This window comes from the organism of the source record quoted next, unplaced genomic scaffold (assembly GCF_019419815.1).
Source record: "Pyrus x bretschneideri cultivar Hongxiangsu unplaced genomic scaffold, Pyrus_bretschneideri_v1 Contig75, whole genome shotgun sequence".
Taxonomy (NCBI): domain Eukaryota; kingdom Viridiplantae; phylum Streptophyta; class Magnoliopsida; order Rosales; family Rosaceae; genus Pyrus; species Pyrus x bretschneideri.
Window position 1 is genome coordinate 1091691 of NW_025999815.1, and position 59798 is coordinate 1151488.

Here is a 59798-nt window from a genome sequence, read left to right on the forward strand (position 1 = left end):
AATGATGGAAACTGCTTGACAAAGCTAGAGATAGTAGGAGTAAGTGTCATTCCCACAGGCAGCGCCAAATGTTGATGCACAAAATCAGTAAGACTTTAGAACAACGTAAAGTGTCAAGTTTGTGACCTTCGCTCGATTACTTCGGTCACCTAGTGATGGTAATATGTAAAGAGATAGAGATAGGGAAGCAAACACAAGATGTACATGGTTCACCCTAAGTCTGGCTACGCCCGCGGAGTTGAAGAGTTCTCATTAATGGTAAAAGGTTTACACAAATATATAAGTTTAAGCATAATCATCATCAGTGGGTTCTAATGGTTAGTTTAAGTACAATAATGACATTATAGATTAATTGTAGGAGAATGATCTTCTTTTATAGTACAGGAGAGTCTCCAGCTTTCGTATGCGATCGATGTGGAACTCTATAAGCTTTATTCTGACATTGACATGTGTCGTGCTGTGATTAGCCTCCTGAGTGGAGCAAAACTCCAATGCTTCAACAGGAGTACCTTAACATGAACCCTTCAATGCGCCTTTGAAAGTTTGAAGTTGACCAGTACTTGGTAGTTTCGGGATTGGTCATGTATAATACAAACAAAAACTAAAGACAAAATATTAAACAGTCAGCCTAGTTGTGACGTTAACCGATACTGAGGTGATTCTGAAAAAAACGAGTATGAAAAAAAGCTGGGAGCTTTTTTGTGTTTGGTAAATATTCAACTTTAGCTTTTTTTCATAGTTTTTGGTGAAAAAAAAAAAGCCAAAAACAAGAAGCTACAAAACCCAGCTTTGAAAAACCGGCTTTTAATCAAATTCCTCAATAACTCTGAATCCACCTCATGAAAGAACCAAGCATACAGGTACGAAATCCCAATGTTGTTAATCAAAAGTCCCACATCCAACCCTTCGATCCTCTCCCGAATGTGCCTGACGTCGTCGTCGAAGTCGTCGGTGAAGTTGACCAAGACAGTCTTGATCTGGGTTTTGCCGTACTTGGCTAGTTCAGCGTCCGAGACGTTGATGCGAGAATTATACGCACACAAATTAAACCCTCTTTTTGACAATTGTAGTATATTATAAGTAGGGATCGTTCTAGACCGGGGATTAGGAGGGATTGTTAATCACTTGGATTTGACTCAAAAACGTAAAAACACAATATAAAACACTATACTAGACTCAAAGAATGCAAAACTAAACTTTAAAACACTAAGACAAACCAAAAGACTCAAAACAACACAAACACACTCAAATCTGCCTAAAAACCACTTTCTGGGCAGATTTGAGCACAAACACAAATTTGGACGAAACTAAGTTGTAACTTGACTCAAGACTCTTAAAAACACAAACTAAATGTATTTCTAACTAATCTAACACTTTAAAACACTAAGACAAACCAAAAGACTCAAACATCACCCAAAACACTCAAAACTGCCTTAAAATCACTTTCTGGGCAGTTTTGAGCACTTTGGTGAATCTGGACGAATTTATGTAACAAATTGAATCAAAACACTTAGAAACACAAACTAAGATACTTTCTAACTAAATTGGACAATAAAGTAAAGGGGGATTTGGTTTTGGACGAAATTAAATAAAATGCACAGATTTAAATTAAAACAGATAGTAAAGATGAAATGGATGGAATTGAATGGATGGGAACGTAGCTAAGGGGTTCATCTCCACACATGTTACACTTGCATAATAAAATGATTTCCAATTGCATTTCAATAAACTATGATGCTCAACACCCCAAGTTAACCGTGATGCACTAATTAACCTTCAAATCTTCCTAACGTTATTGAATTGGATGATGCATGCGACAATTCAAAACATTCCCCACAAGTCCTCAACATGAATGCATAGAAGAGGTACAAGCAAGAATCATTACGCTCTATGAAAATTATAAGTGTTGACGAGGCATTCGTTACTATGATTGCATGAAACTTATGCCAAGAATTCGTTTAACGCGATTGTTTATAAGCAACCTCCACTACTTGTGAATATAAGTTCGTAACTATTAGGTGAAACTCACTTATATTCTAGCGTCATATTCATGCATGAAAATTAAGCGTGCACTCTCAATAAACATACATAAATAAGTTATCAATCAAACGGTTAAACAAATTGAATCCACAACTTATGAAACGCAATTAGAAGTAATCAAATCAAAATGCAAGCATAAACATATATTTCGAATCACCCCCTAACCAAGGGGGGTTTAGTTCCTCATAACTTTGAAATCAAAGAAACACCTAAACATTCCAACAACTCAAACTTGAATTGTATGAACGTTTAGGCACTCTTCTCTTCCATTCCTCATACGTACAAAACAAAGAGAATTGAATTTAAACATTGAAATCAAAGAAACACCTAAACATTCCAACAACTCAAACTTGAATTGTATGAACGTTTAGGCACTCTTCTCTTCCTCGTTGTTGTAGCACAAGGTCTAAGGTGAGGTTTGGTGGTGTGAATGGTTTGGGGAGTGGTTGGAGTGGTGTTTGGATTAGTAGGGATACTCACGGCACAAGGGGATGATTTCTGGTGGTGTTTTGGATGATTTTCTGAATATGGACGAATTCAATGAATTGAGGTGTAATGCATGCTTATTTATAGGTGAAATGGGGGGAACATGACAGCTAGGAGGGAATGTGGCTGCATGTTTGAATGATTAAAGGATGCATGTGGGTTGGAAATGCATGTGTAAGCATGTGTTGGCTGAATTAAAGAATGTGAGGGAATGATGAAAGGGGAAACATGACAGCTAGGTTGGTTGAATGATTATGAGTGCATGTGGCTGATTTATGAAGGGAATGCATGTGATTTAAAGGGTGGGAGTGCATGTGATTTGGTTGGAATGATTGGAATGCAATCTGAAATGGGAGATGGAATGGCTGAATGTGGTGCAATGATAATGTCTTGTGGCTGAATGGATTAAAGAATGGGAGTGCATGTGGGTGGAAATGCATGTGGGTTAAAGAGTGAATGCATGTGCAATGACAGCTAGGTTGAATTAATTAAAGGGATTGCATGTGCAAGGTTTTGGTGTGAATGATTATGGGTGCAAGTGGCTGCAATGGATTAGGAATCCTTCAATTTCGTCCATTCATTTTGCTCCAAACATAAGCTATCCATTCCAAGTCCAATTTTGCTCCAAAATGCTCCAAAATGCATCTTTTTGCTTCCTTAGCCATATGAACCTAAAAACACACGAAAATGGCTTAAACTACTAAAACAACTATGAATTAACAATATAAATGCACGAAAACAAGCTAAGTAAGTCGCCTAAATATGCTCCTATCAGACGTCTTTGAGTTTTTTTGGATTTCGACCTACCAAGATCAGATTAAGCCTCTTCCGAGCCAGTTGGAAGGCGAAGGCCTTGCCAATGCCATCAATGGGTTCGGTGACAAGTGCCTAAGTTTCGTACTTTTTGAGATTCTTGGCAGGTCTGAGGAAATTAACGTAGAACCATTAGAGCAAAGAGAGAGAGAGTTTGAGGAGAGAGAAAGAGCCGAGAGTGAAGAGCACAAGAACCCAGAAAGGTTGAGCCTTGAGGTGCTCGAGTAAGCAAGAACCCATGTCTGTTTCTTGCTTTGGATCTGAATTCTTGAATTCTGAGATTTGGGTTTTGGAATTAGAGTAGAGAAGAGATGAGGGAGTGGCGTGAGGAAGAAGGGCATAGCATGGAGTGAACGGTGGGATTAAATTTATAGAAGCGTCTAAAACTGGTAGAGAGGAAATGTTGGATGAAGTAGATGAGCGGAAAACCACCCGAATTTATAGTTTACCAAACACTATAATACTGTTTTTTTTTTTTTTTTTTTTTTTTTTTTTTCCAAAAGCATTTTTACTAAAAAGTTTATCAAACACTCTAGTGCTTATTCTCACAGCACAACAGAAGCAATTTTTTTTCAAGGCACAACAATATCAAACCAACCCTAGGAATGGGTAGGAGTATGCTATGTCTAGATTTCGAAATCTTCCAACATAACTATAAAAAAAGGGTACTATTATTGAGCTCATTCTACACTCCTCACAAGGGTATTTTTTTTTCTATTTATAGAAAGTTTGGAGTGCAAAACGAGATTTTTAAAGTGCTAATAATAATTTCCCAAAAAAATGAAACAGTTAGAAATGTGATCTAAATAACCCATGCCAATACCAATACCAATACCAATTTTGACTTAATCAGAAGTTAAAAGCCTGAAATCAGTTGTCCAAACGTTTGCAAGTACAATTGCGATGCAACTAGTTCCATCAACGACATCGACATCAACATCGAACTGGTTATGACCTATCAATTCATACGAATCCACACTAACCTTACATTAAACATTGGCATTGACTAAGTTGAACATCAAAATAGTCGAAACCAAATGAAGGGAATTATCATTTTCAAGTGTGCAACAACAAAATTTGAGTAATTTCGGTAACCTCGCTCATGTACAATTTGCACTACAAATCTACAAAGAGCAAACAAAACAAGACTACACTGATCTGCTACATGAACAACTGCATTAGAAACAATTGAGCAGCATCTCAACTTACTCGTCATATATGCATACCCCCGCATCACTTTGCAGTCGACCAGAGACTTACCTACTCCTTTTGCCTGCCATGAGTTCCAACGAGAACTGCAACACCAAGTATCTGGCAAGTAATGCAGATAGCTTTGAATTAGCAAGAAACTGGCGAAAGCACATATAATTATATTACGAAAATCAAACGAACAACATTGCATGCACTTATAATACATTAAAAAGCAAATTTCGAATGCATTATGAGAAAGACTGATTGAAAATAATCAATTATCTTTTCCTACCATTGCTGAGTACCAAAAACAAAGTATTCTTGCTTTTAAACATATTGATTCTTTTCAACGAATTAAGCTATCTACATTCAAGGTATAAAGAAGAGCATAAGAAAATATGTCCACATAACACCATACATGCAATGAGAAAAAATCCATCTAGCTTGAACCAGTAGAGGAGCCGTTTTCCTAGGTCTCTTGTTTTTGGGCTTCACAGCATCCTTCAAGGTTTTCTCTCCATTTGTTCGCTCTGCAGTTTCAGCTCCCTCAATGGATGAAGGCATTGGATTAATATCTTCAGGAGGTTCCTCTGGCATGGCTTCACTGGTTGTTTCCTCACCTTTTGAGTCCTCTGGTTTCTGATTAGGCGTCGACATTCCTGCACATGTCATGCCTAACATGGATGAGAATTCTCTCCATCTCTTAAATATCTGTGCACATGCATGCATAAGTATGCATTGGTGACTGAATGCATGTAAATAAAAGTCCTCCCCTAAGTATGCATCCATACAAGAGCGTTATGTAGTATATGTATGCGTAACTTAGTGACAATACCTAAATAAACATCTTATCAATTAGTAAACATTCTCATTACATCAGACCAAAAAAGGCGTAGCTCACAAAAAAGTAACTTTTGTACGGTAATACAATGCTAAATTTTGTCTTGGGATATTTTTTTATCTTTAATAGGGAAGTTTGATGCAATTGCCTACAGTTGGGGTAGACAAAAAGGGCAAAAAACCAGACAATATTTGCTAGTCCTAACCAATATTAATTTCCCCATATGTATGAATTAATTCCACATTCCACAAGGCTGAGCAGTTAAAGTAAACATTATAATTAGTCTTAAAATCTCTTAGATGAGCTATAAAAGTGACAAAGAGCAGCAATATGTACAATGGTAATTTCTTTCTCTTATAGGTGAAGACACGATATGGTACCATGGGAAGCATTTTAAAAAATTTGAATCAACACCATTTGAGTAAGGATCCCTGAGGAAAAAGAAAAACAAATTAATATTGAAAAAAATAAACTAGTATAGGATAAATCAGTAGGGATGTTGAAGCCTCTATCTCTCTCTCTCATTGGGAAAATCAAAACTGAAACAACCCAATGCATATGATCACTAAGAACTCTAACCCAGAAATTGACCCCCAGGTTCTACATTGCAAAAGGAAAAGAAAAACCTTCTCAATTTATTACATTTCCATGTGCAAATTCTCCCTAATAAAAAGGAGAGGACAGCTGGAGTGCCAATAATAACAGTTCCTTTTATTAATGATTTTCTTTTTGCTTGGTTAGGTCACCAACTGCTTCTACCACACAGTCCATTAAAAATTAAAATGGTTCTCCAACTCCATTTGCTAAATTTGTTCTTTTAAGGCATTTTTCTTTAAGTAAGGAAGTTCATTCAGAATCTTAAGAAAAGAATGCCCACATACAATGGGGGTATACAAAAGAGGAGTGCTATCAATAGAGGACAGGAACCACAATGCAAATTGGCAAGCGTCCACTAACATCCAATCTTTCAAAGCCATTTTCACACATTGATTGATAATAAAGGAAGATAAGGCCCTAATTTTTATAAGATTGGAACCATACCAACTTGAGGGGCCTCCAGTAAAATTCTTCGCATCTTCATTACCCTTATTAGTTTGTCTTTTTTCTGATAATTCAGTATCACCTGCAGCACCCTCACTTTGATTTGCAACTCCTTCCTCAGACATCGGCCTTAATCTCTCCATATGATTAACAGAAGAAGAGTTTTTCTGCACACCTATATTAGAAGCACCTCTATCAACATCCATGGGGACAGAAGAAGTATGGCACTTGATCTTCCGAAATGCTCTTTCTGTGTTGTATAAATCAACCTGCATTTGAATTGGAGTAGAAACACTAACAAAGGAGCCAAAACATGAGAATACTGACACACATTTGATCAGATACCATTTTTCCAGATGGAATATGCTATATCCAAATATATATTTCAAGTCAACACTTCTTTAGTCACTTCTGGTCATGAATACTTTTAAAAGAGACCCTTCAAGAAATATTAAAGACAAATGTCACTGATGTGTTCTTCATAGACAAAATGAGATACTGTTATTTGCCTTCTACAACAGTCATATAGATCACAGATACCAGTTCATTTTATTATTCCAGAATTATGTAAAGGGTTAATATTTCTTTCAAGTGATAGAGAAGCAACTCAAGTATTCAAGACTGTTTCATAAAGAGAAAACCTCACCGCCTTCTTGATCTTCTCTGTCATAGAACCAGCCTTGACAGAAGCAATTCGCTAACATTGCATTATAACACTCTGCAAGACACCCTCCCCCCCAGCTTTTTGAATAGCACAAACATCTCCATTTGCATTAATTGTCGCAGTCATTCGCCCCCCCCATAAAAGCCTTTTCCTCATGGGTTGGATCTATCGCCTATGTGGCATTGAATAAAGTCAGACAAAAGTTGCTTCCAAGTTGTGAACAAATATAGATCTTTCAGAGGGATAAATTTTGCTTACCACACTACTCTCATAATTGAAGAATGAAAAGGTTACTGCTATAGGGAGATGATGTATGATCAGATGAAGTGGCTCCGTCTCCTGTCACAAGGCCATACATGATAAATAAAGAGGTTTATTCAAGTTGAATGGTACACATGTAATAATCTCATCACTTTTCTTCTTCTATAATTTTATTTATCTATCGTGCACACAACTGAACGTTGGTGAGAACAGCATTTACACCATTACACACGTATATCACCCTTTGTCTTGATTTGCAAAGTTCATCATCTAGTGTCAAAGTGTTACTTGATGTTTATTACCACAAGATATAGGTCTTCTGGTAAATAGATTCAGATTATTGTACTTCTTGGTAATGAATCTTTTTCCACTTGTTTTGTTTGGGTCTAGTTTCAGTTTGCTAATAGATAGAAATCCTCTGTTTTCAACTAGGAACTTCTTTTCAAGAAACTTTCTACTTCTACATGCAAACCGTTCACAAAGAAATTCACTAGGGCTTAACTGGTGAGAATTTATTGCCTTGATTGGTATCTAGGTTTGGACTGAAATGGAGAACTCCTCATTTCAAGGTATGTTGAAGGGAGGGATAAAAAAATCATGTCCAACTAGAGGATAGAAGAGGGTTACTCATGAAGGGAACTTATCCATTTCAATCCTCCCTAAATGGTAGGATTAGAAGGGCTGAGCAGAGTTTCCTTCAAGTCTAATCCCTCCTAATCCCCTCCAAATGAAAAACCATTCACTTCCACCTTCAATGTATCTTGAAATTAGGAGATTATCCACCCATGATATCAAATGAGGCCTGCACAGATTTTGTATAGTAAACCTCCAACAGAGCCGAGGAGACCACACTCTTAAAGTGTTCTGGTGGAGCTTTATATCTTCCTATCTTATTTTCTCATTTCTCTTGTTTCTTTTCCATTTATTTAAGTGTTTTTAGACAGAACCAGGAACCAGCCCAGCTTCAAAATCAAATTTATCACTAAAATCCCCATGTCATTTTTACAAACCTTAATAATAAACATTTAAAATTGTTCAGCGCTAAATATTCTCGAATCTCTCAACAAAGGCACCCTTAATTATTTTCTTAGAGTGAGTATCTACCTCAGGTGGATGTACAATCACTTCCTGACCATCTTCTTCCCCCAAGGAGATTTCAGGCCTCCGGAATGTCAACAAAGCAGCCAATGCTGCAATGTTAGCAGCATCAATAAGGTTTCTGTCCACATTTCATTTCTAAAAGTTAAATTTCAATATGTAGATGGGAATATGAAACAAAAGTTTAATGCAGAGTCCAAATACTCAGCTTACCCTCCATTATCTAAAATATGGAGATCAAAACGAATAGCCCAAACTAACTTCCCTGAAAGAACACAAAGTGATTCTGTATCAACCGCTCGGCTTTCCCTACACATTCATTCATTTCTAAACCTTCAAAATGCATTCATTTTCATGCACAACCACACAGTCACAGATATCTTCTTTCCTGTTTTCCATTACTCAAATGACAGAATTCTTAAGCTTCACTTTGCTAACTATAATAAGCATGACTAAATGTAATAAAGATAAACTAAAAGCCATTATCGATGGATTCTAAAATAGTACATTAGAAGAAACACCCTGACAACTAAAAGTTCTATTTAAAATAAAATAAAAACACCTCAAGAGCTCAATTGGCGAAAAAAAAACCTCGCATTATCCATTTTTCATGCTTTAATTGTTTTTAGTTGTGAAATACCTTTTATTGTTCCAAAGTAGCATTTTTCTCTAAAGTATTGAGTTTGAAGTATTTTCTCTAAATTGTGATGCTATCCTGGTAGGGCTATTACGTGGCCAAGCTCATTCTAAAACGCATTCGGCCCCATTCTAAAATGTATGCTTTAACTTTTTTTTTTTCTGTAAAACAATCACCCATATATTACAAAGAACAAAAAAAATCCAAACTTTAGAAGCACACAAAGTATAGCTCAAATTAAAAGCAAACGCAATTCGATAATCAAAGGAGGGGAAGAAATCAACCTAAGACCGCGGTTGATTACGCGGCCCAGCTCGACGGCAGACTCGCCGGGGCGGCCTGGCTCAAAGGAAGGGTCGGCCATTGGGGGAACTCAGTGAAGATGGAGAGAGTGCCGTCATTGGGCCTGTCGCGGTAGGGCTGGACAAGCTGGGCAGTGATGATGGCCATTACGTGAGTTTGGCCCAGCTGGACCTCCGCCGAACCCTCTTCTTTGCCGAACTTGATGGTGAGGTTACGGTAGTCGAAGGGCCGGCGGCCGTCGGCTCGGAGGTCGGCGAGTAGAGTGGTCTCGATGAACTTCTTCTGGTTCAGCGTGAGATGCGATGTGTTCGCTAATCTCTGCTCCATTGGAGATCTTCAGAGTCAGAGAAAGAGAGAGAAACAGTGAGAGAGAGACAGAGAGAGAGGAGTGGAGGGGGGTTTATGCATTCATGTTTTTGCATTTGTTATTTGCGCTAGGGTTTTAGATGATTGAGCGGACAAGACGATTGAAACGACGTCGTTACATTGTTGCCCGCCCGTTTTTTGTCTCCTAAAACGCTAGGAACTTTTATTTAAAACTTTTAGGATTAGTTTGGAAATGCTTTTAAAATGACTGAAAACGCTTTTAAAAAAAAAAAATTTTGGGTTCCAAAAACATTTGAAGTGCTTTTTGCAAACACCAGTTATGTGCTTCTTCCAAAAAACGCTTTAAGTATTTTTTGAGGATTTACTTGCATTTTTACTAAGGATTTGTTCTAAAAACATTTTCACCAAAAGTTTTTTCAGTCATTTTAAAGCACATCTAAACATGCTCTTAGTCTTCGAATCACAAAATTTTATACTTATGATTCATATTACAAATCACTTTGTAAATATCATGGTTACAAAAAAAAAAAAAAAAAAAAAAAAAAAAAAGGCTTAATTGTGTTAATAGCCCTGTGGTGATAATTGGAAGATAGCTCATGTGATAAAAAAAAAAATAGGATTTAAGTCCATGCAGTGAAGTCTGTTAGTATTTTAGGCCAAAATTGGAAATTTCTTCAACTCTCCGTTAATTGTTAACACATGAGTCTCACATGTGAGACTAAAAGTATAAAGTTAGTCTCACATGCAAGCCCCACATGCTAACAATAAACAAAGAGTTTCGTTTTATCCTACTATGTGTGGCTCACGTGCTAATAATTAACAGAGAGTTGACGGAATTTTCAAATTTGGGCATAAATCCTAACCGACAACACCACATGGGCTTAAATCTTAGTTTTTTTTACCACATGGGCTATATTCCAACAACCATATCATCACAGGAACTAATAGTTCAATTAGGCCAAAATAAAAAATAAAGAACTAAAGTCATTTAGCCAATCTATTGTAGCAAATACACAAACGGTTCGTAATGTTTTACCAATTTCATTCATCTATTTTTATACATGTTTGTACCATACTTAACCAATTCCGAAACTACCGAGCACCAGTCAACGCCATACCTTCAAGGACCCACTATGGAGTTCATGTTGAGGCACTCCTGCGGAAACACAAGAGTTTCCCTCTAGCCAAGAGGCCAATCACAACACGACATATGCCAACGTCAGAATAAAGCTCAACGAGTCCCACATCAACCGTGGACAAAAACTAAAGACTCTCCTCAACTGTTAAAGGAGATCATTCTCCTACAATTAATCTTGAATATCATTATTGTACTTAAACTAGTCATTAGAACTCACTAATGATGATTATGCTTGAACCTATGTATTTATGTAAACCCTTCATTATTAACGAGAACTCATCTCCTCCGTGGACGTAACCAAACTTAGCGTGAAGCACGTACATCTTATGTTTGCTTCCTTATCTCTATCTCTTTACACATCATCATCACTAGGTGACCAGAGCAACCGAGCAAAAGTCACAAACTTGACACTTTACGTTGTTCCAAATTCTTCACCGATTTTTTGCATTAACAATACAGTTAGATAATTAAATGACCTTAGTTTTTGCAGAGACAATCTTTATAGAGTGAACGGTCCTGATTATAAATACAAAGTTCTATAAAGCGACAACGAACGATTTTGAGTAGAAACTCTTACTCATCCTTTGATTAACCAAATATTATTCATAAAATAAAATAAAAAAATCCAACAATAATTAGCATTCATAAAAATTAGGGCTCATTCGAAAGTCTCCTAAAACCTACTCCAACTCTTGAAGTAAAACTCAAATTTTATATTATAAACCTACCCCAACTTGCTTCAACCCTTGGGCAAATATGAGTTTTAACCCAAAACTCATTTTGGGGGCAAACTTAGGCCAAGAGTGGAGGTGGTCCACCATATATGTGTATTTTTTTAAGTTTTATATTTATAAATTCATTAAATCCAATGATCAAATTCCACGGTATTAAAAAAGATCTAACGGTAAATTTAAATTCATTAGCTAAAGTAATTAAAAAAATATTCTTTTATGTGTTTTGTTTTCTTTTATAGTGTTCCACTAGTTTTATGGAGTTAGTTTAGTAATTTTTGAATATTTATTGGAATCTAAATATTTAAGGTTAAAATGGTCATAAAATTAAATTAGAATAATTTACATAATTTTTTTCTTTAAAAAAAATTATCCTAAGTTCATTCTTTAATAATCTCAGGCTAAAAATTTAACCAGAAAAGTTGTAGGAGAAAAACTGTTTCTAGGTTAACACATATTTTTTGGGTTAAAAAATTTAGGTTTTAACTCAAGGGTTAGAAATAATTTAAGCATAGATTTATGCCTTGCCTTGGGAGAGACATGTTTGTCCCTTTTGAAAATTTTATGATGAATCATCTTTGTAGTTGTTGTCATTTTAGTAAAGCTGTTTGGAGTCACATTGGAGGCTTTGACATATGTGGATTTGTTCCATTGGCTTTCCTCTTTGGATTATTAAAATCCTTGTGATGGTTAGCTCCTTTATGTGTTGCTCTTTTGCTGTGTTGGTAGTTTTGGTTGGCTAGAAATGAATGGGTTTTCTTCATAAAATTGGTATTGCACCATTGTTTTCCACAAAGCTTTTATTATTGGAAATATTTATGTTTCCGCAAATTCTTCCATGAAGATTATTCGCTCAAGACCTTCCTTTATCCAATGGACTCATACAATTGGTGCTAATTTGTAATTAAATTTTGATAGCTCGGTTGTTTCCTCCTCCCAAGCTGCTTATGCCTTTGTGTTGTGAGACAATTGGGCCCGTTTGGTCAGCTGGATGTGATAGGTTGTAATCAATTAAAATGAACTTGAGTCCAGTTATTTGTTTATTGTGTCAAAATATGAGATAGACAAGATTGGACATGATGGTTATGAATCCACAATACAGTAGGTTATCTTACATATCCTTATACATAGAAGTCTTGTCTAAAAAGACCATACCAATCTAATCTTATCCCTAAAGTCAAATCTTATCTAGCCCATCAAACGGACCCTCGAGGTTTTGTGGGTGCTAGAAAGATTGGTCATGCTTATATTTTATTTGCTGAAGGCCAAGCTCTTTTAGACGGTCTTCAATCTGTGCTAGCTAGGGATTTCCATTGCCAAGAGGTCGACGGTGATTCTAAGGTCCTTATTTATGCTATTAGTGAGACCATCTCCACCCCTGGCATCTTTCCAAGCTGGTGTTTAGCATCCAAAAGTTGGCTTTCAATTTTCAAAAGATCTACTTAGGCCTGGTTTGGTACTGAGGTGATTCTGAAAAAAGCTAGTATCAAAAAAAGCTGGGAGTTGTTTTTGTGTTTGGTAAACATTTAGCTTCAGCTTTTTTTCACAGTTTTGGGTGAAAAAAAGCCAAAAACAAGAAGCTGCAAAACCCAGCTTTGAAAAACTGGTTTTTTTTCACATCTGTTTTACATAAAAGTTTACTAAACACTATAATATTGCTTCTTTTTTTTTTTTCAAAAGCACTTTTACAAAAAAGTTTACCAAACACTCTGCTGCTTTATTTCACAGCTGCTTATTTTCACAGCACAGCAGAAGTAGCTTTTTTTCAAAGCACAGCAAAACCAAACCAGCCCTTACACCATCTTTATCATGAAGCCAATTTTGTGGTTGATGATCTTACTAGTGTTGGTCAATTTTCTTATGACAATAGGTCTTGGCGACAGACCCTTCCCGTTGAGGCACAATCTACGTGGCATTGGCTCTTGTTTGTAATTGTTCCTTTCTTACAAAAATAAAATAAAATTTGGGCAACTACATTTTACATTCTTCAGCTTTGGAGTGATCTTAAGTTTTAATTTTCTCATATTGCACCCCAAGATATTGAAATTGTATTTATCTATGTTTTCGGTCTCATTTATTGTATGATAATTCATTAAATTGATGACGTGGTAATCCTGAAACCTTTGTGGGCTCGTTTTAGTACACATGATTGATTTGAATAGAGAACAATCAATTTCAAGGTATCTCGAAGGTGGAGTGAATAGTTTTTCATTTGGAGGGGATTAGAAGAGGATTAGCTATGAAAGAAATTCATCCCTTATAATCTTACCATTTTAAAGAGGATTAGAGTGGATAAGTTTTCTTCATGTGTAATTGTTGGCCCTAAAAACTATCACGCCTACGTGGTGCTTAGGCCTAATAGCAAATGAGCTAACTAAATCATTCGGTTGAATACATCGTGCTAACTCATCGACCAAGCTCGGTTTGTGAGTAGAATGAACATGGTGGTGGTGGATGAATGTGCTACCGACTTTTGTATCTGAGCGATCGCAGCTGATGAAGGAACTCGTATTGGCCTCTGGGTTCTAGAGCCTGAAGACAAGGCTGTTAGTAACTGCGAAGTTTAGGATCTTCTGCACCGGGTTTGACTGCCTCAATTATATTCGTGAAAATATAAGTGCGCTGAATCAGAATTAAATTATAAAGAATATCGAACTTTGAAATGCACTTGTGAATATCCTATCATAAAATGGGTTCTGTGTCACGCCTCAAACCCTGCATACGTCCAGGATCAATACGTGCATGTACCCGTCCATCTATCATGCCCTGCCTCCGAGATATGGACAAAACACCACTCAAGGTCCAATTGCATAGTAATTTTTCATATACTTTATGGCTGCATCTAACCTCCTCGTTAGAATGCCTACGTACCCTCAGACGGGATCAAGCCATTTGTAATTCACCATTCCTTAAACTCCGATGTTTATCATAGTACGTTCTAACAGAAAAGCATAGCATTCCTCAATCAATTATTAGAACTTGACAAGCACGAAATTACTAGGTTCAGGGCTACACAACAAACCCATAAGACATTCAAGATTTATATTTCATCCATCATATAAATCAATATGTTTGAACATAATACTGCAATCCATAGCATGTAACCTATCAAAGAACCAACGAAGTACAATATTATTCTCTAGCCACTTTGGTCAACTAATTTGATTATAATAATAACAATAATATCCAACATTATTCCAAAATCACTCCAATTAATCAATTCCATGAATCAAAGATGCACGATATTAACATTTAACTATTTTAATCAATCAACAAGATCACATATCAATTCACGAAATTTAATCAAGGAATTCTACATAATTCCCCACCTAGATTCCAAGTAATAACATGATAAATCTAATTTATAAACACAATGTCTTCTATGAGTATTCTCATTCACTCAAATCTAGGGTTCAAGACTAACTTTATGGAAATGAACAAGAGTGGGGATTCTAGACCACTCAACGAAATCCAACTAAAATATGGTCGCCTATCGAAATGTACCAAGTACAACTAATCCTCATAAACCTAGGTAGGCAGTGATCACACCCTTGTGGATATACCAAGCATGATCATCCCTAGAATGCGTGTGGTCCCCCATTGTGGATATACCAAGCAGAACCATAGGCATAATCTAAGCGTGCAGACAATGATCACCCATCGCGGATATACCAAGCATGATCACCCCTAAAATGTGCATGGTCCCCCATTGCGGATATACCAAGTAGAACCATAGACATAATCTAAGCGTGCAGGCAGTGATTACCCATCACGAATATACCAAGCATGATCACCCCTAAAATACGTATGGTCCTCCATCGCAGATATACCAAGCAGGACCATCCATGTACGACTGCTACATGGTGCAGTTAGATCCACACATAACCTACCCCTACCTCAACCCCTATGATTTACAATGTAAGCACCTACACTATCAATTTCTCATGGCCACTATCTATCTTTTCATTTAAGCATATAAGTTCTACTTAATACTTCTAAAAGGATTCCAGGCTCGTAATTCTATACTAGAAATTGTACATTTCATTCGAATCACATAGAAGTTCAATAAACATGTATAACATAATAAGATGAAACTTGCATGTATATAGAGGTGCACATCACCTGGGATAACTTGCTAACTAAGATAGGCCCACTAGGCTCCACTAGGTCTCTAGTAATGCTACTTTTAGTACTGAAGAACACTTCAGAACATCTTGACCAAAGTCAATCCTAGTAATCCAACCAAGAAGATCCTTCTACCAGATTTCCAATCCGTAAGTTTCTAAAATTCTTAAATATTACATACAAGAACATACTAAAGTGTGGTAACGATCAAACGGTCAGATCATCATTTGCTACAATGATCAAGTCGTCTTCCTTAATGAAACTAGGTTCAAATGACATAATGTCACTAATTGGGTGTCAAATATGGAACCGGGGTATCCAATGTAGCCTAGAAGGATCAAGTGGTTTCTCAAGCCACGCGCCGCTGCACGCGGGGGTCGGCCGCCATAACTCGCCAAAAAAAATTCACCTAACTCCAAAAATTCTCAAATTATACCAAAATGAAGATCGTGAAGAATAGTTCATCGCCGCCGCCAGACTCAAGAACTCATCAGAGTAGTTCATCGCGAAACAAGGTAAAACCGTGTCAAATTTGGGTGGGAATTTAATAGGGGAGGTTGGGGTGTCTTGTGGTGGTGATGGGTGGTTCTAACTCATCAGAAAACCAACAGACAAAGGCAACAAAAAAGTAACCAGAAACCGAGTCATGCGAGTTAAGGGATCCAGTGTTCCCCTCTCCTCCCTCATTTCCCTCCTTCTAAGTGGTCCCTCTCTTTCCCTCTTTTCTCTCATTTTCTCCCTCTCTCCAAGAGTGGGATTTCACATTTTGCTTTCAATGTTCTCAAAATTGTAACTTGGTGACATTCTAACTCACTAACAGAGACTTGAATAGATAGTTGAACAAACTTCAAGCAATGCTGCTACTCCAAATTGAATGTGCTCCTTGATCCCCTGACTCCACTACTTCAATGTTGCTAATCCAAACTAAAAATGTCGTCAATTGTCAACACAGTGTTGTTAATTCAAACTGAAAATGTGTTGACGAAGTTAGGCAAGTTAGTGTTTTATCAAAGGGTTGATAGGGTTCCGCGTAGATCGAGAATTTACGCATGGTAGTTTTGATTGTTGAGTTGAAGGTCCTCTGAATGTTCCAAAACCTCTTCTATTTATAGGAGTAATTTTTGAGCTAATCACTTCATGCCAAAGTAGAGTCCCACCTGGATTGTACCTCCTCGACACTCCTTGATCCAAACTCTATCAGATAAACCTAACCTCTGCATAAAGCTTGGCCACTCCCACTGGAACTAGGACTCTGAACCCAGTTCCTTTTTGTATTCAATTCACTCTTGATCTTGAACCTTTATTCTTGGAATATTATGAATATTATCAACCTTCATCCTGATGTTTAAAACAATTTCACTCATATTAGGACTCAACCGAATCATTTCAACTTGACTCCCTAAGAGTCCTTCATCTCTTAGGATTTGGCCATCCTACCTTTGGCTGGACTTCGTCCAAATTTTAGAAACATAAGACACGATTGAAGATCTTTGCTATGTGACAAGCCCATAGTTATATTCGGCCCAAGCCCAATATTTTGGGTCCAAACGGTAATCCTTCTTCTATCATCCAAGTTGTCCTACCATTATTTCATCTTTCAACATACCTTTAAGGTATGATCTTAATTTCTTTATTTGTGAAAGCTTTCATGAACAATGGTGTAATTCTCCATTTGATTTGATTTTTTTATTTTTATATGAAAAAGGAGATTAGCTGGTGACTTCGTCACGGCAGTTCACCCTTCTCGAGGGCAGGAAGACTCACAAAGGCATTTCACCCTCTTCTGGCCACCATCTTGTAATTCACCAGTGCCAAGAATAGAACCCAGGACATGCCATATGGAATACAAGCCTATAATTCGTCTTCAACCACTGAACCACCATGTGGTGGTTGTAATTTTCCATTTGATGGACAATGGCGTTTAGGAAGATGGAGGCTCTATGTGCAATGTGACTCTTTTATTAAAATCTTATAATTAATTGAGATTCATGTTAATTTATTTCCACATCATTGACAAATCACCTCTTAATTTAATTACAATTGTCTTAACTTTAAATTAATTAGAGCCATTTTTTTTAGTTGTTTATAAAGCCCTCATGGCTCATGACTCATTGCGCGGTGGAGTGTGGAGAGTTAAGTTCCTCTTGAGAGGACCTATGGCATGGCGCTTGAGCTTCCGTAATGTAATGCTCTTTGTATGCATCAACCTGCATATGAAATTATGAATTGGAGTAAGAACACTAAGAAAGGAGCTGAAGTGGATAATTAGTTATAAAATTGATCTATGGAGCATTACTAAATTGGTCTATCTAGCATTGCTCATAAAAATAAGCTGATGTGAATAATTAGTGAGTGGACCTAACCAAACAAAGTGACCAAATCCAATAATGACTCATAAAATTGAACTTATATCAAGTTTCCTCTTTTTTCTAATATTTACTTTGACATAGCTCTAAACTTTTCATTCGGTAGTTGATACATGTTAAACCGCAAACTGAACTAAACCGAATCTCAACGTTAGAGGACTGATTACATTAGGTTTTTGTCCTTATGCTTCGGTTTTGAAATTTAGGCAAACCAAAGTGTGATGTTTGGTTTGTGATTTGGACCCAAAACCGAACCAACCTGAACCGCACCAAGCCATAAGAGGGAATCCACTTGTACCCGTATCTTCCCTGTACAAACATAATCACTGGAACCTTTCATTCTCTTTAGCATCATCGGAAAATAGAAACTACACATTACATGCAAGCACAAAACTGTTTAAAATAACCTAAAAACTGAAGGAAGGAAATCATTGTAATGTTTGCAAAATGTTAGGTTCAGACTGCAGCATGTGATGTCTAAACAATTTTACTCTAAAAAGTGTAATGATTGATGAATCCCATATATGAGATCAGGGAAACTGGATTTAAATTTGGCAAAAGAAACTACATTAAACCGGCTAACGACCTTGGTATTGTGTTATTCCATGATAAATATATATATATATATATATATATATATTTATATTTATATATTTTTATTAAACAGTTTCTGTATATGAAACGCCAACAGAAACTCCCTACATTTTTATCTGATTTTTTTCAGAGAAAGAATGACTAATTACATAAACAGCATGGGAGAGATTACACTGTAATAGTTGTTCCTTACAAAACTCTCATGAGTACTGCGATGCCAGTTCTAGTGCAGTGGAGAGTTGAGGCCCTCTTGAGAAGACAGTGAGTGGAGAGCCTGGTGTCTCTTGGAAGAAATGGAGGGTAGTTTCCTGAAGGACGGCCTCTTATCGAGACGGTGTAGCGTTCTTTTTGCGTAGAGTGACTGAAACACTGGCAACGCACTCTCCTTGAACTTGAGAATTAGGAAGAAAAGAACCCGGTACATTGTAAGAATGGCTAAAACAGCAGCCAAGTCCCACCACTTGGAGTGGTCTATTGGTATCCCAAATATATGCCGGATGATATACTCGCCCGTAAGTTTTGGTTCACCGGGTATCATGGGCTCGAACTCAAGGCCAATCAAATCGTTCTTATAGGCACCCTGCATATCGAATTACAATACATATCAATACCATCTGATTTTACATTTATCATAATCATTGTGAAACTTGTGTTATAAAGACAGATGATTCACTATGATTTACCTGTAGTGCCCATGAGCCATAAGCGATATATGAAATTGGGTAGCGCCAAAACGGCTTAGGGAGATCAGACAACAAGCGGAAGAAACCCGAGGTCATCATCAGGATTCCCTTCATGCACAACCATTTTATTGAGAAGGTTACACTACGAAGGATAGGCGTGATGGAAAACAGAAAAGGAAAGCTTATCAAACATTTGAGTGTATCTTCTTACCATGATTCCAGCTCCTGTTATAATCCCCATTAGGAAATTGGGAACCAGAGAAGCTACAACCATCATGAGGCTCTCTATCGCCGAAATGCTCAGATATATATCGAGACAGAAGTACACATAATGCGAAAACTCTGGCCCAAATTTCACCAGATAGTAAGTAATAGTCCCAGTACTAAGAGTAACTGCAACCAAGAATGGGAATGAAGAGAGGAAGTTGGAAATGATGAACACCGAAACTCCATAATACCCATTGAGCCTTTCTCGATAAAACACCTGTTTACAAGAAGAAAACAAGGCACGAAAAGGCTTTAACTCAACAGAAATGTCTTGTATTTCACCACTGCCACTATGAATACTTACATCTGTGTTGCATCAGCTTACCTTCATTTCCTCTATGAAGGATGGGAAACCTCCAATAGACATAAACGTCATAAAGCCGTTGATAAATGCACCACATGCTGCCCGGGCAAAGATTGCGTTATAGCCGTGGCCAACTTCAAAATAGATGGTACCAACACATATTGATACAACTATATAGATGATTATCCTTAACCAATAATATCCCACATCTCTAGACATGTTCAGAGACGACCTTCGCAGCAAGGTTGAAAGTTGCTTCCACCAACTTGCTTGGCTTCCACTTTTCATTTCAATGATATGTCCTTCCTGCAACACATAGACTACTTCATATATGTTTCCAGGGATACCAAGTCAATGCATATTTTAATAATTCAGAAAGAAATGGGACTAAAGAGCTCAAGTTGGAAAAGTTACAATTGCTGCTATTTCTTGCATCCTGGCTCTCGCTTTATTTGCATATTTTGAACACTTGTATTTCTCGACTAGCCTAGCTTTGATCTCTGCTGTTGGCAAATTCATGAGAGGGTCCGCTGATGTTGGTACATCCTACCAATTCAGACACAGAGATACAACTATTATGAGAAAAGCATCACCCTAAATAATTAACTAAAGAAGGGTGGGGGGAGAGGAATGAAATCAGCAAAGGAAAGATAGAAATTTAATAGGTGCAGCTGAGTAACTTTAGCTAAATATAATTAGAAGAGATCAATGCATAAATTTTCTCAAAATATCAATGACATGAGTAACGCGTCAAGATCTCAAGAGCATATGTTCATGAATAATCAAAATCCAACAACTCAAAAGGCATTAACTACTAGGAGGCGATATGGTCAGCAAGCGAGTTTCAGGAGTACATAAATTCTGCAGTAACATGATTTGTATATGTATTCTTGTATGTAAAAGTCAATGAAGTGTTTTTGGATGTTTACTTTGAAACATGAAATGGAATAACCACGTTGCACCTATTGTGCATTAAAGAACTGAGTTAAGAATTAATATGCACCCGAATTCTTTGAGATCCTTTCAGTGTGGCAGTCACAGTGTCAAAGTCTGAATTTATGCAACGTAGAAAGTGGTCAGAAGGATTTCTTCGACTGGGACATGGGACACCTGCTTCAGCGAAAAACTACAAAAATCAAAATGGAATTAGCATTAGTTAAAGAAAAGAAAAATGGGGCTCAAATAACTTATTCACTGAAGATATTAAAATACTCGTAACAGGGTGCCAAGAGTCCTTCTCTTACATCAATAGCAGTCTTTGCTTCTCCGAAATATACAGTTTCACCACCAGATAGTAAGAAGAGGTCGTCAAAGAGTGCAAATACTTCACTACTTGGCTGGTGAACAGATGAAACAACTGTTCTTCCATCGCGAGCAATGCTTCGAAGTGTTTGAATAACAAAGAAAGCCGAGGCACTATCAAGGCCACTAGTAGGTTCATCGAGAAATAATACGCAAGGCTTTGTTAGAATTTCAAGTGCAATGCTAACTCGTTTCTTCTCACCTCCACTAATACCTCTCAAGTGCCAGTTTCCAATTGATCGGTCAGCACATTCCAGGAGGCCCATTTCCATAATTGTTCCTTCCACAATGCTCTTAACCTCTTCTTTAGTAATAGTACTCGGAAGCCGCAAGTGAGCCGAGTATGTTATGGTTTCTCTAACTGTGAGTGTTCCCAACAGTACATCCTCTTGTGTAACATAAGCCTGGAATTCCACAGTTTATAGTGAATTAGGATCACTGTTCTAAAAATCCCCGCCTAGCGCAGCGTAGGCCCCGCCTAGCGCAGCGTAGGCCCCGCCTACGCCTAGGCGCTAGGCGGTTGGCCACCCCCGATTAATGCCTAGGTGTTTGAAAATTAAGCCTGCCTAGGAACCCGTCTAGCCTGTCCATACCCGTCTAGGCACCCGCCTAGATTGCTACTCACTTTGACAAAAAATAGATAACTTTCATTTGCATTTTATTTTTTTCAATAAATTGTAAGGGACTTGTTGAATACTTGAGTGAACAAACATTATAGTTTGTTCATCATGTTTTTATTATGTTCCAAATCTTCATAAATATATGTCATCCTATTTTGTAGTTTATAATGAAATTATATATATTTTAAGTATAAACATACATTTATTTACACGAAATATAATAGATTTATTTAAATTCAACTAGCACCTAACGTCTTTTAGAACCTTGATTAAGATGATATATATTCTTAAACAATGGCAACAATATTCTGTTGAACAGTATTACTATGTCTTTTAAAAGGACAATCAGCTCTCGTAGTTCAGTTGGTTAGAGCACCCGTTTAGTAAGCGGAAGGTCTTGAGTTCAACTCTCAATGAGAGCAAAAACTACAATGTGAATTTCAATTTTTTGATTTTTCATATGAGCAACTGGAAACAGAAAGCTTTACTTACAACAGCGCCATACGCAAGCCTCTTCTTCTTCCCATTAAACAAAATATTTCCAGTCATAACCACATTTCTTGAGAGTCTACCTGTGTCAAATAAACAAGCACAATTTCAGTAAAAAAAAATAACTTTTTAAAAGACTGCATTAGCTACACCACAGGACATAATATAAGCGGAGAGATGATATATTTTTCATTGTTCATCTACTTGTATTAATAGACAGTGTACCTACTCATATGTTGAGTACACTGAAAAATCTCTGCCCCTTATTAGAATTTTAGACCTTGTTTGAATTAAAAAATCACTAAAAAGAAACAATAAAAATGGAAAAATAAGATGCTAGGTGCCCATGTTGCTAGTAAAAGCCCTTAAAACCAGTCATGCATTCAAATTTTGTCTTTCTGTCTATTTGCCTTCTCCATACCAAATGGTCATATGAAAAGAAAAGAAGTAAAAGACCCGTCGCCAAAGTTTGGTTTGCATTCAAGTACAATTGATGGCTCTTTATTGGGTATCAAAAATGTGGGACAAGACTTCAACCGTGGATTGTACAAACCAAGTCCAGCCTAGGATGGGATATGATGCACTCATACTGTTACTCACCACAATTAAGCGGTTGTAATGCTTACCATCCAATTGATTGGCGTTAAATGATTTTAAATTTTAATATTTATTTAACAACTATATTAAATCAAACTCATATAACAATAATCAATAAGGCAATGAGCATTACGGGGTGGTTAGAAAAAATGCACTCCAATAGGATATGTATATCCCATGGGTTTGGGAATTGCGACGGGATATGGTTTCCAGCTAAAAGGGCATTTTCTTCTTTCTTTTTCTTTGAACAATCAATAAATATTATCTATACTAAGGGGTGGGGAAGTTGGCTAAGCCTCATCATGTCCTAGTAATAATATGGTTCAAATTCACTTTTGACAATAATCAAACATAAGACCTCTCACTTAGACCATCTCCAACTCTTGCAGTAAAACTCAAATTTTAGGTTCTAAACTCATCCCAACTTTCTCTAACCCTTAGGGCAAATATGAGTTTTAACCAAATACTTATTTATGGGCGAATTTAGACCAGGATTCCCCTTGAGTTAGTGGGACTAACCGACCATATATGTGTATTTTTTTAGTTTTATATTTTATAAATTCATTGAATCCAACGGCTCAAATCTAATATAATCAAATCTAACGGTTAAAAAAAAATCTAACGGTCTAAATTTAAATCCAACGGCTAAAGTAATTAAAAAAATATATTTTATGTGTTTCATATTCTTTTACAGTGTTCCACGAGTTTCATGGTGTCGATTTAGTGACTTTCAATATTTATTGGAATCTAAATATTTTTAGACTAAAAGGTTCATAAAATTAAATTAGAATAGTCTACATAATTTTTTTTTTTTTTTAAGTTACTATGAGAAAAAAATTATCCTAAATGGATCATTTACTAATCTCGGGTTAAAAATTTAATCCTGAAGAGTTGGAGGAGAAAAATTATTTCTGGATTAAAGCCTAAATTTTTTGGGTTTAAAATTTCAAGTTTTAATCCAACGGTTGGAGATGATCTTACAAGTGAATATGAATACTATTAGACCTAGTATTAAGTGACCAAACAAGACATTTTCTTCTTAGATTGCTCAATTTCTAAACATCCAGACGATATATAAATACAATTCCTTCAGAAATTTGCAGCTTAAAAGCCTTTTTCCAAGAAAAAAAAAAAGCAAAATAAATTAAGACTCGTAGAAGTTCAAAGCTCATAGCCAAACCATTTTGACAAAGAACCTTTTTTTTAACTGAAAATATAACTTTAACCCCTCAAATTCAATTTTTTCCATATAAAACCCGACATATTTTTTTACACAAAAAAAAACTCAGTAACTCGGATCCACCTAAGTGAATTCATTAATTACATATTACTTTACACATTTTACATTTTTTAGATGCCTAAAATACCCCTATTGCATATTTGATGTGCACAATTAATTATAGGGAACTTTAACGAAAAGTTCCCAATATTATTTACTTTAACGAAAAACCACTTTTTTACACTAAAAAGTCAATCCTGATACTATTCATTTTACCATTTATTTTGTCATTCATTAAAACTCAAAGTTTTCAAGCCATTTTCATTAGTTTTCCTTTAATTCTATGCAGATTGTAAGGAGAGAGTTAATGATTTTGCAAAAAGAAAAATAAGACATTAATGTTAAAAACAATCATTGCATATTAATATCAAATATGAGAATTGTTGGCCTAATTTTATGCATCTGGCATTATGAGTTCACATATATATTTTTACAAAAAAAAAAAAAAAAAAAAAAAAAAAAAAAAAAAAAAACAACCTAATGTATGCAATAATACATAATAAAAAAAAAGTAATTTACCTACAATATACAAAAATGTTATTTGATTCAAAATGTGTGTGTGTGTGTGTGTGTGTGTATTTATATAATTAGACCATATTAATTTACTTACCTACTATTTGAAATGTTCATTTCCAATTATGCAAAATATTGTATACCAACAACAAAATATTGCATAAACTTAGGAATTGGATCATGCTTTTGAAAAATAATCATATACATATTACTTTATATATTTTTACCAAAAAAGTCCCTAATAGGCTAATATATGTAATAATAATAAAATAAATAAATAAAAATAAAAAAATAAAAAATATATATATATATATATATAATCTAGGTGTAGTATATGTATTTTTTTATATAATTGGAACAAATTAATTTACCTACCTACAAATTAATTTCTAATAATTTACCTACAAAAAATTATACCTTGTGTGTAATATAATTTCTCTTTTTCACTAATACCTGGAGAATAATTTCCCCATAACAAGAAGAAATATAATTTGATGTATTATATTGAAAAATATTATGTCATACCTATATTTATACAACCAATAAAACGTGCCTAATAAATACATGAAAAATAATTTACCTACAAGTTAGAGAAGTGTTATTTGATTCAAAATATATAATACGGATTTAGTATAATTTTTTTTAATAATTGGAACAAATTAATTTACTTCCCAATTAATGCAAAATATATATATCACAAAAAAGGTAAATTTTTGGTATGATATGGATACAATTAATGCAATACAACATTTTATATATTTTATTTCACTTTTTCTAAACTTTTAATTTGGAATAAATTTAGGGATTTGAAAAAGTGGCATGGGTGTAAATAAATTGTATTAGTAGGTCAATAGTATTCTGATGTGGCTGCATATTTTAAATTTGGATTTTTATTGGACGTTTATATGTAGATAAGTTTTTATCTAGGAATCATGAATTGTAAGGGCCAAAATCTAAAGCAGCCTTTTTTTAACAGAACAAATGGAGTTAACAATAAAATAAAAAAAACTAGTTAATTTTGGCCAAATTACATCACTTTTGGGTGGTGTAATTATTATTAACGAGTATAATTACATACCAAACCCCATAATCTTTCCTAAAAAATCATGGGTTTTCTATAAATTGGGTAAAGGAGTATTTTTGGATGCAAAAGTTCATCCTTTTTAATAAATAAATACCAAAAGTGAAAAGTTTGGATTTTATCTACAAACTACAAAGGATGATGGAATGAAACCATATACGTGAAACACAGGCATATTTTGTGCTACCAGTGCAGTGCTCATCTATGAAAGATCACGAGAGAGAGAGAGAGAGAGAGAGAGAGAGAGAGAGAGCCTGCTAAAATATCAAGAAGTGTTGATTTTCCAGAGCCAGAAGGACCCATGATAGCCATGATCCTACCAGGTTCAGCAAACCCACTCAGCCCATTGAGCAACCACTTTGTGGGTGCTTCCTTTCTGAAGTTTGGAAGCACCGCACTTAGATCCTGCCACACCAAGTACACTCCTCTTCCACTTCCACCGCCGCCACTATGACCACCACCTGCCGCCTCTATCTCCATCTTTCCTTTTTGTTCCTGTTAAATCCTACCTTATTAGCTAAGGCCTCAAATCCCAGAAGAATAAAAAAAACAGTATATCATATATTAAGAAAACTTTACATGTGTCCATGTATTGTGGTTGGAGCAGATAACAAACAACTACCTACGAGTGAGGAGGAGCATGAAGAATTAATGAAGAGAGAGAGAGAGAGAGTTTGAATTCATTCAATAATTATGTTGGTTCCCACGGGTAGGTGGGTGGTGAAGGGAAATAAAAATGAACATAACAATGATAGTGCGTGTGGAGCAACAGCCAAAACTTAATTATAATACAACGGTGATAAATAGAATGGTGAGTATTACCAACACTTGAAGATGGTGATCAAAAATGCACTTGTCATGTCACACTTCTGATTGCAGATTGCTCCTTCTCCTCTATCTTCCGACTAACTTTGTTAACATATACAAGTACAATCTTAAAAGTTCTATCACATTTATGTTTACATCGCAAATATCGGAAGGCACCTTGCATACTCTACGTTTGCATACAAAAATTGTTGGATGATAATTTGGAAGTTGGAAGTTGGAAGTTGGAAGTTGCAAGTTGGAACTATTTGGTTGCATTTAGTATACGGAAAGGAATTAATGAGAAATGATTTCTCATGTTGAAAAATAGAAATGTAAAATTCTCTTGTTTGGTACGATGAAAAATTAAGAGATATTTTTCAGTGTATTGAAAATACAGTGTACACCAAGTAAATAATGCAATTGGTTGAAAACATTAAAAAAAAAAAAAAATCCAACCAATTCTATTATCACAAAAATTAGGTAAGAAATACTACTTTTGAGATGTAATTGCCATTTTAAATCACCAATGATGACATTGTTATCATAAATATGACAACTTTTCCCCAGGCTTTCCATGAGTCAGGAAATCATTTCTCAAGCCTAAACTAACCAAACATATCTCAAGCCTAAACTAACCAAACATATCCATTCTCAAGCTCCATTTCCGACATTATCTTTTAGATTCAATACGTCTTTTTAGTTGCCATAATAACAAACACTTGTGTTACTTTATTTTATTTTATTTTATTTTTTGTCAAAGAGATGGATTTATTCTAATAGAGAGATTTACATCTTCAGTAAGGATATTAAAAAGAAACTCTGGTTCAATATAATCCCTACTGAAAGACCTTTCAGACTTCTGGACGAATATTGTAACCGCTTGTACTTTTCGGTTCCCCTCTTTTGTGGTAAAGGTGAACTCTTTGAATCCTTCATCTTATGTAAGATTATAGTTTCTTTAAATTTTAGTTTTCTAAAATCACTAAATCGGAGTTCAAAGAGAATGTCATTGAAGCAAAATTTTAATTACAGCGAACACTTTATATCTGGTCTAGGGGGAAAAATGCTGAACAAGTTAGTCTTGAAGATAAGGGGTCTTAATTATTGGACTCACATTGAAACCAATTAGGACCCAAAAAGTTACTAGTGGATCATTATTGGGGTCTGCTATACTTTGGAGTATACCTGATTTTCGACACGTGTTTGCTCAGTTTTAGGCTGCGTTTATTCAGGAGTCATGTACTTTATTTCTGTGTTGTTATGGGTTTTAATGCTGAGATAAGGAATATGGAGGAATGGAAGCAAATTGTTTGCAAATATGTTTACTCAAGCTTTAGAAAGAGTTATTGATGAGCAGATTTTATAGTATATATTTAACCCTATTCTTGGTATATTTTGGTTAATATTTTGAAAGAATTTTGATACTTTGAATTGTATTTCTAATTTAGGACTTTCGACTTCCTCTAGAGAAAAACATAATTAAATAGATGAATTTTAGAGTAATTCTAGTTGGAGGATATTCGTAAGTCACTTGGCTTGATAATATCAAAATATCAGAATTTTCTACCACGCGGTTATTTTCTGGCGATAAAATAAATGAGCAATGCGCAATGCTGGAATAGTGACGTTTTGGGCTTAAATTGTATTTTTGAAGTCCAAGATGACCTCGGATGGGTTCGTGGCCTTCTGGAAAACAAGCCATTATGGGCCGGATTTGGAGGATTTCTGAGGCTAAAACGTGGCTGGACAGTTCCCTTGCAGTTTTTCCTAGTTTAATTAGGATTTTATTTTCTAAGTATTTTATTTTATTATTTACTTCCCTAGTTGGAATAAGAGACCTATGTTTTACGGTTTGTAGGGGGGCTCAGCAATTATATTGCTTGGCCGTTCCTAAATAGAGGGGGTAATTTTTGATGAGTTTGGGGACAAAAAGTGATTGCTAGGGTTCGTGGATATTTTCTACTTTAAGGTGTTTTCATTCATTTGACTCATTTGAATGATATTTCCTTTGATTTTTATTATGAGTATGCGTAACTAATTCTTTTGCTAGGGTTAGGCCATGAACCGTAGCATGAATATGTAATTTTATTAATTTGCTTATGAATGGATGCATGTTTGCTTTGAATTATTAATCACCACGATTAAATCTATCTATATATTTTAATGATTGATCACCATTAGGGTATTTAGACAAGTTATTTGATGCAATTTCTGTTGGAACATCACCCTGAAATTAAGGAGGGCTTCTTGTGATTAGTAATTGTAAGTTCACTTAAGGCGAACATCACGCTCTTAAGGGTTGCATGGTTTTTCAAAGGGTTTTCACGAAGTTTAATGAGTCTTGAATGTTTATATTTAATCTAAACATTACAGACGGATTGCATGTTAGATATACGTTTTCGCTTGAACATCACAAGGAAAATATGCGTTAGGAAAACCTAACCTTCAAAGCATGGATGTGGAAATTTATAAGTAATTGATAGAATTGCATAGGATTGTAACGGTGACGGCTTAACCCTAGTCTTTCCCTAAATTGTTTTAATTAAAAAACGTTTTTTTGTTTGTTGCCTTTATTTTCTAACTTCTAGGTTCTTTAATTGTTAATTCAACATTTTCAAACTCAAAAATCTCAAATCTTTGATAAAAATCTGTTTCAATAGTTAATTAAGAGTTGATTTAATTATGAATTAATCAAACAATCTTTGTGGACAATGACCTTGCATGAGCAATTATACTACAATTACCTTGTATTCTTGCAAGTATTTTCAATGATTTTAACCCTATTTCCATGTGGTAAAAATCCTATCAAGAAATTGGCGCCGTTGCCGGGGATTGTTTTAATTAATTTGTTTTTATCATATTCTTAATTAATTATTTTCGTTCAAAAAAAAAAAATCTCTTTAATTTTAATTGTCGTTTTTTATTTCTTCAGATTACTGAAATTTGTGCATGGTCAGCACCAGATCACATTCTGCACAGCTTGTTCAATTTGATCCTGAGCCTGAAAGAACATACGAAAGTAGCGGCGAGAACAGTTTTTGGCACCTGATCTTTCCCAGAAGGGCACTTTTCTGCAGCACCTAATTTTAGGCGTTTCAGAAAGTAGAGAAACAATGGCTTTTGCTATGCCCGAAGCTGGGCAACCTTTGAGACAAACACTAGCAGCCCATGCTAACGAATTACCAAGTTGCGTTGTTTATCCAAAAGATGAAGGCGATACTTTTGAGATTAGACATCACATGTTGGAAATATTGCCTACTTTTCATGGACTAGCTCATGACGATCCTAACATGCACATTACTGAATTTCTGATGGGTTGCAAGAATATTTTGGTTAAAGGGTTTTCTGCAGAATCTATTAAGCTTCGTCTCTTTCCCTATACTTTAAAAGACAAGGCGAAAACATGACTTTTTACACTCCCATCTGGGAGCATCACTTCCTGGGCACAGTTAAGCAAAAAGTTCTTAAGCAAGTTTTATCCAGCATCCAAGACTCTTGACATAAGAACTAAAATTCTATCTTTTGTTCAAAAGCCTAATGAAGAGTTCCATGAAGCTTGGGAGTGATTTTCAGATTTATTCAGGAAGTGTCCTCATGCTTATATTAATGGGGACACAAGAATGCAAATATTCTACAGGGGTTTAAATCCAACTACAAACAGTTATGTGAATGCATCATCCGGAGTTTCATTTTCAGATAAAAATGCTCAACAAACATTTCAGTTATTTGAGAAAATGGCTACAGAGACACAACAATGGGCAGCGGACCAGACACAAACCAGAGGCGTTTTTGATATGTCAATTGGAACTCCACATGTATCTGCTCAAATCGAAAAAATGGAGAGAAAACTTGAAAATTTTGACTCAAAAGTTGACATGCTTATGCAGAAAATAACAGTACCAGTGCAGCAGGTTGCTGTACAGCAGCCTACTGCAGCAGTTTGTAGCATCTGCAGCATGCCAAATCATGATTTTATGGGCTGCCCACACAAAGATGCCTATCCTGAACACGTGGCAGAACAAGTAAATGCATTTAACAATTTTCAGAGACTCAGAAATGATCCATATTCTAATTTTTATAACCCAGGTTGGAGGGATCACCCAAATATGAAGTGGGGAGGAAACCAACAGGTGCAACATTTTCAGCAAAATCATGTACAGCAGCCAGTTGTGCAACCCAAACGTTCTTTGGAAGATACACTCCAAATGTTTATGCAATCTACAAAGCAGTACATAGACAAAAATGATCAGAATATGCAAAATGTACAAGCTTCAATTCAAAATCTGGAAAAGCAATTTAAACAGTTAGCAAGTCATATCACAGAAAGAGAAAAAGGCAAATTTCCTAGCCAAACAGTCCCTAATCCACGGGGTTAAGAAGAATGCAGTGCTGTTAGAATTTTGAGGTGTGGTAAAAGCTATGATAATCATGAGAATGCAAAAAGTGAAGACAAGTCTGTAGAAAATCCTACAGAATTTGTTGCAAAACCTACAGAACCTGCTGCTGCACAACTTGCCAAAAACAATCCAGCAATAGAAAAATGCACAGAACATGTTTATGAGGCCCCAATTCCATATCCAGAATGTTTGAAGCCAACAGCAAAAGACAAGCAACTGAGGGACTTCATGCAAACTCTATATCTGCCACTACTTGATGCAATAAAAAACATTCCATCATATGCCAAATTTTTGAAAGATGTGTGCACTCACAAAAAGAAATTGGTTGATTTTGAAAAAGTTGTTTTGACTGAACAGTGCAGCGCAGTTCTACAGCACAAATTACCACCCAAAAAGAAAGATCCAGGCAGTTTTACAATTTCTTGCACTATTGGAAATTCTAATTTTAAACGTGCATTAATTGATTTAGGTGCTAGTATTAATTTAATGCCTTATTCTGTTTTTCAGAGATTGGGCCAAGGAGATCTAAGGCCTACATCAATTATTCTCCAGCTAGCAAATTGTTCTGTTACTTATCCTAAGGGGATTATTGAAGACTTAATTATCAAGACTGACAATTTGTATCTACCAGCAGATTTCGTGGTTTTGGACATGGATGAAGATTTGTAAACACCAATTATTTTGGGAAGACCTTTTATGGCCACTGCCCGAACATTGATTGATGTGGAAGCAGGTACTTTAACATTTAGAGTCCAAGACCAATCAGTGGTTTTTAGCCTATTTGAAGCTGCAAAACGCCCAGAAGGGCAGCAAGAGTGTGTGCGGGCAGATGTGTTAGAATGTGTTATTCATGCAAAAATTATGACCAGGTTGACATCTGATCCATTATTGAGTGTTTTACATAGTCCAGATACAACACAAACAGAGGATGAAGACATTTTTGAGTATGTAACAGCATTAGACAATGTACCAGCCCAATTACCACGTTGGAGACATGTTTACGAAAGCCTTGGAGTGCTGAAAACGCCCCTGAAACCTTCTAAATTGCAACCCCCAAAAGTGGAGCTAAAACCATTGCCAGAACATTTAAAATATGCACATCTTGGGGTAAATGAAACGCTGCCAGTTATTATTGCTTCAGATTTGACAAGCATAGAAGAGGAAAAATTACTGCGTGTTTTAAGAAAATACCAAGATGCATTGGGGTGGACCATAGCTGATATTAAGGGTATAAGCCCAACAATTTGCATGCATAGAATATTGATGGAGGATGACGTAAAGCCGATAGTTGATGCTCAAAGAAGGTTAAATCCTATCATGAAAGAAGTTGTGCGGAACAAAGTAATGAAACTACTTGATGCAGGCATGATTTATCCAATTTCTGACAGTAAATGGGTTAGCCCTACACAAGTTATGCCTAAGCGTACAGGTATTACCGTGGTGAAAAATGATAATGATGAGTTAATTCCTACAAGATTGACTACGGGTTGGAGAATGTGTGTGGACTACAGAAAGCCTAAAGCAAGGACAAGGAAAGACCATTTTCCATTGCCTTTCATTGACCAGATGTTGGAACGGTTAGTTGGACGAGCATTTTATTGTTTTCTAGATAGGTATTCCGGGTATAATCAGATTCCAATTGCACCAGAGGATCAAGAGAAAACCACTTTCACTTGTCCATTTGGTACTTTTGCTTATCGGATGATGCCATTTGGGCTATGTAATGCACCAACCACCTTTCAACGGTGCATGATAAGCATATTTTCAGGCTTGGTTGAAAGAATTGTTGAGGTATTCATGGATGATTTCTCAGTTTTTGGGGATAGTTTTGATCTTTGTCTACAAAATTTATCTCAAGTTCTTGAGAGATGTCAAGAAACAAACTTAGTGTTAAACTAGGAGAAGTGTCATTTTATGGTAAAACAAGGCATTGTTTTGGGACATCTTGTTTCAAACAAAGGAATTGAAGTTGACAAGGCAAAGATTGATGTTATTGCCAATTTGCCGCCCCCTACTACAGTAAAGAGCATTCGATCATTCTTAGGACATGCTGGTTTTATCGACGGTTCATTAAGGATTTCTCCAAGATTAGCCGTCCTTTGTGCAACCTACTTGCTAAGGACGCCCCATTTAATTTTGATGCTAATTTTTTAGAGGCATTTAACAAGTTAAAGACAGTTTTAACTACAGCTCCTATCATTGCTGCACCTAATTGGGGTTTACCATTTGAGTTGATGTATGATGCTTCTGATTATGCAATTGGGGCAGTTCTTGGTCAGAGAAAAGATAAAATTCCTCAAGTCATCTACTATGCTAGTAGGACATTAAATGATGCACAATAGCATCATGCAACCACTGAAAATGAGTTATTGGCAGTTGTTTTTGCATTGGAAAAGTTTAGATCTTACTTGCTTGGGGCTAAGGTTATCATTTACACAGACAATGCTGCATTGAAATATTTATTATTTAAAAAAGATGCCAAGCCAAGGTTAATTCGTTGGGTTTTGCTTCTGCAAGAATTTGATTTAGAAATTAGAGATAAAAAGGGCAGTGAAAACGTTGTGGCTGATCACTAATCCAGGCTGGTCAGCATCAGCCCAGCTGAAGATGATTTACTTCCTTTAAATGAGAGTTTTCCTGATGAACAACTTATGGCCATTTGCAGCAAAACTCTGTGGTTTGCAGATATTGTCAATTGTTTGGCTAAGGGTATTTTGCAGCCAGATATAACTTTCCAGCAAAAGAAAAAGTTTTTAGCAACGGTTCAATATTATTTTTGGGATGAGCCTTACCTATACAAGTATTTCCCAGACCAAATTATTCGTAGGTGTATTCATGCAGAAGAGCAAGAAAGTGTTCTGACGTTTGCACATTAGCATGCTTGTGGTGGTCATTTTGGGGGAAAACGAACAGCAGCTAAAATATTACAAAGCGGGTTGTATTGGCCTTCTATTTTTAAAGATGCTCATGTATGATATCAGGCTTGTGATAGATGTCAACGAGTGGGAAATCTGTCTAAGCGAAATGAAATGCCACAACAAAGTATTTTGGTGGTTGAATTATTCGATGTTTGGGGCATTGATTTTATGGGACCATTCCCATCATCCAATGACAATCAGTACATATTGGTGGCCGTTGAATATGTTTCTAAGTGGGTCGAGGCCATTGCAACACCAACAAATCAAGGATCTGTGGTACTGAAATTCCTCCAGGGCATTATTTTTCCACGTTTTGGAACACCTAGGGCAATTATCAGCGGTGGGGGCAAGCAATTTTTTAAATAAACAATTTGTTGCATTACTTGCTAAATATGGGATAAGTCATCGGGTGGCCACTGCATACCACCCTCAAACTTTTGGGCAAGTTGAAGTTTCTAATAGGGAACTTAAGCGTATTTTTAGAGAAAACAGTCAATGTCAGCCGCAAAGACTGGAGTGTTAAGTTAAATGATGCTTTATGGGCCTATAAAACAGCGTATAAAACACCGATTGGGATGTCTCCCTTTCGGCTTGTTTATGGTAAGGCGTGCCATCTACCTATGGAGCTTGAACATAAGGCTTATTGGGCAATTAAGGAGCTTAATTATGTGTATGATGCAGTTGGAGAAAAACGCAAATTGCAATTGCACGAGTTGGAAGAACTCAGAAATGATGCACATGAGAGTGCAAAGATATACAAAGAGAAAACAAAAGCATTCCATGATAGCAAACTTCTTCACAAACAGTTTCAGTCAGGTCAAAAGGTTTTGTTTTTCAATTCAAGGTTAAAGTTATTCCCTAGAAAATTAAAATCAAGGTGGCAGGGTCCCTATATTGTTACTAAAGTTTATCCACACGAGGCTGTGGATATTAAAAATGAGGAGACAGGTTTTGAGTTTAAAGTAAATGGTCATCGACTCAAACACTACTTGGAAGTACCATTTGACATTGCAGCCAAGTCAATGACTCTAAAGGAACCAGTGATTTGACCACTAACCTTCAACAATGTCTAGCTATAGACGTTAACTAAAGCACTTATTGGGAGGCAACCCAACTTTCTATCCCTATTCTTTTTAGTTTCTGTTAAATTCAGTCAAGTATTTTATGGTTGTTAATGTCATTACTTTTGTTTCACTTATTATAAAAAATAAAAATAAAAATAAAAATAAAATAAAAATAAAATTTGAAAAATACAAAAAAATTTTGTTTTTAATTTATCTTTTTCTGGCAGTATCTAAGCGAATCTAATACACAGGTCTACGAATATGCAGGTTGCTTTCAAAACATGCAAGGCACAAACAAGAAACAGAATGGAAAGTGCTGGAATCATGCACCTAGCAGCAAGTCTACTTTACCATCAACCATATCAGTTACTCAAAGCATAAATCGACGAAGGAAATATGGAGCACGTTCGGGATTATACCTATGCAAATGCGCATCTGGGAATTTCTTTTGGTTTCCCAGTACCTCCATTTGGTTGAGCCTCGCTCGACTGTACGAACCTGCAAACAATATTTGAGTATGAGATACTAATTCAACATATCTTTATGACAGCGTTAAAGTTTGGGGGTTTCCAAGTGCAGATCTAGTTCTACATCAGCGCAAAACACGAGTTTTATACCTTCAGTTTCTTGGATCGTTGCGGTCTGGTGGACCTCCATCTTTCTACTTGCCGATTGAAGTCTTGTACCTTGCAAGAATACAAAAGTAGGGTCACCAGCAACTTGTAATTTGACTGGGCATATTCACATCAATGGAGCATGCAGTTACTAAGTTCAAAACGCAGTGTGTAGTCCTATTAGTCCTTTTGTTGGTCACATTGTTAACAGGATCTAGGGTCTTCAACGTTTTGGTTCCAAGTCACATTTGGTCTCATATTATTCTGTTACATCCTGATCCAGTCATAGGGGGCCTATTTCTCACTACTGAGACTGAAATTCATTAAGTTTCGGTTTCCAAACAAAAAAAATCAAGACTAAACATTGGTGAGTGTAGATCTATACCTTTGCTTTCGGATCGGCGAGCTCCGGTTGTAGTTTGCATGCGTTCATGGATCCATGACTTCACTGTCTTCTCATGCATCCTCATTTGATCTGCGAGCATGCGGTGTTCTTCGTACATTCATTTTCCGTGTCCTTGCGGATCCATGGTGCCTCTCCATAGCTAACACACATGCATGCATGGTTAGAAATGTTCAATCACCAGGGGGTAAGAAATGAGAGGGAAGAGGATGAGGAGCATCAAATGAGAGATGACGAAGTAAGAAAGGGCAGAGCCTCACATTCCCGTCGAGTCATCCAAGCTGCGGCTCAGATTTGCAGGCCCAGCCATTCCGGAAACCTTGATAGAAGTAGGCAACGACGAGGTATGGAACTCTTGGATGATTATTTTGTTCCTAATAGTGCATTCCCTGATACGTACTTTAAACGTCCTTTTAGAATGGAACGACATTTGTTCAACAAAATCATGATTGCTGTTTGCAACCATGATTCTTATTTTGTGCAAAAAAAAAGATGCTTTTGGTGCTATGGGTCTACTGCCTGAGCAAAAAATTACTGCTGCCGTGCGGATGCTTGCATATGGAGCATCTGCAGACCAAGTGGATGAGATAACGAGGATGGGGAAATCAACCATTCTTGAGTCCCTGATGAGGTTTTGCGGAGCAATCGAATCTATCTACACCGCTGAGTACCTCCGCAAACCTACACACATGGACTTGGAGCGGCTGTTGAAGAAGGCGGAGATGCGTGGCTTTCCTGGGATGATTGGAAGCATTGATTGTATGCACTGGACGTGGAAAAATTATCCAAGTGCATGGCAAGGCGCTTACGGGGATAGAAAAAGAGAAAAAAGTATCATTCTGGAGGCGGTGGCATCTTTTGATACATGGATTTGACACGCCTTTTTCGGGGTCCCGGGAGCTCAAAATGACATCAACGTCCTTGCCCAATCCCCAGTGTTCAACGATGTCCTGCAAGGAAAGGCACCAAAAGTTACGTATGAGGTCAACAGACGTATGTACGACGGGCCATACTACCTAGCTGACGGCATTTACCCGCGATGGTCAACATTTGTCAAAACAGTGCCACGTCCGCGGAGTGCAAAGGAAAAACACTTTGCAAGCTATCAAGAGGGGTGCAGGAAGGATGTGGAGCGTTGTTTCGGTATCCTCCAAGCTCGTTAGGCGATCGTCAGGGGTGCTGCCAGATTGTTTGATGTAGAGTCGCTTCGATCCATCATGATGACGTGCATCATTCTTCACAACATGATTGTGGAAGATGTGTACGATTATGAAGCTGTTGATGAATATGAGCCAGACCCGATGAACAATTCAAGAACACGTATATATTGTGCTCATGACGTCACCGATGAGCCCGTGCAACATGAGCCATTACAAAGGGATGGACGTTACAATGAAAGGCTCATTCAACGATATACTGCATTTCAAATGCCAGACATGCACAATGCCCGACAAATTGACTTGATAGAGCACCAGTAGGCATTGAAACAAGCTGAAGATAATTAAGTTCATTTAGTGTGTTTTTTTTAATATGGGTATTTAGACACTAATTCCTTGGTGAAGGTTAATTCCACAATAGAGTCACTTATATTTATCGTTGCTTAGACACTAATTCATGAGTTATACTTTGAAAACTTTGCACATTCACACCAACATGGTTTGTGGAGAGTGAGATTGAAACACTTACTTTTTCTCTAAGTGTATTTAATTTTTGTTCTATATAAAATAAAGTTTAGTATGTGTTACAAATAATAATTGTCTCACCCGAGACTTTGCCTAGTAACCGGGCCAGTCCTGCCTAATTAACAGTGATTCTGGTGTCAAACGGTAGAGTTTTGGCATGGGGCAGGGTGGTTAGTTGGTTTCGTAGCCTTTTCAGCTCGGGTTAATAAGTCCTTAGGGGTGTTCTACACCTAGTTCCCTGAAGCCCTAGTGGTTTGGGAGTCATTGACCTAAAGCTCGCTACATGGGTTGGATCAAAAGCTTAAGTGAACTGACATTGCACGACCACTAACGTTACTGAAAAAAAAAAATTATGAAAAAAAAAAAAAAAAAAAAAGAAGAGAATTTGAAAAAGGAAAAAAAGTATATGTGAAGTTAGTATGTGTGAAGTATAAATAAAATGGATGAGAGGTAAGGGTTTTAGTCAAGTCTCTTTAACTATGATGGTTCACTTTACACCAAGGGAAGTTCATGAATTCCTTTCTAAGCAGCTGTAAATGATTTAGACTTTGTGGTGGGATTAGTTGGATCTTTTGAAAAGATGTTCTAGTTTTTAAAATTTATTATGGATTGCAATTTGAAGGTGGAAGTTTTGTCTTGGTTAAGTTTTAGCTAGGTGTCTAGTTTGTTAAGTTTTTATTTTTGTTTGAGTCTTGTTTCGCTTGAGGACAAGCAAAAAGCTAAGTTTGGGGGTATTTTGATGAGCGGATTTTATAGTAAATATTTAACCCTATTCTTGGTATATTTTGGTTAATATTTTGAAAGAATTTTGATACTTTGAATTGTATTTCTAATTTAGGACTTTCGGCTTCCTCTGGAGAAAAACATAATCAAATGGACGAATTTTGGAGTAATTCTAGTTGGAGGATGTTCGTGAGTCACTTGGCTTGATCGTAGCAAAATATCAGAATTTTCTATCAAGCGGTTATTTTCTGGCGATAAAATAAATAAGCAATGCGCAGTGCTGGAATAGTGACGTTTTGGGCTTGAATTGCATTTTTGAAGTTCAATATGACCTCGGATGGGTTCATGGCCTTCTGGAGATGTGTTCAGAATGTCCCGATCTTTAAAACAAGCCATTATGGGCCGGATTTAGAGGATTTCTGAGGCTAAAACGTGGCTGGACAGTTCCCTTGCAGTTTTTCCTAGTTTAATTAGGATTTTATTTTCTAAGTATTTTATTTTATTATTTACTTCCCTAGTTGGAATAAGAGACCTATATTTTAGGGTTTGTAGGGGGCTCAACAATTATATTGCTTGGCCGTTCTTAAATAGAGGGGGTAATTTTTGATGAGTTTGGGGACAAAGAGTGATTGCTAGGGTTCGTGGATATTTTCTACTTTAAGGTGTTTTCATTCCTTTGACTCATTTGAATGATATTTCCTTTGATTTTTATTATGAGTATGCGTAACTAATTCTTTTGCTAGGGTTAGGCCATGAACCGTAGCATGAATATGTAATTTTATTAATTTGCTTCTGAATGGATGCATGTTTGCTTTGAATTATTAATCACCACGATTAAATCTATCTATATATTTTAATGATTGATCACCATTAGGGTATTTAGACAAGTTATTTGATGCAATTTCTGTTGGAACATCACCCTGAAATTGAGGAGGGCTTCTTGTGATTAGTAATTGTAAGTTCACTTAAGGCGAACATCACGCTCTTAAGGGTTGCATGGTTTTTCAAAGGGTTTTCACGAAGTTTAATGAGTCTTGCATGTTTATATTTAATCTGAACATTACAGACGGATTGCATGTTAGATATACGTTTTCGCTTAAACATCACAAGGAAATTATGCGTTAGGAAAACCTAACCTTCAAAGCATGGATGTGGAAATTTATAAGTAATTGATAGAATTGCATAGGATTGTAATGGTGACGGCTTAACCCTAGTCTTTGCCTAAATTTTTTTAATTAAAAAACGTTTTTCTGTTTGCTGCCTTTATTTTCTAACTTCTAAGTTCTTTAATTGTTAATTCAACATTTTCAAACTCAAAAATCTCAAATCTTTGATAAAAATATGTTTCAATAGTTAATTAAGCGTTGATTTAATTATGAATTAATCAAACAATCTTTGTGGACAATGACCTTACATGAGCAATTATACTACAATTACCTTGTATTCTTGCAAGTATTTTCAATGATTTTAACCCTATTTGCATGTGGTAAAAATCCTATCAGTTATCTTGGACATGTTTTGGAGTTGTCTAAGGCTTTGAACGTGGCTAGTTTCTTTGCTGGGAGATTCTCATTTTTAGATAGGGATTACGTCTTTTAGTTTTTCTAAACTTATTTTTGTTTCCTACTTTTTGGAAGACTAATTTAAATTGTATAGTATTAAAAAGGCTTTTGGCCGGCCATTGTTTCTCTATGCGATTTTGGAGAGAGATTTTGGCTAAAGCTTTTGACGAATTTGAGACTTTTGCATTCAAGGTGTTTTCAATCTTTGTCTATTTCAATAAAATTTATTTTGATTTCAATTATGAATATACATGCGTAACTAATATTCTTTTGCTATGTGAGACCATGAGCATTAGCAAGCATATGTAGTTTTTTTTTTTTCAATTTGCTTATATATTATGCATGCAAGTTTTGAGTTATTGATGACCGCGTTTAAACTATCTAAGTGTCTTGATGATTCACAACCATTAGGATATTTAGAAAAGTAACTTGATGCAATTTTGGTTGGAGAGTTGTCCTTGAAATTGATGAAGGTTTCTTATGGTTAATAATTGTAATTTCACTTGAGATGAATACCACATCTCATAGTTGCATGACTTTTCAAAGGTTTTCATAAAGCTTAATGAGTCTTGCATGTTTAGATTTGATCTGAATACCACAGAATGATTACATGTTTGATATACATTCTAGATTGGGGGACCAAGTAGAGCATATTTTAGGAAACTTAACCTTGAAAATATGCATGTATAAGTCATAAGTAACTAGGAGAACTACGTAAGATTGTTAAGGTGATGGTAGAACCCTAATGCTTTTATAACTTGATTTAAAAAAAAAAAAAAATGTTTTCTTTTAGTTTCTTTAATCTCGCTAATTTCTTTAATAGTTTTTATTTAAATTCGTTTTTATTATTTTTAGTCATAAAGTCAACCTTTTTTCAAATCTTTGTTTTAAATAATTTATTAAGATTTAGTTTTAATATAAATTGTTTTTAATAATCTTTGCGGATAATGAATTTGTCAAAGTCGATCATACTACGATAACCTTGTTTCTCTTGCAAGTATTTTAGGTGTTTTTAACCCTTTTGCATGTGTGGTAAAACTATAATCAAGTATCAAATGATGCTATTTGGTTAAGGCTTTTCCCATTCTCATTTGAAGGACAGCAAAGAATTGGTTGGCTTCTCAACCTCATGAATCGAACACTACGTGGGATGACCTAGCAAAGAAATTTCTAGCCAAATTCTTTCATCCTGCAAAGATTGTAGGACTACAAACGAGATTAAGTCATTTGCTCAATATGGTATGGTACGGCTTCAGAGGCATGGGAAATGTACAAAGAAATGTTTAGGAAGTGTCCACATCATCTGCTGTAGAGGAGGTTTTTATCCGAGATTTAAAAAAAAGGGTTCTCTTGCGATTGTCCCCCTTCCACTGATGACCTTTGTGCCCTAGCAGATATTATACAACCTTGTATTTTCAGTGATCAAAATGCTAGTCTGGTGAGCCCTGTTTTAGATGACGAAATCTGGAAGGCTGTCAATGGTATTGGTGCTCTTAAAGCTCCTGGTCCTGACGGCCTCAATGCTGGTTTCTTCCAAGAGTGTTGGGAATTAGTTAAGGATTCAATTATGTGCATGATTAAATACTTTTTCCAAAATAGATCTACGCTACAACTTATAAATCATACTAATATAGTCTTAATTCCAAAGATTGTTAACCCGGAGATGGTTTGTAATTTTAGACCTATTAGTTTGTAGTGTATGGATGTTTGTTTATTAGGTTCTTATTTTCGAGTGTAGATGTAGTACTTAAACGACAAATATGTTTTAATGTTTTGAAGTAATATTTATGTGGTAATGTGTGGTATGTGCAAATTTAAGAAAAAATATATATTTTTCTTAACATGTCATAACGGGTCAGGTCACTTTACCCCGTTGGGTAAAGTCACCCGACCTGTTAAGGACCCGTTAAGATAACGGGTGTGACACGACACGACCCGTTAAGATAACAGGTGTGACACGACACGACCCATTAAGATAACAGGTTTGACACCAAAACGACACAAACATGACAGACACGACCCATTTGTCAGGCTTAACTCTCATAATAAAAATAAATAATGACTAAAACCTTTTTTTTTATTAACATATAAAGAATAATAATAATAAAAAACTATATATTTAATATAGAATATATTGTATATATTAATATGGCTATTGTATTTTATAATAAATCTTTTGATAATTAAACTTTAAAATTATGAAAATAATTTTTTTCTTAACGGGTGAAAACAGGTTTCCCACGTGTTACCCGTTAAGAACCCGTTAATACCGGGTTCTTAACGGGTCACCCAATAATGACCCGATTAGTTATTGTGTTGATCCGAAACCCATTATTTTCGTATCGTTTTCGTGTCGTGTCAGAAACTGTCAGGTTTAGATGTATGATTTAAATAATTATCTTTTTATTTTGATTGGAATATATACCATTTACATATAACAGCCGAGGTTAAATTAGTCTAACACCACCAACAACATGACTTTTAAATTATGCATGCACTCTCCTCTTCCTTTTTCTGTTATTTGCAGGAATAAGATTACTAATTGGCTCCGTCAACTCGTACAGCTCCGAAATTGATCGAAACCTTTTCTTCCTCGGCCTGAAACTCACTTCCTCTTCCTCTTCCTAATCACCTTCAGCGACTAACATTTTATATTTCCAGCACGAGGCCCCCTTTCCATGCTTATCATCATCGACATCGCGACGAGCTGCTGTTCTGCTTTTACCATTGCATTCATCTCCGCCGTTGTTTGTATTGCAGTCGGAGTAGTCAGCTGACGCGGATGATCCGCTCAGTTGTACGAGAAGCTCTACCGTGTTTATTTCCTGCTCGAAGAAACCATTTGGGATCAACGGATTCTTTCCCCCGCCCTCGCTGCTAGCTGCTGCTGTAGAAGTTGTTGATTGCTCCATAAGTTAATAACTTGAATTACTTGATGTTAATGTTGTGTTGTATAATTTGTGTGTTAGTAGTAAATTAGTAATAACTTAATTAGTTGAGAAACAACGGCTATGGAATGAGTATGTGAAGAGGCTTCAGGTGCCGTTGGGTTTATATAGGCATAGACAGTGTCGGTTAATTCAACATTTCCTGCTTGCATTGGGATTACCAACTCCAATAGTTTGGTTAAAAGCCAAATTTTTTAGCCCGAAAATTTTAACTTTTAACTCAGAAACAACTTTTATGCTCCAACATTTCTGGCCTAAAATTTTAGTCCAGAATTATTAAAGAATAAACTTAGATTATTCTTTTCTTAAATTAAATTTAAAAAAATTAAAATAAATTTGTAGATTATCGTAAATTAATTTTATGAACAGTTTAATTTAAAAATATTTATATTCTGATAAATATTGAAAAATCACTAAATTTTCCACAAAGTAAGCCTTCAACTTAATACAATCGATAATTCATAAACCACATAATTAATAAACTACATAAACATAATACAAATGACAATAAATAAACTTAATTAATAAAACACATAATCCATACACTACATAAACATAATAATCATATCCACCATCTTCACTTGGTGATGGACTTCATGATTGAATTGGGATATAAGGTTCAGAGGATTCATCATCTTGAAACATACTCCTTGAGGCAGACTTTCGCAAAATTTCCTTTTGCTTACCACGTAAGAACTTCTTCCTCTCCGGAGTGTATTTGCTAAGGTCCTTCATCATCAAATTAATTTCAAACCTCTCTTGCTCCCTATCTGAGATTTCCTTCATTTGCAAACGCATTTGGGTCGTTTCTTCTTGGCGAGCGCTATGTGTTTCATTCAATTTTGCAATTTTGGTAGCAAAGTGTCCACTCATCGGATCTTGGGACTTCCCTTTTCTCTCTGCTTCCTTTTGCTTATCTCTTCCCGACGGCCTTGCAAAAGAAGGAGATGGGGTCATTTCATCGACACCTTCATCTCCGGCATTTGTCTGTGCAGCTTCACGTTGAAATAATCTTCCCCATTGTTGGTCCGCATCGATTCCCCACCTCAGACAATCCTTGAGGATGTCTCAAGTATGTTGCAACTTAAAAACTTGATTTTTGGTGTTACTCGTCTTGTAAATTTCCATTGCTTTGTCACCCTATGCAAAAAATACATAAAAATAATTAGTTGCAAACTAATATTATGTATATGACAAATAAAATATCAAGAACAAAACTCACAATTTCTATGGCGCTCCTTCTACTAGGCATGCCAACCACGGCTCTCTCCAAGTTTCCCTTCCATAAAGTGCATGCTTTGTTGATAGCCTTCCATCGATCATAAACACCACCACCGTCCCGCCCGCTGCCGTTGCAGTTTTCTTGAAACTTTGCAATAATTTTATCCCACAAAACTTTTTTATTTTGATTTGTGCCAACTGCAGCATCTTCGCTAACAGAAACTCATGTCAAGCATAAAGCAACATCTTTCCCACACGTCCAATTACGACCTCTAATATGCTCTCTTGCCATGTTGAACAATTTAGAAATGGAAAGAAATGGTAGAAAGATAAATTGGAAGAATTGTAGGAGAAAATTGAGTTTTGTGTGGATGTTTGAACAAATACATTGGTATTTATAGAGTTTTTGGGTGAATTTTGAGTTAAATAATTTTTTTTTACTTATTTTAGCCATTGGATTTAAATTTGGGCCGTTAGATCTTTTTTTTTTTACCGTTAGATTTGATTATATTCGATCTCAACCGTTGGTAACCAGAAATTTGTTTCTCCAACATGATACTTGACTATGATTGCTCAGGAGAAACTGCTTAGAGTCCATCGATAGTTCCCAAAAATGAAATCAAACTCGACAGCTCTTCAATCTAAAAGAAATACGACCAAACGGAGGTATAACAAAGAATGTAATCCATCATTTTCGTTGCCTCTGCAATACAGTTGAAGTAAGTGCTCAGTGCTCAACGAACGAACCTCCTGTCACGAAAGGAAATATCCAATTAGATCTAAAATTGCAAAAAGATAACACAATAAGAGCATGATAAATATTCCATCTCATACCAACCAAAAAGATCAATGACTAGCACTAACCAGTTACCAATTTCAGAACCGAAGCAGGAGTCAGAGATCAAGCTTTCTACAGATAGACCAAACGAATAAATAAAACCATAGACAAGGTATAATTACTGAAACAGATAAGTATGAGCCTGTAAGAATCTGAAAAGAAGTGTATATATTAAACCAATGCATAAGGACCTAGAATCTGAAACATCATAACAGTAATTACAATGGACTTGCATGATACAAATGCACAAGCAGGAAGAACAGAGCTATTTATCAAACAGAACAATCGGGACATTGTCTCGCTATGCAATATCATTATGTTTTCCATTAGAACTTGTCAGACAAAGGTCAAGAATACAATGATTATCAGTTCAGTTTCAAGTTGTACTTTTAGCAGCAACTAAAATTACAAAGGAAAGTTAAACTCATATGCTTCTCCCAAATCCATGAAGGTTTTCCATTCTCGCGTTTTGGCTATTGGAAACTCCAGAAACAGAAATAGGGTTGAATTGTGCTGGTTTCTGGTTATTGTTTCTTCTCATCAGAATCTCCATTTTCAACTCGGTTTTCAAACCCATGATAAGGAACTTCAAACATGGGCCGGGGCACTGGACGTCCATCGAAGTCTTCTGGAAAGAATTCAAAATCAGGGCCGAAGTTGAACTTGACAACACAATTTGGTTGATGTGGAAGAGTGTACATTGAAGCAGTAGGATAGTAACGTCCACCATATAGATCCTTAAAAGCAACTCCTTGACATACCCCATTTTTAAAAAATGATATCTCACTTCCTGCAAAGCAGATCAACAATCACTCCAGAGTTACACTTCCAAGAAAATAAATGTAGGTTATCCTAGCAGAATAGAAACCTTTCTAGAAGCTTGAAAAAATGCTCCTAAAACCCAGAAAAATTATTGAAGTAGCAAGTTGGTCGAAGAAGCAGCATGTACAATTGCATGCTTGGATCCTAAAGCAACTTACTATTGCACACAGTATACAAATGGCAATGAGTTCAATAACAAACTTGAGGACTGCTACTGGAATTGGATGGGAACACCAAACTGAAGTTTCCTTTTCATCTCAGGAAAAAAGAACAGTTAGGTAACAAATTGGCAAGAAGGAAGCGTTTTTCAACCATGGCAAAGCCAAAAATAATATATTCACTCAGATCAAAAGCAATTGGGATTTTTACTTGATACAGGCTGGCAATGATAAATGCAGGATACATAATGAGGAGTGGTTTTAAGATGGGTTGGGAAAAGCCCCATGCAAATTCCCTACTTTTAGCCATTTGGAAAAGAAAATACAGATATCTTCGGGTTTAAATAGCTGATGGTTTCCATTGTCTTTAAATTTTAGAAATTTAAGTTAAATCATGTTTAGTTGCCTGGATCAGGTCCAGGTGTTCACGGCTAAGACTATGCAAGCCCTGACACATAGATTCAATGTCCTGTCCCACAAAGATTCAATTTCCTGTTTCATTGAAATAGAATACACATCTTTCACTATTCTAATTAGATTGTAACTGGATATCACATTCCAAGAGTCAATGCTTGCATGGCTTGTAAGTATATTATGAACTTCGAATAATTCTCATGCGGTGGAATCTACCAACGCCTATATACCCCTTAAACTCACGAATTACAGTTCAACCCAAGACTGCAGAGTCAGTTCTTCAATTTAATCATTCTGATTCCTCATTCCCAAAATTTTCCCATTACCTAACTTTATACCAAGTTTTTAACTCATGCTATGACTTGTTGAACAAAGAGGGGCATGAGAGACGACAGATTAAGATTCATAACTAGTTTCACTAAATAATAATATAGGAACAATAATACCATCCCCTGGAAACCATTTCGACCCCTTCGTACCTAGTTTGGCTAAAATGCACAAAGATCATTTCTCCCATCTCTTGCTTTCTTCTGCACAAGCAAATGTTACAATCACATGTCTCAAACCTCACTATAATTATAGTCTCTCTCGCAAGTAAAAGAATTAATAATTATAGTACATTCTGTTGGCGAATGTTGTTCCCCTGAACTTAGATACCGGAAACAATAAGTCAAATGTGCAGTTTAATGCTACAAACGTTATCGTGCAACAGAGATAGATAAAGACTATAAGTCACAAGTTCAGTTGTTTTGATCATCTCTTAGTCTGAAAAGGTGTTATTCGGTCAGTCTTCATGCAAGGAATGTTTTGTTTTATGCTGAGTGGAGGTCTATCTTCTATGAACTGCTAAAGACACTCATTCTATTTTCTATCAACCCAACATCTGTTCAGTTCAACTCGTTCATGATTTCAATTAGAACCATAGGGAAAGAGTGCCATAACAGTTGAACTGTGCTAGTGGATTTGTATTCACATTCATAAAACAAAACAAGAATGCCTATGCAAGAAACACAATGCTCCGCAATAAATTTCACACCAAACACAACCACAACCACAAAATCACCGAAAATAAACACTTGAAAACATCAACACTACAAAAAACAATCACTCACTCACCAGGCACTACTTTCGGAGGATCCTCCTTCACGTCAGGGGCACAAGCATACCGCTGACCCTTGTACCAAACCAAATGGGGCGGCTTTGGGGCATACGAGCCCCCATCAGGCAAATTTATATAAAACCCAATAACATCACCTTCCTTGTACCCTTCCTCCCCATATTTCTCCCTCAAAGCCTTATGCACCTTACTCCCATCAATGTCCCTATACCCAAAACTATTCGCATCATACCCGACGGGTGCCTGCAAGTCCCCTTTCTCAGTGGACCAGCCAAGCCTTGTGTGGCCACTCTCTCCCAAGTTCACCACCTTTATTTCAAAATACCAAGCCCCCTCAGCCACTCCCCTGGTGGCCCTAACCATTCTGTACCCTTTTGTGCTACCGGCACTCATTCGGTCCTCGCTCACCTCCACTTTCTCGGCCTTGTACACCTTGGAGAGGCAGATTGTCATGTCCGGAGTGTCGTCAGTTTTGTCCGGGAACCGCGTGACTGGAGTGATCAACACGGTGTCGTCCCCGGGGGCATTGTGGTTGTTGTTATTGGCCTTGCTCTTCTTTTTCCCCTTGCGGGTCGACTTAGTGACCCACACATTGTTGTTCTTCTTCTTCGATTTCTTCGAATTGGCGGCGGTTGGGGCGGCGGCGGCGACAGCGATTCCGTTGGAGATGGGCAGGGGCAGTGGGGTTTGATCTTGGTCGGGAAAGGGCTCTGCGGTGAGGGAAGAGAGCTGCTTTTGCTTCTTGGGAGGCGGATCGTCGTCGTCGTTGTCGATGTCGATTTCTTGGGATTTGACGGACTCGGAGAGAGATTCGGAGGCTTCGGTTTCCGTTTTACTGCCGTTTTGCGGGTCGTTGGAAGGTGGGTTTAGGGTGTCGGTGTCGGGGTCGTCGGTGGTGGGTTCGGGTGGTTCGATGGGCTCGGCAGTTGGGATTGCGGCGGCGGTTGTGGGTTTCGATTGTTCGTCTTCTTCGTCGTCTTCGTCTCTATAGGTTCGAAGGTTGTCCATGTCTTGGGGAAGAAAGACAGAGAGAGATTGAAAATTTGAAATGGAGAGAGAGAGAGAGAGATAGAACTGGGTTCTGTGTCGATAACACGCATAAACCTGGGACTGAAACTCGGGAAGAAGAAATGTTTTAAACTAATGAAGAATATGTCGAAATATTGGATTGGATTGAATTGGGCTATGGACTTAAGTATTTTTCGAAGCCGATCTAAAGTGTTAAGGCCCGGTTCCAGCCGACCCACCAAACGGGACCTTCTACCCCCCATAATCTTATTAAGAGAAAATACAAATACAAATACGGGGACATAAAGTCAAATCTCGTTTATGAGAAAAACATAGCAAGTAATACGATAAGGGAATAAAAAATCAACCCTACTTACAAAGAAAATATATGATAAAAGTCATCTGAAACGATAGTTTGTAGAAGTAGAAAGATCATGAATATAAGCAAAAGCTACACATGAAGAAACGTTAGACCACCAGTAATATACATCGTGATCTGCACCAAATTATCTAAGGCCTCAGCCCCAGTTGCCCTTGCGTAAGTATGGGAAACAAAAACAACATATGCCTAATATGCCATAGGCAATTGCTCCATTCAACAAGCAAATACAAATTAATGATAGAACTATAAGGGGGCGTTTGTTTGCCCTCACTAAGTCGGACTGGACTGGACTGGACTAGCTATTAGTCCAATACCGTGTTTGTTCCATGCTGGGACTAACATTAATGAGACTAAAGGGGACTAGCATGGACAAAACCCTTCACTAAGAGGTCTTAGCGAGACCCCCCAATAACCATGGGACTTGCTAAGACTATCCTCTCTTTCTCGTCCTCATCATGCTCAACGACCACTCCCGACAAACTCCTCGTCATCTCCGGTCACCTAGATCAATCATTAACTTTCCGACTCTCTTTCAGATCCACTTCAAAACCAACTTTCATATAAAATATACAAAATTGAAGCTGGGAGTGACAAGATTACGATTCTACCTGAATCGAGGCCAAAATGTGGTCGAATGTGGCCGGAAAATGGCCTAGAAGTCTCGGCCTGTTTGGGCTTCTTCAAATCCATGACAGATTCGAGCATGCAAAGCTAAGATCTCGGTCCAGGGATGGTGATGAATTTTTTGGCGGTGTTAACTTCATCCAATTTAACGAGGGTTGGCTGGAAAACACATTGGGAAACTTGCAACTCGTTGGGAAAATTGGAGCCGTGAGGTTCCGTTCGAACAATGCATAGCTAGAGAAGAAGGGAGGACAGAGAAATAGAGACTGGAATCGATAAGGAGTTTGACCAGAAATGAGAAAGAGACATGAATTGAGAGGTCTGAGAGGAAAAAAAGAGGGAGAGGGTGGGACGAAGAACTGAGAGAAGAGGAAGAAAGTGGGACAGAAATGGTAGGAAAAGATGGAGAAAAAGATAAGATCATAATAAAATATTAATAATTTATATATTAAATAATATAATATTAGAATTTGTTATTATCCAGCTTCTTAGTCCAATACTGCACCAAACGCTTCACTAAGTTAATCCAGTTTAATCTAGTCTAAGTCAGTCCAGCTTAGTCCTTGAAGCTAATCCAGTCCGAGATAGTTCAGCGCAACAAACGTCCCCTAAGAGTTTAACTAGTGAATCACCATACTTGAGGCCGTCTCCAACCAAATGTAATGCCATCCATCCACCGAAGCAACTCGAATAGCCTCAGCTATAGTAAGAAGCTCAGTTGCAATCGAACTAGAAACAGACGACGTAAAAGAACCCAAAGCAATACCTTGATAATCACAAAATACATCACCATAACTTGCATGACACATTAGTAATAACCTTGGTCCACCCCACCATAAGAGGTTTTCAGACAACAGGTTTGAAACGCGAGGTAGTAGACAACAAAGAAGAAACGCCTAAAAGTCTGAAAAATAAAAGGACTTGACGCAAAAGGAACCGAAGAAAAAACCAAAGAGGCAAATTCTTTAGAACACATAAAAATACTAGCCTTGGCATGAGCGATACATAGCTTAGCACCTTTAAAACAGATCTTGTTTCGTAGAGACCATAAATACCAGCTCAAATACTCACGATTAAAGAGATCATTTAATAACTATTTCGTTTTTACATTTTAGTTTTCACTTTTTTGAAATTGATGAAAGCGCTTTTTGTGAAAATGTTTTTGGAACCCAAAAACATTTTTTCTAAAAATAATTTCAATCATTCTAAAAGTACTTTCAAATGAGCCATTCTCATTTTTCTTTTCATTTTCATGTTGTTGTTGCCTAATCCTATGTCTGATCTCTCACTAAATAAGGAATTGAGACCATCTCCAACCGAAGGATTCAGAGGGCCAGAGGGCCGAAAATAGCCCGAAAACCGTCTCCAACCAAGGGCTAGGCCAAATTGCTTGTGACGTCAGCTAGCAATGGCTAGCTGACGTCGTGCTGATATCAGTTATCGTTGGATTTGAATTTTTTTTTTTTTAATTTTTCCAACCAAAATTTTTAAAAATTCTCATTTTTTCCTATAAATACCTAAGCCATTCCTACACCATTTGTCACATAATTTTCACCATTCTATACTATCTCACTTCATTCTATTTCAATTCTTCACATTCTATTTTCTTACCTCCTCCAATAATCTTTCCTTCAATTTTTTCAATAATTTTCAAATGGCCTCATTTGCAATGAAAGGTAGGGTTTGGACCCGAAAAGAAGATGAAGCTCTTTGCAGGACTTATAGATGGGTCTCGGAAGATAGTGTGAGGGGGACTTCTCAAACAAGTGAAGGTATTTGGACTCGTGTGTCCAAAAAATACTATGAGTTCTACAAATGCACCACTCCACTGAATACCCGAAACCACGATATTTGTTCTTCAAGATGGAAGAAACATCTTCATCCAAGTTTGAATAAATGGCATCAAGCACTGTTAGCAGCCACAAGTAAACATGAAAGTGGCGCCAATTACTACGACGAAGTAAATGTTTTCATAATTTATTTTAAATATTTAATTATATTACATTTAATTTCATAAATTAATTTCCTTTAATTTTTGTAATTATATTTAATTATATTACATTTAATTTCAAAATTTAATTCCTTCAATTTTTGTAATTATATTTTCTAGGTACGAAGCAGAGGAATTATACATGAGGGCAGCTTGAAACCTTTTCAGTTTCATGGTTGTTGGGAAATTTGTAAAGGGTGGGTGTTATTTGAAGATCCACCTCAACATAGAGTAGGTCCTACGCCGATGTTCGGAACTCAATCCTCAGCTGTAGATGGGGATGAAGATGGATTTCCTACCATTCAAGAAACAAGGGTAGAAAATCCGTCTTGAGGTGAAGGTTCCATACCTAGGGCTACGAGATCGAACAAGGCCCGAAGGTTGAAGGAAAAGGGCAAGGCAAAGGATGATTACGTTGCTTAACAGGAAATGGCGGCCTCATTGCAATTAATGGCGGAGCAAAATGTCTTTGCCACGGAAGAAAGGAACCGTGGGCATGAAGAACGGGCCAAACAAATACAAGAAGAGATGGATGATAGGAATATGCAAAGGAACATTTTGGATTACACTCCAATGAGTAAGGCCTATTTTGATAGGAAAAAGAGGGAAATTATGATCCGGCGGCAGTTGTTTACCTCAAACTATACTCCTACAATGGCGGATGATGAAGATGATGTTGATTATGGACTTTAAATTTAAGTTGTTGTAGTTTTTAAATATAAGTTGTAGTTTTTAAATTTAAAAGTTGTTGTAGTTTTTAAATTTAAATAATAAACTATGTTTGGCCCTTGGTTGAAGATGATTTTTTGTCACAAGGCTACGTTTGGCCCTATGACTCTTTGGCCCTCGATTGGAGATTGTAAGAAATATGGTCATGCACTGTTCATTAAAATATTAATTTATTAGAGGACCGAGGGCTAAAACGAACCCTTTGGCCCTCCTTCGGTTGGAGATTGCCTGATTCCTTCTCTTGAGTCATGACAAACAGAGGGCCAAAAGCCCCAATAAATGGAATCAAAGTCCTTATTTAATTAGGCTTATATTTGATTTTCTTCCTGAACTTTTGTACACTCAAAATCGTCTTTTTTTCATTTGTGTAAAATCCGTATTACATAGAAATTTTATCCCTCCTTTAATCTGCCACATTGATACCAAATTGTAGAGGGCATTAAATTTGTGCGTAGCTTGACTTGCATGTATTAAAGCTGCCATAACACCATCTAGAAAAATGATCGAATTGTAAAATTCTATAGAAAATACACATTCGTATCTTTCCAAGCATGGATGAATCATCATATGGTTCTTCTTGAGTCGGTACATTTTATTTGACGAAATCGAGTGATCTGCACAAGCAATGCTAACGGCATAGAATTTTTAAGGCCTTTTAATCTCATTATTTTTTCTTTTTAGCTCATTTTCTACTCTTTTCTTATTACAGCCTAAAAACCATAAAAGGAAAGTAAACATATATAGAAATTTTCAAGGTATACAAGATACACTCCTGATTGGAACTTCTTTATATCTTGTTGATGCACAAGATCGGGTTGATTTTGGATCATCTTATATCCGACCGTAAATTAAATAAACATACAAAAACACATGATGTATCGTGGTTGACATCAAGTTTTCTACCATTTTTAAGTAACATGTTGTAAGTTCGATTTCGACATGTTCGATATCAAATTGCTATCACTGTTTTAGGATTAATAAATAATAACAAAGAAAAAGAAATTGGTACTCCATCCTTTTGGGTTAAAAATTAGGAAAACTAATGAAAATGGCTTGAAAACTTTGAGTTTTAACGATAAGGACAAAATAAAGGGTAAAGTGAATAGTACCATGATTGACCTTTTAGTGTAAAAATGTGGTTTTTCGCTAAAGTTCACTTAAAAATTCCCACACACACGTGGACGTCAAATTCATATCTCCTAGGGCTATTGCGTGGTTGGTTGACCAATTGGCCTCGTTTGTGGGTTTGCCAAGGGAATAAGATGCAAAATTTTACTTATAACGCACGCACTGAGTTAAGCGCTGCCACGGGTTAACTGTGGGCCCACACCTATATCTCACTTTCTAGAGTGAGTAGTAGGTGGGGTCGTTGGTTGGGTTCTTTGTTTAAAATGATGTCACATTTACTATGTATTATTATTGGGTTGTTTTATTAATACCTCACATATTGTTGAATACACTCCACATACTAAATACACCCCACATCATCTTTTTCAATCAAAATTTATCTTAGTACACCCCACATACTTTTCTATACTACCCTCACATGCCAAACTTTCTACATACACCCCACATTCTTCACATACATTCAACATTCTGTCATTGTTCATTCTTACCACACCTCCAAATTTCAAGACTCTCACTAAACATGTAAATGCTAATTATGAGGTGGACTACATGACATTCGATTATTGGTTTATTTTACTGGTAGTGGACAAATCCAAAATTTGTATCCCTCTTTGTTACTCCACTAAAGTCAATCTCACAAAATTTTGACCCAAAAAAGAATGATAGGACATGGGTGAATTTATTTTTTCTTTTTTCAAAATTATAATGGGTTCAATTTTTTATTGTACAAAATTTAAAAGAAAGTAGTGCCAACTACCAAGCTTACCACTTAGAGAAAAAGTTGTTTATATTATAATGGATTTATTCTTTTTTTTTTTTTTTTTTGAGAAATTGAAATTTTGTTTTGGAGTATTTATAGATTTTGATAACAAAAAAATGTTGTAGTTCTTACAAACTCCATAATGAAGTATGTCTGGTTACGAATTTGTAACATTTTTTTATCTTTAGGGTTTAGGTTTCTATCAATTTGGGGGTTTTTGTCAATTAGGGGTTTTAGGATTTTAGGGTTCGGGTTTAGACAACCAATTTAGAGTTAGGGTTCATATTAGTAAATAATTTGTGTAATCAATTTTTTTTTAAATTTTTTGGGGCTAAATAGTCATTTCATGTTAAGATACATGAGTGATTTAATAATACATATTTATGTGGAGTGTATTCAACAATAAGTGGGGTGCTAATAAAAAACCCCATTATTATTTTGTATTATCTCTTTAATAGAGATAAGTCGACTAACACATATGATTTTATCTCTATTATAAAAATATACGAATAATGATACAAATAAATGATAATAATAAATTTTTTTGTTTCTTATGGGTTGTAATGTTTTGTTTTTTTTTTTTTTCAAAAAGTGACAATCCACCATTCCGAGGATAAGGAAGACATAGCCTTTAAGTTTTTATTGGCCATCATCGTATAATTCACCAATATTAAAAAACGAATCATAAACGTGTTGTATGAAATATAAACTTGAAATTCGTTCCAAGCACTAGATCCATGATGGTTGGTTATATAATGTTTGGGTTGTGGGTGAGAGAGGAGGACGAGAGAGATGTTAGCCTTGCAGATAATAAATCAATCTCCAAAAATCCCATTTTCCTTAAAAAAAATAATAATAAAAATAAAAAGGCCCGGTTCCAGTCTTCCCACCAAACGGGACCTTCATCCCCCCATAAGCTTATTAAGAGAAAATAGGAATACAAGTACAGAGACATAAAGTCAAATCTCGTTTATGAGAAAAACATAGCAAGTAATACGACAGGGGAATAAAAATCAACCCCACTTACAAAGAAAACATATAATAAAAATCATTTGAAACGATAGCTGGTAAAAGTAGAAAGATCATGAATATAAGCAGAAGCTACATATGAAGGAACGTTAGACCATTAGTAATATATATTGTGATATGCACCAAATTAGCTAAGGCCTCGGTCCCACAGTTGCCCTTGCTAAGTATATGGGAAACAGAAACAACATATGCCTAATATGCCATAGGCAATTGCTCCAATCAACAAGCAAATACAAATTAATGATAGAACTACGAGAGTTTAACTAGTGAATCACCATACTTGAGTCTGTCTCCAACCAAATGTGATGCCATTCATGCACCCAAGCAACTCGAATAGCCTCAGCTGCAATCGAACTAGAAAAATTTGTGGACGACGTAAAAGAACCCAAAGCAATACCTTGATAATCACAAAATACATCACCATAACTTGCGTGACCCATTAGTAATTACCTTGGTCCACCCCACCATAGGAGGTTTTCAGACAATAGGGATGAAACGCAGGGCAGTAGACAACAAAGAAGAAACACCTAAAATCTGAAAAATAGGAGGACTTGACGCAAAAGGAACCGAAGAAAAAACCGAAGAGGCAAATTCTTTGGAACACAAAAAAATACTAGCCTTGGCATGACAGATACATAGCTTAGCACCCTCAAAACGGATCTTGCTTTGTACAGACCCTAAATACCAGCTCAAAAACTCACGATTAAAGAGGCTATTTAATAACTATTTTGTTTTTACATTTTAGTTTTCATTTTTTTGAAATTGATGAAAGCATTTTTTGTAAAAATATTTTTGGAATCAATCTTTAATAAAAATGCAAATGAATCTTGAAAAAGTACTTGAAGTGCTTCCTACAAAAAGCACATAAGGGGTGGTTCTTGCAGAAAACATTTTAAGTGATTTTGGAACCCAAAAACATTTTTTCTAAAAATAATTTCAATCATTCTAAAGGCACTTTCAAACGAAGCATTCTCATTTTTCTTTTCGTTTTCATGTTGTTGTTGCCTAATCCAACGTCTGATCTCTCATTAAATAAGGAACTGACTCCTCTTGAGACTTGAGTCACGACAAACATAGGGCCAAAAACCCCAAAAATGGAATCAAAGTCCTTATTTTATTAGGCTTATCTTCCTGAACTTTTGTAAACTCAAAATCGTCTCTTTTTTTTTTTTTTTTAAATTTGTGTAAAATCCCTATTAAATAGAAATTTTGTCGCTCCTTTAATCTGCCACATTGATACCAAATTGTAGAGAGCATTGTATTTGTATGTAGCTTGACCTGCATGTATTAAAACTGCCATAACGCCTTCTAGAAAAATGTTTGAATTTTGAAATTCTACAGAAAATACACATTCATATCTTTCGAAGCATGTATGAATCAGCATCTAGTGAGTTGGTACATTTTATTTGGCGAAATCGAGTCATCTACATAGGCAATGCTAACGGCATAGAATTGTAAAAGCCTATTAATCTCATTATTTTTTCTTTTTAGCTCATTTTCTACTCTTTTCTTCTTACAACCAAAAAATCATAAAAGGATAGTAAACCTATATAAAAGAGTTAAACAAAGGTGTAACACATGGAGAATTAATATGAATGAAATGTCAAATTTATGAGCAAAATAGCCCCTAATCTGAATTCCTAAGTTCATATGGTTCATATGAATATAATTTATGACTCTCTCTCTCTCTCTTTTAATTATATTCAATACTCTGGGCATAGATTCTCAAATCATACGTTATAATATTCCTTTTTTACCAAATATAAAGTTCTTTGTTGTACACTCACATGCCTTTATAAATAAGTTAATGATCCCAACAATACATGCATGTGCCCTAGGTGGAGCATGGTCTTATTGAATTGTCAAATGATGATGACGTATCTATATGATAACTGTAGTTTTTTAGGTCCAAGGATTAATTGCATAGTTGCAACTTTAAGAATTCCTTGTTTGATAAATTGGTAAAGCCTTCCATATAAAAAAATTCCATTTGGTCGAATTCAATGAACTCACTATCTATTGAGTACCTACATATTTGTCTTGGTGTTCTTTGCATGAATGACTCTGGACTAGTCATTCTCTAAAGTGAGAGAGCATATTATGTACTGATTTTTGGAATCAAATTTTTGCACATCCGTGTGTGGAAGAACAATTGCTAGAATCCTACAAGACAAACAAAAAATTGTAAAACAACCTAGGCACCGTATGGTACCGGCCAAGGACTCTCTAATGGTCAAGTTAGTAAAGTCTTTTAGAACTCAAACGATGATAGAGAGCGATAGTAAGTGATACTTTTAATATGAACCCTAAGGGTGGATTTATACTAGTTCATATAGGATCCTTGTTAAGATAGTAACCCTTATTAAATCGGGTTTAGAGATCCTTGTTAGGATAGTAACCCTTATTAAATCGGGTTTAGAGGAAACATAGATTTCCTTCTTATTATGATTGTGATTTCTTGCAGAGTATGCAAATCCTGTGAATATAGAATTGGAACTTAATTAAGTTTCCCTTTTGAGGAACAAGATGGTCTTTCTGGATAAGACAAATCCTGCCTATGGATAAGGGCTCATCAGAATGACTTGCTGCATAGTCCGTTACAATATATTCAATCGGGACTATGCAACCCGTTAGGAAACTTATATGTCACTTTGGTCATTTTGGCCACCTAGATCCAATAGTCTGAAAATTCACGGTTTCACACTCATCTTAGTAGATTGTCAATGCCAATTGGTAATTTTATGATCATAAACATTCATGATATGTGTATACGAAAGAAAAACTTAATAAATCTAACTTGTTTATATCTTGTTGATGCACAAAATCAGGTTGACTTTGGATCAACTTATATTCGACCGTAAATTACATAAACATACAAAAACACATGATGTATTGTGGTTGACATCGAGTTTTCTGCCTCCATTTTTCTTCCATTTTTAAGTAACATGTTGTAAGTTTGATTTCGACATGCTTGATATCAAATTGCTAGCACTGTTTTAGGATTAATGAATAGATAACAAAGAAAAAGAAATTGGCACTCCATCTTTTTGGGATAAAAATTCCCACGCCCATGCGGACGTCAAATTCATATCTCCTAGAGCTATTGGGTGGTTGGTTGACTAATTGGCCTCGTATGTGGGTTTCCCAACGGAATAAGATGCAAAATTTTACTTGTAAAGCACGCACTAAGCTAAGGGCTGCCACGCGTTAACTGTGGGCCAACACCAAAATCTCACTTTTAAGAGTTGAGCATTAGGTGGGGTCGTGAGTTGGGTTCTTTGTTTTAAAATGATGGAAAATGATCTGGCAGATCATTTTCTTCGGAATTCTAGGGATCACGTGATTGTGATTGTTTATCGCATATCGTACGATTAGAAATTATTTCAAAATTTAAAAATTAAAAATTAAAATTAAATATGAATATTACCTAACGAAAATTGACCACACGATATACGATAAACGGTCACGATCATGAGATCCCCATGAAAAGAATCCGATGATGATCCTTTTCTTAAAATGATGTCACACTTACTATGTATTATCATTTTGTAGGGTTGTTTTATTAACACTTCATATTTCGTTGACTACACCTCGCCTATTGAAAACATCTCATAATTACTTTTAAAATTAAAAATTATCTTAATAAACCCCATTTAATTTTCTATACTATCTTAATAAACCACATAAGGAATAATAAAGGTGGTTGCTGCCTTGCTGGGAGATTTATCCAGTCTTGGAAATAATTGCTTTTGTTTGTCGAATTCCAGCTGTTCTTGTTTGGTTCTTGCTATAGAAGTTAGTCTATGACGTGACCTCTTACGTTTTTATCTTATTGTGCTCTGGGATTTCAAACTTTAGCCAGCTTTCATCTTCATGAAGTCTCTTCTTTCAACCGGGAAAAAAAGGAGAAATGAAACTTTTTCTTCCGGGTGTTCTTAACATCAATCTATTTCCCTTACGAAAAATCCCATGGGTTCCTTGCAACATTTGCGAATTGTGATTGCGATGCACCCCCCCAAAAAAAAATCTATTGAAATTTTTCTTTGAAAAAACTGGTATCTGAATCGTAGAAAATGTTTTCAAATTTGAACCCTTAGACTGCAACTCGAAAAAAAGAAAAATCTCAGCATGTTCTTGAATTGTTATTAGCTTTTCCGTTAAAAGAACTTAGGGAGGGTATTTTTTTTAGGGCTTAAATAGTCTTTTTATAACAAGATACATGAGTTATTTAATATTAGAATTTATGTAGGGTGTAGTCAACAAAATGTGATGTGTTGATAAAAAAAACCCTATTTTGTATTATATCTTTAACAGAGATAAGTCGACTAACACATATGATTCTATCTCTATTATAAAGATATACGAATGATGGTACAAATAAATAGTAATAATAAATTTTTTGTTTCTTTATGGGTTGTAATGTTTTGTTTTGTTTTTTTTTTTTTTTTTAATCAAAAAGTGACAATCCACCATTTTGAGGGTAAGGAAGTTTCGCATAGCATTTAAGTTTTTATTGGGCATCATCATGTGATTCACTAGTATTAGAAATCGAATCAAATATGTGTTGTATGAAATATGGGTCTAAAATTCGTCCCGAGCCCTGGACCTGTGATGGTTGTTTATATAATGTTTGGGTTGTGGGTGAGAGATGAGGATGAGAGAGGTGTTG

General features: G+C 36.1%; 3 protein-coding genes, 2 non-coding genes and 2 pseudogenes across 8 annotated transcripts; 2 read left to right on the top strand and 5 right to left on the bottom strand.

Annotated features, from left to right (window-relative positions):
• Positions 1-615: 615 nt before the first annotated feature.
• On the bottom strand, positions 616-3811 carry LOC125472858 (annotated as a pseudogene).
• Positions 3812-4804: 993 nt separating this feature from the next.
• LOC103955901 lies at positions 4805-9767 on the bottom strand (annotated as a pseudogene).
• An 8860-nt stretch (positions 9768-18627) lies between these two features.
• Positions 18628-26286, bottom strand: LOC103955899 (ABC transporter G family member 15). Its single transcript, XM_009367815.3, has 9 exons — positions 26046-26286; positions 22325-22404; positions 21155-21616; positions 20914-21036; positions 20325-20456; positions 19932-20216; positions 19551-19823; positions 19340-19447; positions 18628-19236 (listed from the first exon to the last, which is right to left on the bottom strand). The coding sequence occupies exons 1-9, from the start codon at positions 26269-26271 to the stop codon at positions 18880-18882; spliced, it is 2046 nt and encodes a 681-aa protein (XP_009366090.2). The 5' UTR covers positions 26272-26286; the 3' UTR covers positions 18628-18879.
• Positions 22181-22254, top strand: TRNAT-AGU. Its single transcript has one exon. It is a non-coding gene; the product is annotated as a tRNA-Thr (tRNA).
• Positions 26287-30096: 3810 nt separating the features above from the next.
• Positions 30097-30202, bottom strand: LOC125472869. The gene has a single exon (XR_007254793.1). It is a non-coding gene; the product is annotated as a small nucleolar RNA R71 (small nucleolar RNA).
• A 130-nt stretch (positions 30203-30332) lies between these two features.
• Positions 30333-31664, top strand: LOC125472859. Its single transcript, XM_048574812.1, has 2 exons — positions 30333-30901; positions 31016-31664. The coding sequence occupies exons 1-2, from the start codon at positions 30333-30335 to the stop codon at positions 31662-31664; spliced, it is 1218 nt and encodes a 405-aa protein (XP_048430769.1).
• A 12994-nt stretch (positions 31665-44658) lies between these two features.
• On the bottom strand, positions 44659-48592 carry LOC103955898 (protein TRAUCO-like). Of its 4 annotated transcripts, none has more exons than XR_007254789.1 (3): positions 47479-48591; positions 45435-45758; positions 44659-44880 (listed from the first exon to the last, which is right to left on the bottom strand). XR_007254789.1 is itself a non-coding variant. In XM_009367813.3 (3 exons), the coding sequence occupies exons 1-2, from the start codon at positions 48485-48487 to the stop codon at positions 46867-46869; spliced, it is 1035 nt and encodes a 344-aa protein (XP_009366088.3). In that variant the 5' UTR covers positions 48488-48592; the 3' UTR covers positions 45551-45758; positions 46842-46866. The 4 variants fall into 4 exon arrangements, 3 of the variants coding, with proteins under 3 accessions (XP_009366089.3, XP_009366087.3, XP_009366088.3); XM_009367813.3 differs by lacking the exon at positions 44659-44880 and adding an exon at positions 46842-46892 and having other exon boundaries at positions 45551-45758; positions 47479-48592; XM_009367814.3 differs by lacking the exon at positions 45435-45758 and having other exon boundaries at positions 47479-48592.
• Positions 48593-59798: the final 11206 nt, after the last annotated feature.

Bases quoted from the DNA above. Each gene is read 5' to 3' on its own strand.
- LOC103955899 (XM_009367815.3), bottom strand. From the start codon at position 26,271: ATGGAGATAGAGGCGGCAGGTGGTGGTCATAGTGGCGGCGGTGGAAGT. The intron at 22,405-26,045 runs GCTCTCTCTCTC...TATTTGACACAG, and splicing joins ACTTCTTGATATTTTAGCAG to GTAGACTCTCAAGAAATGTG. The intron at 19,237-19,339 runs GTAAATCATAGT...TTCGATATGCAG, and splicing joins ATGGCTCATGGGCACTACAG to GGTGCCTATAAGAACGATTT.
- LOC125472859 (XM_048574812.1), top strand. From the start codon at position 30,333: ATGGCTACAGAGACACAACAATGGGCAGCGGACCAGACACAAACCAGA. The intron at 30,902-31,015 runs GTTAGCAAGTCA...GTGTGGTAAAAG, and splicing joins CTGGAAAAGCAATTTAAACA to CTATGATAATCATGAGAATG.
- LOC103955898 (XM_009367812.3), bottom strand. From the start codon at position 48,487: ATGGACAACCTTCGAACCTATAGAGACGAAGACGACGAAGAAGACGAA. The intron at 45,759-47,478 runs GTGAGTGAGTGA...TCTGCTTTGCAG, and splicing joins TCCTCCGAAAGTAGTGCCTG to GAAGTGAGATATCATTTTTT.